The following is a 72089-nucleotide window of genomic DNA, read 5'->3' as shown; positions in this document are numbered from 1 at the left end:
GTGGTTGGCAACATTTTTTTTTTGCCACTTCTAGTCTAACATATATAACACATATTGTGTCCTTGGAAAGGATAGTCTTATGATCAGAGAGGGACTTTTTACTGGTGACTCTGCGTATAGACACCAGAGTGTCTAATGTAACAGGTAGATCTAGATAACCGGACACTTTTTGGACAGGATTCAGTGGTGGTGATTAGGCACATTGTCTGCCAGATGTGTTTTGGGTCACTTGGCTGAACTTGCCCTCTTGGCCAAATGTCAGATGTTACTCTCTCCTCCACTGGATGATAATCCTTGGTTGTTATCTTAACGCAAACTTTACACAAACCAAGTCAAGGACTAAACACATACAGGTCTGTGCTGGCCCATTACAGAGATGCCGGGGTGTAAAATGACATGTATGCTACAACCCCCTCCACCCCAAAAAACCCAAACATATTATTCAATGGTCATTGTTGCTCTTTGTGAATAGACCAATTTGGTCGCAGTTCCAAAGTACGAAAGGATCAGTATACCCGTACCGTGCCGAGCGTTATTCCATACTAGTCTCCTGGACAGAATGAGATGTAAATCCATATTAATATCTCCCACATTCATTTAATGCACATCTTGGACAAAGGCGGAGAGATTTCATAGAAACTTTTGTATAATGAAGTTCAAGACGGTAGCATTCCAAATCGAAAATGGAGCTTCAAAAGAAGGAGGAATGATCTGAAATGGAAGACTAAGTGAATTGGATAAAAAAACTCTACAGGAAGAGCAGTAAATATGTGGAATACACTAGTAGTGGATGCAGTAAGGCAGACATAGTAATGAATAATGAACATTGATTTATACCTTGGCCCACTGGAGTGGGCAAATACCCAAGATAACCTTTTGGATGTAGGTAAATGTTAGGTGTGAAGTGGTTGGTACCAACCTTCATCCCTTCTTGCCCCTCCACTGGGGGGGGAGCCCTTAAAGTCAGCTGTAGTTCCCAAAGGAAATTTTTTAAGATATTACGGTGTGATAGCACCTTTCTCTACCTATGACCACAAAAAGCCACTATACATTAATCGAAGCTCCTGTTACCAAATGTGTACATGAAGAAGAAGACATATATTTAAATATTAATATACATTTTTTTTAATAACTGAATAAAAAATACAAATTGGCTCATGCTTAAAATCATTAAAAGAACACAAACTCCTATTGTCTGATTATATAAACTTAAAAGGTATGTTTTGTGGGTCGGTTCATACTGTATTAACAGCCATTAACAGAATGATGGCAATTTAATAAGTATAAAACATAAAATTATTGCTCATATGATTAATATGTGGTTTTAGTGCAATCATTATTTAAGATGTATAGTAATCACTATTTGATGTATGAGGTTATTCTTGGAGGATTAATATCGCATTAGTTATAAAATACAAAAATATGCAAGATTTTTAATTACAAAAAAAAAAGTGTCTACCAATTTCCAAAAACAGCAGGTTTTAGTTTTTTTGTTCAAATTGTATATGCCCTGTTGTTTACAGACCTGGTTAATTTATCTTATAGAAATATTTTTTCTTCCCAGAACACGTATAAATGTTTCAATTCCTTACAGTACTTATACCATAAAAAATACCGGTATATTTAAATTTATTTTTGGTTATATCTTTTTTTTATTGCTATGAAGCAGGCTGATGAAAAAAAGTACATTTACAGTGTGAAAAAAATATTCATGCATTGTGCAAAAATCTTTGAAACATTTTCTTTGTTATGAATTGCATAAAGTTGCCTTTTTAGGTTTTGGCAAAATAGATTATGACTAGAAAAAGTAAGAAAAGCAAGAAAAAATATTTCTCTCCCAAAAAGCCTTTTTCAGACCTTTACGTCTTTCTCACCTGGTGCCTCTACGTTTTTTTGTATTCATAATTAATATATATATATATATATATATATTTGAAGTATCATATAACCACATCCAATCCTACATATTTATATCCCTATGGATTATAACATAAGTAAGACTGATCCACATATATTTATATAGCTGTAAAAATTTAAATATTTCTACTTGTGCATAAAAATATGATCCATTTCCTAAGCATTATTTAAAATAACTCCAGTTGTAAAGACTTTATTCCAGTTAACTAGTTACTTTTGAAATATTTGGTAGAATTGTAGAATTAAAATTTTTGGGCATAGTCTTGAAAAACAACAGGATTCATGATAAGTGAATTATTTTTCATATGTGTGCATTTTTACAAGGAATATTACCATAGGCGACATTCTTTGGAAAGAAAAATAATGGGTTTTTAATTGTGCATATATATATATATATATATATATATATATATCTATCTATATATCTACGGTATATATATACCGTAGATATATATATATATATATATATATATATATACCGGTATGTGTATATATATATATTAGAAGATTGCAGTCCATAGCTGAAAGAGGTGGTAATGAAACATTTTAAATGGTGTTAATTCTCAGGTTGACGAATGTAGGAATTTTAAGCTTCAATTTTGTTTTTTCCATGTTGATCCTGGTAATGATTATCATGTTCTTCTTCTTCTTCTTCTTCCAATGGAACCTAGAATGAAATTTTTTTTAAAAAAATACTGAGATTTATATATCCAATAAGAATGAATTTTAAAGCCTTTCCTATACCACATGCCACAATTATATAGTCTTTAGGATTACGACAGGGCCAGACTGGGGGTGATTTAGAGGCCCTGGCACCTTAAGGACAGTGGGCACCAGTTGACATAATGGTGGCCATTGGCTGAAAAAAAACAGGCGCATGTTACATTTTATATTTGCATATCCAGCTGGCGGCCGCACATTGACGGAGGAGATACGCCAGCGGGGGCGGCCATATTGGTAGGCATGCCATCCCGCCGGCCTACTAGACATCTGTCCGGTGTGCCAGTTGGCCAGTCTGGGCCTGCTTGCCACATTTTCTGAAAACAGCCTGTCTGCACTTTTACAGAGAGACTTCAAAGAACAGCACCCGAAACCTCCGTATTTTATTCCACATAAATATTTAACTTTGGGCGCTTGTGATCAATCATTAACTCTCTGCAAACCAGAACTTTGAAACATTGTCAGAATGGGATTTTTGCATAAATTATTGAGTTGTTTATAGAGTGTCCTAAAAGTAGACCATTAACATATTCTCACATTCTGTGCCATGCTGGTTTCTAAATTAAATTTCCAATTAAAGGTGCTGTTCCACTTAGACAAACCGCTCTCTAGCATTTTAAGCAAATAAACCTGAACAGATCTGTTTTTTCTTCTTATTTCTAACATTTTAATCACACAAAAAAGAGGACAAATGCTTCAGAGGCTTTTTAGTTGCTATGGCAACAACCTTCCACTTCCTGTTTTTGTTTCACGTGCTCATTAGCCATTTCCTGAAAAATTCTAAATCAGGCATGATTAAAAAAATAGTGTTTTGGAATTTAACAGTACTAGGAATTGTGTTTCTATTGATGTTTGTCTTAATAAAAGTTTATCACCATAGGTGGAACAGCAACTTTAATCTCATTTTATAATAGTCTATAAGAGAATATTTACTATTTAGACAATTTTTATGAAGTATGTCAGGGGCATAGAAAAATGTAGCTTTTGTATTCATTTACCTCCCAATAAAGTGTATCATCGTAGCAGTTTTGATCAGGCGGCTGTCCCCAAAATGGCAATTTCAAAATGAAGCCTGGTAGGGAAAAAAAAGTTGAATATTGTGGGGTTTTTTTTATTAACAATTTCAACTTAACATGTTTGAGTTATGTTTTTAAATATTTAATGCAATATGTTAATGATAATAATAACAGAGGTATACCATGTGACCAACAGTATGTGGACCCTTCCTAATTATTGAGTTAAGCTGTTTCACCCATTACTAACAGGCATATAAATTGAAGCCCATAGGCATTCTCTGTAGAAAGACATTGGCCGTAGAACTCCATATTAATGGCCAGGGTTTTGGAATGGGATCTCCAACCAGCTCATATAGGTGTGATGGTCAGGCATTCACATACTTTTGGCCATATAGTGTATTTTAACTAATGCTGTCAGCTCCAATCCCAGTATATTGCTAGTGTTGTGCAGATTTTAATATGAATGCACCATCTGCTGGTAGGAAATATTTATTTTGCATGTTTTTCATGTATAACTATTAGTAAAATATCACCTAAACATGTGGACTATAAACAATGAGCTAATTAGATGTTGCTGAACATAGATTTTTTTTCCAGCAATGGCATCTTACCTGTGGAAGTAAAATTACGAAAAAACTTTTTTTTCATATATTTTTTTAATCTAATTGTTAATATGTTATTGTTTTGGTTTTTTTACCAAATAATGGGGTACACATATAAAATGGCTTTAAAGAAGCATGTGTTTAGACACAACTGAATTGAGATGTTTATTTTGTCTTGCTTGCCATACAGCTATTGTGCTTATAGAGAGTATTCTCCCCCTATAAACTATAACAGAGATTTCCGTAAGGCTCATACACACCTGTCAGGGTTCCTCCAACAACAGAAATCCCAAACGTTGCAGCCAGAGCAGCCCCTTGCATGACGGGAGAAGAGCTGGAAGCAGAGTCACCGGATGCGGTTATTTATAATGTATTTAATGTCACATGTATTTACCACAACACGGGTAATTTGCATCCCTGGCGGCTCTAGAAACGAGACCCGATTACCATTACCAGGCTGCCAGATCGGGGAGCAGCATTCGGCCCCGACCGCTCCCTGTTTGAGTTCCACCCACTTCAAGGTGATTTAGGACTAGCTCCACCCCATGTGCAGCCAGCCCTGCCCCCTTTATCTCATCCACACCCCCTCTAGCCTCTTATAAGGAGAAGGAGAGCTCCGTAAGTCCAACCCCTGAGGAGGCCCAGGTATTGTTTCTTGGAATGATACATAAATAAAAAAATAAACCCCTATGGTCAGAAAAGCTTGCAATCTGGTGTACTTTACTAAATTTGCCCTAGATTGAAGATGACATGGAAGCTGAAAAAAGTGGCACTAGTAGCATATCTATAAACAAGGTAATCTGGCCTATGGCGGTAGGCCCAGGGGCAATTGGGCTCTCTCAAAAGTCTGGTTACAAGGGAGATCTCTGAATGCTTTGAATGGTGCTGCCAGTCTTTAAGTAACAGAGCATATCCTACTCCTCTGCATCGAGGACGACAGCCACATAAGAGGCTGCTGAGGAAGCTGTCCTGGGTCAGGCCTAGGGGAGCTACAAAGGTCTCTGTATATTAATTTCCTGCCCCAATAACCAAACAATAACTGGCCATCTAGCAAACCGGCAAATGCCTGGAGGGCCAGTGGCTGATGGCACCCTTACATTTACTGATCGGGCTTCAGATCCAGTCCTTTCAGTGTGAGACTGTAAGAGCGTTTATCATTAAGTGCCTGCTGGTGTTAAAGTGCCAGGGCTGCTTTTCATCTCCAGTCTGGCTCCAGTATATATATAATGATATTGTGTATTGATGTGTATATATGAGCTGCTTGCATGTACTTGTGGGTGCCTGTGACTTTAAATTTGGTGAGTTGCAGGTGAGGACATTTGGTGTGAATATCCTCTCCTGCAACTTACAATTGTTTTTTTTTTAAAAAAAAGCTCCTCAAATTTAGTTTAAAAAAATAATAATAGTAATCATAAAATAATAAGAGCTACCAAATGCCCTCCTATTTTCATATGTATGATCAGGGCTGACAAGGGGGTAGGCGGCCAATTTGAAGATTTTGGGCCTTGGCCTAAAACCTTTTATTGGATGTTAACTGCAATTCCACATACAGCCACCAGGGTGTTCAGCGTTATCCCTGACTGAATCCCTTCTGTGCTAATTGTATTTGCGTTATATACAGTGCTTATTGTTGAATAAAGGGCAGACCTGGATAATGTACATATTTCTCAGGGCCAGACCTTGTTTAAACACCTTATTCCAGGGCCACTCTGTGGATTTGACCCCTGGGCTGAACATTACCAGTCCTCCTCTGGCTACAATAGTACAATAGTACACAATATACAATAAATATCATAAAGCAGAATGAAATATACTTACCCATCCTTGGCCCCCATTGCAGCAGCCACTATTCCAGCAATGCCTCCCAGAATTCCTGGCAATCCATGCAAATTGTGCACTCCACAAGTATCTTGAATTTTCAGCTTTGAAGCTAGAATTGGCTGTAAAACAGCGTTCATTAACTTTTACTTAGAGGGTAGTTGATAAGCGGAACAGCCTTCCAGCAGAAGTAATTGATTGTTAAAACAGTGAGGCAATTTAAATTTGATCTCTTTGATCCCTGCATTCAGATTACACAGAAGTGTTTAAAATAGTCCAAGCATTAAATATTTTCTGCCCCGCTTAAATCTTTTATGAAACCGATTCTTTACCTTTGTTCTACACTTACTGTTAAGAATTTAAAGCCAACGACGGAGATTATCCCAGCAGTGAAACCAATGATCATGGCTCCAAATGGGCCAATGTTCATGTCTGCGCATGTACCCACTGCAACACCTCCAGCTAGGGTAGCATTCTGGATGTGGACCTGCAACAAGTACAAGACACATTAGTACCTGGGCATGCAATCAAAAGGACTAAGACTTCTGTTTTCTTATATTCTAGTAATTTACTAATTAAAAAGAGCCCATTATGCTCCCACAAAAGCTTTGAAGAGGCTCAACAAAGAGTTGCTGCCTACTGATGCCATCCCTCATGATACATATACCTTAACTTCACATACATTAGGGTCACATGATACATATACCTTAACTTCACATACATTGGGGTCACATGATACATATATCTAAACTTCACATACATTGGGGTCACATGATACATATATCTAAACTTCACATACATTGGGGTCACATGATACATATACCTATACTCAAAAAATACTATTTGTTTTGCCCATACTTTAAATCCAGCACATGATCTCAGTTTGGTTAAACATCAATGGCTGGCTGATACGATGGGGTTTTCTATAGCAGATACCATGGTGGTCTTCCTGGTGGTCTACAAAGTAGATACACAGGTTCTACGGTACAACTTGATCAGTTTAATGGGTTTGACCGTAAGCTAAGATTCCGAACGGTCTTTAACATTTAATATTGGACCCTGCCGGTTCACATTGTTGTTTTCTATTCAGCATTCTTTCATTTGAGTTCCGTACCATATCCAATTTGCCTTTGTGTTCCACCAAACTGGAGAACGCATATGCCGTAAGTACACAGGCGGCCAAAGAGAAGTAGGTGTTGATGATGGCCATTTGTTGAGGCAGGCCCGGTTCGGCAATGGCAGAGTTGAAACTTGGCCAAAACATCCAGAGAAAAAGGGTTCCTGTATGTGATTAAAACAGTATGTTTTTTAGTATTAAAATGATATTTATTCTTGTGTCTGAACTATATATATATGTAATCGATTAACTAAGATACCTTGTACCTAGGCATTTACTGAAGTTTTATTTTGGGGGCTGGGGAAAAATATTGGCCAGATCCAAGAATGAGCCCATGGGCGAAATATGGCGGTATTGCGATTAATAGGAAAATATACATGTGTATACAAAAGGGTTAAATCTGTGGGGAGAAAATAAGATAAATCAGAAGAAAAAAATTCAATTTAAAATGAAATTTTTGATGGAGTGACTGATGTGTATCTCTTCAGTGTTAATTATAATCAAAATGTGTATGAAGCAAGCATGGGCTCTTACCAATCATGGCGAATAAATCGGAGTGATAAACTGACCCTTCATTCGTATGGCCGTTTTTCAAGCCTGGTCGATAAAGAACCGCTGCAGCAGCTAGACCGAAGTACGCCCCAAAAGTGTGAATAATCATGGATGCACCAACATCACTGGCCTATAAAACAGAACAAATTGAGACACTTAAGAGTGATATGAAACAGGGCTCGATTCGCTAACCGGCAGTGTGCCGTTGAACTAAATCATTTCACTGAGTCTACAGCAAAGAAGTAAGAAGTATCCCTCTGGTAACTATGTAGGGTCCTTCTTTTAGGAGAAGCTCACCGCGGTGACCCCTCATCGTCCTGTTAAATCGACAAGCCTGTATGTGGATGGAGATTTTTCCTCTATAATGCCCCAAGTGAGTGAAAATTTGACAAGATCCCAACCAGAGATGTACATTCTTGGTTAAGTTGGTCTCATGCCTCTTTGCACACTCAATCAACAAAATATTTCTACATTCCAACACATTTACAGCAAAGTCTAGAAGAAGGGTTTTTTTCCCCCACTCATTTGAAGGGTGGCAGTTTGATCAAATACAGCAACATGGACGTGGAACGTGATGAACCTATGTGTTTTCTGAGACATAATTACCAAGAAACTATAATAAGTCCCTATTCATATTATTGTGTGAGGGACAATATGTGACCATTTAAATAAAAAAAAATTCTGAGATGTTCGGGTTCAAAAAAAGGCAGACGTCAAGAGTCGATCCCGATAATCTATGCCCAGGAAAGTTACTTTAGTGCCTCGTCAATGACTGCCTAATATCACAAAGGGGCTTCTACTTTTAGTATGGACCATGGTTGTCCTCCTGGTGGTCCACAAAGCGCGTACATAAGGTTCTTGGTAAGTATAAACGATTTAAACCTGTATTTTATGTGTGCATATGGTCATCAGGGATTGGCTAATATATTGGCACATGTTTAAAACAGGGTGATGGAAGTCATAGAACTTCTGAGAGAGGCATTTCCATTGTGCATTCTAGAGTGAGCTTAGTCTGATTGTAGACCTAGACTAATGATTCTTTTCATTTGAGGTCTATCATCACGAAATGTATGGAGAATATCAAGCAGCACTGTGTACGAAGAGAATGGCAAGAATTTACACCTTATAATCATCAAAATGTTGGCCAACAGTTAAAAGGAGCATCGCTAGAAGAATGTTTTGAATCCTTTCCCTGTTCATAGATGTAAGGATTCCCTCAATAGAAGGGAAAATTTAACACAAGAGGGTTAATTTAGTAAGTAGGATTGGAGACGAACATGTTAGGAGCAATGGTCATCATCTCCTCCAAATATTGTCATATCTGGGCTCTACTTGAACAATTTATTGGGTTTATATATATGATGATATGTTCGTAGAATTTTTTTTTTTTTTGTTCAATTCACCTGCTTATATCTGCTTAACAACCGCATTTAAAAAAACACAATAAACAGAACACAACTTACTCCCAAAAAGGCAGCGAGATGTTCATTGCTTGCAAACACGGCGATTTCTAGAATTGCCATAACAAGCATCTGGATGGGACTTGTCCTTCCCAGCACGGCTCCGAATGAGATCAGTACTGTCGCTGTGCTGAAGTCAGCATTTATCATTCTACAAAAAAAAAAAAAAAAAGCGAAGGTCAGAAGAACATTTAGAGTTTGGACAAATAGATACAATAAAAAATGATAACTGTATTTAAAACCAAAATCAATGATTGTTACTTATACATTACTTATACATTAAATTAAAATCGGGGTTGATCCATGAATGGTGTCCTAATCATTAGAGCCAAAGTATACATTCCATCAATATATTAATTTGGCCAATTCCCCTTCCACCCCTCTCTATCCGTCTTGATTTCTGAAGGAGCTGTTAAAATTTGGAACTATAGGCAATTGGGGAATGTCAGATGAATGCTGGGATAAAGTATATTTAGATATATAGACATAAGTAAATATATTTGATAATAGTATAATATAATATTTAATCATATCATTCAACATACTTTAATATACCAATGTTGATTTTCCCATCGTGGAGATGCCATAGACCTTGCATTAAAATTCCCCATTGAAGCCCCAGAGCGGCAATTAGCAAGTTGATTCCCACGCTGCTGAACCCATATCTCTTTAAGAATGTCATCAGGAAACCGAAACCGACAAAGATCATGACGTGGACATCTTGAAATACTGTAAAACAATGAAAGAACATTTATGCGCACATACCAACATCATCATCTTGACGTAAGCTATTTTTTTCCCCACTAGTAATTTCGTGATAACCAAATGGTGAATTTCCCCAATAGACATCTGGAGAAGGGTATTGACATTCTGGAGAGAGTTTGTAGAAGAGAGGCTAAAATGGTAAATGGCTTGCAGGATAAAGGATCTCGCTATGCATTACATAAAGGGATTTAATAGGTGGGACGCTTATTTCAGAGGAGGAGAAATGTTAGAGCAAAAGATCATAATCTAAAACTAGAGTAGATGTAATATAACCAAGTGAGAAAATGTAAATATGCATGGGATAGGCATATTCTGGTTTAGGATAACTCTTGACCTAAGTCGGATGGTCCAAGGGGAGGCTGCCCCTGTGCCGCACATGAGGTTGCCAATGACCTGTTCGATCAGGCTCCCTGTTACGTCATTGTTCATTAAGTGAGATCACTGAACCCTCCAGCTGGCCTATTAACCCTACGGAGGATGATATCAAGTTGGCACAGATTCCGTAGCTTAATTCACCCTGGCACAACAGCACATTTGTTCAATTTTTTTGGTAGCCTCATCCCCTGGCATTGTGCCGGTGTTAGATACAACGTTTCCAATGAAACCTCATTTCCCTATCGCCTCGACTTTTGCTTTCAGATCGTCAGCCATGTAGTAATACATATAGTCCACAGTGCGGTCCATTTGCAGTATTTTTTCCTTGGCTAAACTGGCTTCCACCCGGCACTGTGCCAACAGATTATCATATCTTTAACAGCCCGAGAAACCATTTATAATTGGCAAATTTCCATTAAAATGCTTAAAAGAAGAGACGTTGTGATGGATATAGTTCTATAACTTTTTTCCCCAAACTAATACTTTTCAGTCGATTTTGTTTAATTTTATATGTATTATTATATGTAATATTATTGTTTTTTTATATAAAAAATAACTAAATTGAGAAAATGCCTTTAAAAATGGTTATTCCCCATAAATAAGTAGAACGTAGGAGAGAAGTAAACGGGAAAGGTACACGTTACTCCCACTGCATTCTATTCATTCCCTTCAAAATAATAAACTGGTTATTACAAGATTACACGAGATTATTTGATAACGAATATATGGTGGTATTACCAGAGAGATATCTTTCTCAAATTTCCCATTCTGTGCTTAATTTATGTGATTAAACGTTCAGGGTGAGGAATAGTGGAACAGCACCTAAAACATGAAGTTCTGGTTCCAGATTCAATGAGATTCAATGAGCCATCTACATGTTAATTGGTTAATGCTGGTGAAAAAAAGCACTGTGATTCTTAAGTATATGGTTAGAAAATTTGGACTGCAGAAAAAAGCTACATAAAGACCAATATTCGCTAAATGGGATGCACTACATTTTATCACCTCTTAAATGACAGAATTAAACAATTTTAATTGGGTCTGAATTAATTTTGCACACCATAGAAATGTAAAATAATAATAATAATTTATCCATTTTAATGCCAAATTAAATTCAATATGCAGCATTGAAGGGGTTAACCATTTAAACCAAATGCTGTGTTTTTTATCGATAATACTGATTCCTTTTATGCTGTTAGATATTACAATTTAAATGTATTTCTGAGGGATATGCCGAGACATCTATCACAGCCCTCCAAATATTTAATTGAACCTTGCTACAAATGTAAGAATTTTAGGTATCTTGGCAGAAGTCCATGTATTTTTTGTTGTTGTGGTGAAGTAGTTACACCAAACAGTATTCTGAATTAGGTTCAATCTAGGGGGGCAGGTCTAGGTGTATACCAGTCCCCCTTCCGCAACCAAAGTAGCAGGTTGTACCCGGAGTGCAGATATTCTGAACTCCCTACTGGGACTATCTTTAAGACAAGTAGTTGAGGAGCCAACTCGTATGGCGGCCATATTGGATTTAGTATTGGATTTGTTAACCAATATTTCTGTAGGTGAAAGTTTGGGATCTAGTGAACATCAGTCTGTGCGGTTTAATATACGAACAGTGACACACCACACAAAAACAAACGTTTTAGATTTTAGAAACGCCGACTTTTCTAAAATGAGAATATGTGTGAAGGACTGGGGGCCATTTAAATGGAGTCCAGGAGAAATGGGATTATTTCTTTATTTACTGGTCAGTAAGAGCAAAAAATTAAAGAAACCGCTGTGGTACTCCGCAGAAGTAGCCAGAATGGTAACCCCCCCCCCCAAAAAAAGTAAGCATTTAGTAATTATTAAGCAAAATGAGAAAGATAGACAAATAAGTCGATGGGGCCTGATGGGATACCCCCCAAGTTATTAAAAGAGCTAAGAGATGGAAATTAGTGAATGTTGTGCCCATTCTATCAGAAGTAATAGAGGTTAATCCAATGAAGAAGTTTAAGCAAGCATGAGATAAACATAAGTCTATCCTAGATATAAGATAAGGCCAGGGAAAGGATTCAGAGGCTGGCCAGACCAGATGGGCCGCATGCTTCTTATCTGCCAACACATTCTATGTTTCTATAAGACATATGTAAATAAATTTTATCAGCGGAATCCATTTCTTAAATTAAAGAAATATTGCTTGCCTTTCCATAAATATGTGTGTGTAAAATATAACACTGCCAATAGCTTATATTGTTGCAATCATTTCAATGATTATTTGGCCAGGTATATGCCCGGAAGGGCCAGTTTCACATGAAGTGGGCTAATTTTCTTCAATGCCGCCTCACACGGCACGTCTGGCCCTTGGGTGTGCGGCCGCAGGATGGATACACATTTCCACAATCCACACAACTGGAAACATGCGGCTGAACAAGCCTCGGCCACACATACATCATTTAGTGGACTTTGGCCTTAAAAATTGCCTACAGAAGTCCTGGGCATACTATTTTTTTTTAAACTTTTTTATTCTTTTACCCTAAAAGTTTGTGGGGACAAACATCTAGTAGAACTGATGATCTCATATCTCAGTACTGACATCATGAAATCATACACTCCAACCATCATGTGCACGTTAATGCATAGAATAGCTGAGAGGTGTCTTTTTCCAAAATGCATGGGGGTCATTACACAGAAGTCCCCCATAAGCACTTGCCCCTATAACCTGCCCCCCCCCCATTAGTTGCCTTGCAGGAGGTAAGCTCAACTGAACACCTCTCCCTGCACAAGTTATACTTACCTCCAGCCAGCTCCCGCTTGGCAATTGCCATCAGTGCATACAGGGAAAGTGTTCCCATTGATTTCAATGGGAGTGAATTCCTGCCACTGATTGGCTGCTTGAAGCAAGCATCACTAGAGAAAGTGGCAGTTGCAGAGCTGCAGCTTCTACATCAATTAAGTACTCCACCTTTCCCCCTTTTTTTAAGGAACCTATAGAAAATGCACTCTTCTATAGCGGGGCTGTCAGGAACATTAGACTGTCCCTTTAAAGATTCCCTGCTGGAAAAAAAACTTGTCATTTTGGTTTATACAGAAAAATAACATTTTTCAGAAACATCATGAAAACATAGTCTTGCTATGTCATCAGGAGCGTGTTTTCGTTAAACGGGGGGAGATCATTGCTGCTCTTGATAAAAGGTCTTGTAGAAGGTCTGAAAGGTCTTCACAAAAGAAGTCAAAATGTTAATGAAGGAATTTCCCTCCTGATGATGCCAAAAAGGAAGGGGACATTCGGCTTAAGGGGAAAAAAAAGCGTCATTACTTTCCCAATTCACTAAAGAATAGAATGTGACGTTAATGGCCCTCCCTAATGAATCGGACTTTTAAATGCCAAAGTCACTCGGTACGCGGGGAATAATGTTTGAGGAGGACACTAATGCCCGCCATCCTGCTTCAGACATGGAGTCCCTGTAACCATGTAATATTAGAGCAACTTCGTAACTTATAAGTGCTGATAGTATTTCCCCAAATAAAATACCCTCCCTGGGAACATAGAACCTGCCGGCAGATCAGACCCGTTCTCCCCGTCCAGTCTGCCAGTTATTCAAACCTTAATCAGTCGTTGGTCTCGTTTTAAGACTCAGGAGCCATATGCTTATCCCACGCATGTTTAAATCCCCTGGCTGTATTACACTCTACCACTTCGGCTGGGAGGCTGTTCTACTTATTTACCACCCTCAGGTACCATGTCTATTCCAATCACACCCACTACTTCTGCTGGGAGACTGTTCCATGTTTCCACCACTCTCCCAGTAAAGTAAATTTTCCTTACACTCCATCTAATCCTCTGACTCTGTAGTTTTAGATTATGGTCTCTTATTGTAACATTTCTCCCCCTTTGAAATAAAAACTCCCCTCCTCTACTTTTTAAAAATCCTTTTATGTATTTAACGGTTTCTTTTATATCCCGTCCCCTCTCTCTCTTCTCTCCTCCATGCCGGACATACTGAGATCCCTTAGTCTTTCCTGATCATTTTTATCCTGCCAGTTCTTCATCATTTTGGCAGCCCCCCTCTGAACTCTCTCCAGAATATCCGGGGTCTCCAGAACGCTGCCGTTTAAGCGGCTGTTATGGTTCTCCTGATGTCTGTTGCTGGCTGCCGTTTCTTTGATATAATTTGCATTCGCGTTTATCCCGTTGAACAGTCTGCCACGCGTTTTATGGTCTAGTTTGCAAGTTAAAGCAAAGATATATGATTTCCATAGTCCGCTGTACCTCCTGTGCACAGGGGATCCGCTTGGTCGAAAGCACATTCTGCAACTTAATAGTTCATCGCAATAAAGTGCTCTGCGTTTCATGCTATATATTCTACTTGAGTATCACAACAAATTGTCTGCAGTCTAGTATCCGATAAAAACAACTTCATCTGCGTTAAACAGATGTTACAGATCTTAGATGTACTGTAAGTCTAGTTGATAAGTGGAAGAGCCTCCCAGCAGAAGTGGTAGAGGGTAATACAGTGAGGGGATTTAAACATGCATGGGATAGACATACGGCTCCTGAATCTAAGATGAGACCGACGACTGATTAAGGTCTGAGTCTTTACAGCAGGAAAAATATGTTTCTATAGAATTCGCAATGCGAATTATTTTGTACCAATTTGCATTTATTGGGTATAAGACCCCAGAACGAACATAACAAAAACATGGATACAGTCTTTGTATAGATTACTGTAGATCTTTTTAATTCTATCACAATGAGAGTATGACTCCTATCATTCTCAGCCGATTGCATGGGTGATGGGAGTTGCAGCATTATCTAAAGGGTGGTCTCGGAGGGGGGGGGGGTAATATTTCCCGTGATGAGATTGTTGCGAAACCCTTCATCAGATACCCCTGTGCTAGGAATGAAGAGTAATTATTAACATGATTTGATTAGCTTTAATAACATGATGAAAGGTGATTGGCCTCTATAACTTCTTAAAGGGTCAGTAATGCCATAGCAAAAAAAGCTATGAGGACCCACATGATGGGGGGGATTTTAAACACTAAACCCCCTTAGGGATCCACATGCTTGGAACAGTCATGTAAAAAAAAATCAAGTTTTTAAACCAAAAAAAGAATATAGGAAATAAAATGACTAATAAAATGAAAAATAAAATAAATCATAATTTAAGGTGATGTTCCACTTTGACAAAACATTAATTGCAAACAAAGCTGCAGGATCAAGTGAAAAAAAAAATACAGAAACCCTTAGGAAACCTTATCTGTTTTTATGGCATCAGACTATCCGGTGTTTGCTTCTTTGTCACATGTCAATTAAGCGTTCCCAGCAAAAAATGTAAAGGAGGAAAATTTTATTTGTGATTAAAGAATTATTTTTGGGAAGGGTTGGGGGACTCGTCATCACAACTAATGATGTTTTTAATGCTGTATTCCAGCTTTAGTTTTGTTTTGTCTATTTTACATTTTGCTTTTACTTATTTGCCTTGGGCCAATTTCAATATGGAAGCAGATGTTTCTGTACCATCCAAAAGTACTTGTCTAGCCAAGCGAACTGGTATTTTCCAAATAATGGGGGAGTACATATGCCAGATCATAATACATTCTTCTTCTTATTAATTATTATTATTTACAACTAAACATTTTCTACATCAAAATAAAAAAATAACAAAACTCAAAAAAGTATCAACAGCTTCAAATATTTTTAATAATAATTTTTTTTTATTTTTTTTTTATTTTAAGATTACAAATAGCTCCAAATAGCATAAAAATTTTAATTATACATAGACTCCTAAAAAAAAGGCATAAAAAATAAGTGATAATATTTTATTTCAACATTAAAAATGATTAAGCTCATATAATAATTAAAAAATATATATATACTCACAAGGATAGAGAGCAATGAAGGTGTCATCTGCGTGGGTCACATTTTTTGATACTGTGTGATGATTTGTATCGTATCGCACAAATATCCCGAATAAAATGATGATGAGGATCTGGAGGCTAATTGCTAAAACTGAAAATTTAAACCTCATGTTAGTTTCAAAAGCCATCGTGGCTGGGAGCGTATTGTCTGCTGTCAGGTCCTGCAGGAGACTGATAAAGGGAGGTTGGGCAGCTTTTATTTAATGGTTTGCATGCATGTACTGTAGATATGAATGACATGGCAAAAAAAAGGGGTCTGTGACACTCCCTCCAAGGAAGGAAAGAAAAAAATATTCAAAAAAAAAATACTTGTTGCAAAAAGTAGACTGCATGCTGTTCCATGTACTAAAAAGTGTATTTTTAGTAAATAGGCAATATCATCAAAATAACGTAAACCATGAATTAGAGGCCCCTGGAAAAAAAACAAGCATTTATAAAAACATAATGTATTATTCTACTTATTTTAAAATGTATATTTATTTGAATTTATATTTATTGGAATATAATAATTGAATTTAGAATTTCTTTAGACTTCCAAATATATTTTGGACGTAAATAAGAGTGTTACCTAAATAAATTTTTACAGTATTAACTAAATATATATATATATCTGCAGTATATATAATGAGAGTTTATTAAATATATTAAGCAGAGATAAGTGTTTTAGGATAAATTGTATTTCATTTTTTCATCTTTTACATATACCAAAACAAATTGTATTATCAATAACATTTTTTTTTCCTGAAGACAATACTGGATTGGAACTCATGTTTTCTAACAGTTGTCTATAGTTTGTATAGCTACATTTTTTATACAGGACTGTTGGGAGGTATTCTTGAGTGTGGCATCTGTGTCTTCAATGGATTACTGTAAATATGCCTAGTAACGCTCAACAACATGCTATTGTCAGAATTCCTTATAGCACCAAGAGTGCCATTGTTCTGAAGGCAGGGGCATAAGTAGATACCACAGGGCCCTCGTGTGAAAATTGCCCCCCAACTTCACCAAGCAACTGTCCTACAGTGCCACATTTGCCCTAAATACCTTATGAGCACCATCGTTGCCACAAACAGCTTGCCAGTGCCCCAAACTGCTTGTCTGTACCATCTTTGCCCCAAACAGCTGTTCTGCACCATTGTTGCCCTTAAACACACATTCTCTCTCACACCACTTATGCTAACACACACTCCATCTCACAACAATTACACATCCATGCTCACACACCCGTACACATCCATGCTCATACACTTACACATCTATGCTCACATCTATGCTCACACAGTCTTATACATAGACATCCATCCTCACACTTATGCATGTACATTTCTTCTCACATACATAGGCCCACTGAGCAGTGGCACACTGGGAGGCCTGATCTGTCCAGCGGAACCTGCTGCTCTTGGCCTAGGATACGTCACAGCCGATGCTGTTGCATTAGTGGCATTTTTTGCCACACGTATCCGGCCAGGACTACCTGGCCGTCTGTTCAGCACATATGCGACATCATCTTTGATATTTTCTCAAGTCACAAAGAAAAAGTGTGCAATGGATAGTTAGATCAATAAATAATATTATGAGTATTATTGTCCAAGCGTTGTTACTGTAGGAATGATAACGAATTTATCATTCAATTTCTTCTTCATATACATGTATATATATATTTATATAATTAAAAACAGATGATGTTGGCGATGGTTTTTTTTTGAGTATTCACATTTTTGAACTCTTTAAGATATCCTAAGTATGTCTTATCTTTCCCTGCATACCAGTAAATATTTCCAGTGATACAAAATGTCAAATTGATATATAAAACAGATGCCTTCATATTAAAAGGTGAAAATATTTATTGTAATGTAATGGAGAAAAAAAAGTCCTAGAACATTAACCATTTGATACCAGGGACCAGGTCACATTTTTCTCTGTAGGAGGCCTGCAGATTTTTTTAGTAGTTTTGATATTGTTACAGTTAGGTGACGATCTAAACAGAAGAAACAGTGGGAAAGATAAGAAATGGGAAAAAAATATATAATGGAAAGAGAAAAGAGGAGAGATAGAGAGAAGGGTAAGGTAACAAGAAAGGAGATAATGAATAAGGGGATAGATAGGGAGAAATGGAGGAGCTAATGAGAAGGAGAAGATATGGGGACAAATGGGAGATATTTAGAGAAGAAAGAGAGATAAAAAGAAAAGAGAGAGATGAGATAATGATGGAGAGATATCATGAAAAAAAAGGATGAAAGGAGAGTGGGAGAGATAAGAGGGGGAAATTAGGGAGACAAGAGAGAGATACAGAGAAAATGCAGGAGACATTTAATAACAACAGAAAGATTAATAAGGAAAAATCAGAAAGGGGAGAGATGAGGAAAAGGCTGAGGTTAAGAGAAAATAAGGAGAAGTAAAGAGATAGGGGAGAAGAGATAAAGAGAAGGAGTGGGGAGATAAATAAAACAAAGAGAGTTAAAAATAAAGAGAAAAGATAAAGAGAAAAAAGGGGAGAGATAATGAGAGGGCTGGATCAATAGGAAAGGGAGAAAAAAGAGAAAAGGGAGAGGTAGGGAGAAAAGGGAGAGAAAATACGAAATGAGGAAAAGAGAAGTGGGATAGATAATGTGAAATAAGGAGAATCAAAGAGAAGGGGAGAGATAAAGAGAAAAGGAAGAGATAAAAGGGGTAATGAGAAATGGACAGAAAGGAGAAATGTACTGTAATGAGAAAGATGATAATGAGATAGGGGCAGGGCCGGCCCGACAATGGAGCCGAGTGGGGCAGCCCCCTTTTTTTTTTTTCTTTCTTTGTAAATGTCCAAAAAAGCGAAAGAGAGAGAAAGGGGCGCCGAGTGGTTTTCGCTTACCAAGCTGTCAGTACCCGCTCGGCGCCCCTCTCTCTCTCCTCTGCGGCGAGTCTTCCTGTTCGGTCTCGGTGCGGGCTTGTAATGCTGAGTGCAGGAAGATTTCCGGCGCTCAGCATTACAAGCCGGCACCGAGACTGAACAGGGAGATTCGCCGCAGGACTGCTGAAAGGTAAGTACAAGGGGGGGAGGAAGGGTAGATAATATGGGGGGGGGTAGATAATGGGGGGGGCGGCAGGGACGGAGGGAGAGGAAGGGTAAAAAAGGGGGGGGCATTTTAAAATTCGCCCCAGGCGGCATTTTGCCTTGGGCCGGCCCTGGATAGGGGTAAATGATAAAGATGAGATAATGTGTTAGGGCAAGTATGTCTAAGGACAAGCACTTGTGTGGATGCAAGAGCAAGGATGTTTATGTGTAGTGGAAGTATGAATGTTCAGGAATTTGTAAACGTAGAGTATGTATGTGTATTTAAACAGTCTATCCATTACAGTTACTAAAGGTTATAGAATTAATAAAGTGTGCGCATGAGCCAAACTGAGAGGAGACCAGAGACTCTGAGAGGATGCAATCTGGGTGCTGGGGCAAGTCCTCTATAAATAACAAATCCTATAAGTGCAAATCTACAGCTTTAAAGTACTTATTTGCTTTTTTTGCCAATATTGGTAGAAAAACCTGGCTCCTACATTATTGGTTGCCTCTTAGAAACAAACCAGATTTGCCGACCCCTGATTAATGGTGACCCTAGGGTTAGTGGTGCAAAGTAAACAGTTTGTACTACTGAAAATATCTGTAACCCTTGAAGGCTGTGATAAGATCCCCGAACCTGTACACATCATCACAAAGGATACGGGATTCCATGAAAAGACTTATGGAAGTGATTAGGGAATTAGGGTTATTTAGCTAAATCTTTACCAACAATCATATGGTTTTATACTTCTTCGTGATAAATGAGGCTAAACAGTGGAACGGGGAGGTGGATTTTTTCAAGTACTTTGGTCTTCACAGTTTAATTCTAAAAACAATGAGAAAGTACTATACTGTTTGAATTTCTTGACTCTAGATTTCTTCCTGCTTGGATATTATCCTTTCCAAGGACGCTGATCACACAACTGAACTATGTCCAAAAGGATATTCTACGTTGCCAAAAAATACTAATTTATTTATCTTAAATCCGTGTTTAACTAAACATTGTACGAGAGCCAAATCTCTCCACGTTATAAATGAATGTTGGTTTTAATGGGTTATTGTCGTATTTACACCATTTCCAATTAATTTCATATCTTTTATAAAGATTGCAAATGTAAGCAGCAAAGTTTTACTGTCTTGGTAAAGACTTACAAAATAAACTGAATTCCTCTTTGTCATAATGATTTGTAATTTGTACCTGATATCACCAAAATCAGCTCCTGGTTCCGTCCATCAACTCAAACCTTGGTTTATCTCCCAAATTCTTACATGTTCAGCTTCTTAGGGTAGTAGATGTCTATCCAGACCTTAATGTGGACTTTTGATAAGGGCTTAACTGGACCCCACTGCCAACCCTACTTGCAGGAAGGAATACAAGAACAAAACAATTCATATTAAATTGGTTCCACAATGGATTCTGGCATCTGAATCCAGTCCCTTTGATCCAGGTGGTGAGTTGTGTCATTGGCAGTGACTCCACTGTGCCACCTTGGTGTCCTTATGCAGCCTTGCAAGCCCCCAGTTAGACACACGAACTTGACCTTTATCATAGCTTGAAAAATGTTCTCATGCATATGTGCATGTTTCGGTGGGTTCTCCATTATTTAAAACTACTCACCCTAGAGTTTGGTGTTTGGTTGTTGGTTGTCACGACAGTTTCATAAAAATCAGACTTCAACGGGCTACAACGCTGGGCATATGTACAACCAACCACAAAGCCAGCAAATCAGCCTTAAGAAGCCAGGTGCTGAAAGCATAAACCGTATAACACCACCAATTATAACAGAAATGAAACCTCCGCACTTGCATTGGTTTCCAAAAGTGTTTAATAAAAGTGCGAACAGAAACACTTACATGGGAAACAGTCCAGTAACAGAAGCTTTGACGTTTCCCACAAAAGTGTTTCTGTTGGCTCTTTTATTAAGCAATCTTGGAAGTCATTGCAAGTGCGGAGGTCTCGTTTTTGTCACAACAATTTGTCAAGGCGAGGAACACCGTCTAAATCTCCATTCTTGACCCAACATTGTCCTATGGCATCTAACCTACTGATGGATAACTAATTGGAGACGTAGCTGACCTCCAGTGAAGTCTTGGACAATCGGGCTCAGAATACATCAGCCATTCTTCAACATAAAAGTTTCAGTTAAGTTATAATGTTTGGCAACAGAATCTCTTGGCAGAAGACAGTTGTGCTTTGGTCACAATAGTATAATTGTTTCTGTAGAAACATGGTTAATAATTTAGTTACTAATGTAATTCATCAGCAGGGCTCTGGATTAGGGCCAGCGACATAATAGAGCTCCAACAGAATCCTTAGCGCTGTTACAATAGGAAAGAGCAAAACTAAAGAATAACATTAAAATTGACCGTATATAACACATTAGAATTCTAATAACACATGTACATACTGGTAAGGAGAAGAAGAAGGCTCTGCTCGTGTGAGCTCACAATCTATTAGGAGGTCAGGACAGAAGTTGAGGAAATGCTTGGGCAAGGAAGATTTGATTGTAGCTAAGGTCATGTGAAACATCAGCCATGGGGAGATCTCAAAGGTGGGGAAACAGATTAGTAAGGTAAGAAATAACACAGAAAGTATGTTATTTTTCATATGTAGGACATAACATTCACAGACTTTAGTCTACAGAGACAGGGCTCTCCTAAGTTAACCATGTAATGTAATAGAATTTAATAGATCCCAGGGTTTTTCAGGGTTCACAAAAAGCCCATGGAGGTTATACCAGCCTGTAGACCTCCAGTAGTTAACGGTTGTATCTCAATTGTGTTAAGTAATTGATTCACGGATTAAACTTTATGGATAGAAGTAAAAAGGAATCCAAACAACATAAAATACGTTTTTTTTCCCCCTATCCATGAAAAGTATGTCGAATTAGAAAAGTTATACATCAGCAGAATTTCACAAAAATTCTAAATATTTGTCCTGCTCTCTGGAATTTCCTTTTTCTACTAATTCCTGGATCTTATAATGTAATTTGTTGTCATTACTGAGTTATTAGTAGGTGTAAAATAACACAAGGGCATGAACTGGAAATCTCACTACCTCTTAGATTAAGTTACCAAGTGGAAACTTAAAATCCATAGGAAATCTCATTTCCTCCTAATGACATACAGTTTTTCCAAACGTATTATTTCAACAACATTTATATATATATATATATATATATATATATATATATATATAAACAAATTAACACATCTATGTTACAATTAATAATAACACAATGGATTGATGCAGTAGTCAAACATACTTAATTGTATATGTTGTATAAAAGGTGCTGTTCACCTACTGTGCCACATTTAATGCTTTTAGAAATAAATGAAGTGTCATATTTATCTTTGGTTCAGTCCTTGACCTAACCCAGGGCAGTGCCACCTCCACCCGTCTCCACGCCAATAGTCCTTAATGCTGAGCGTCGGGGTATGACCATACCTGGGAATATCCAGGCTCCAGCTACTCGGAGTCCTCCCTTTCCAGAATGCGGGTTGGCGGTCAGTTGGCCAACGGCAGCATCCAGTCCCACTGATGTTGCGGCCGGTCACGCTGACTTCGGTGCGAGGCCCCACTAACATTGCATGTGCCGGGCTAACTCCACACAAATACTATGGTCGGAGGAGAAGTGGGTAAGGAGTGGGGAATGTCGCAACGCTGCTCCCACGACCCCACGTTTCTTCATGGTGATCCTGAGAAGTGACGTCTCCAGGCAAAACCAGTCCTGCTGACCTCAGTTGAAGGTCCCACTGGGACATAATTCTGTTTAAGGTTGAAATGGGCTAGAAGTGAGGTGTGTCAGAACGCCGCTTCTCCAACCTGGAGTGGCGACCCGGAGACCCGGTGCTTTTCCCAGACTCTCTGGGTAAAACTCGGAGTGTTCCCAGGTATGCCAACATTTACCAGGTGTACCAGATCTAAACTATCATATGCCTTAAAGTGTGCATGATGGCTGGCGTGTCCCTTTAATATTAGACGGTGGGGCCGTGTGAGAAAATTCTACTTTACAGAACGGGTAGTAGATACCGGGAATAGACTTCCAATTGAAGTATTACAGGGAAAAATGCAGGAAGTCAAGAGAACTTAGGGTGTGCATATTAAAGAATTAAAAAGTGATTAGAAAAAGGCCAGACTAGATATGTAATTGCTTTATTATGTATCTATGAAAATCACACTTCCTTTATGATTGTTATGTTCTTCCTCTACTTTATGGAACGAACTGCGAACAATTAGTATTACATGTCAGCCCTATTACCGAAAATATAAAATACAAAAAAAAATACTAAAAACCATCACTGGTGGGATCTCCCATGTGCAGATCTGTTCTCATGGCACAAAAATGTCCCTTTAGTAACTTAAACGAAAAAAAAATTCACGCAACCCATTTCCCTTTTGACCACGAGGATGTTTGTCGGCTGGCACGCATTGTTCCTTTAAATATACTCCGTTAGATAAATCATTCTTCCTGTCTCGGTTTTTAACAAGTCTACAATTTCCAAGTCAACCGAGATCCTTGTTTTGACTCGTCCCATACATTAGCATGTATTTCAGCAAATATACATTACGCCCAGTTTCGGTTACATCAAGAAAGGTATATCAAGGGCAAGAAACTAGAAATAAAGCAGTGCGGACTTTCAAAAGACAGGAAGGGTTATAAAAGAATAACAAAATGTATTAAAAAGGTCAGAGCCTTTGGATAACATATAGAAAAGCACGAGTGTATACATAGGAATAGGCACTCATTCTATTCCAACGTTGGGTATGTGTTGAGCTATACGTGATCACGAGCAGTTAATAAGGCGGCCATGTGACCCGTCACTGGGTGTAATATTTCCCTTGTAAACACTTTGTATTCAGCGTCCCTCAAGGGAGAAATATGTTTTCTTAATACAAAGCCTCGAGGACATAGGTCAAACACAATAGGCTAAGACAAATAACTCACCAGGCAGCGCTTAAATTTAGATAATATATTTAATAATAAATCCAAATAAAAAATACACATTGTATTTAATGTATATTTTTATTTGTATTTATTATTGAACATTATTTTATCTCTATTTAAATGCTGTCCAGTGAGTTATTTATTTGTCTGCTATTGTTTTTTTTTTTTTTATTCCATAGGGGGTCCTTTCTTCCACGACTCAATAAATTGGTTTTTAACTGATTAATGTACATTTCACCCGGAGTTTTCTCTGTATCTGTAGATCTAGAATATGTTTAGAGTAATATGCGTGAAGAGTTAATGGAGCAAATTATTGTAAGGGAATTGGTAGCCGTCCAAAGATAGTTTATGTCATTCCTAAACCCAACCCAAAATATTAATAGCTAATAAATGAATTATAAAATAATTTAGTTTAACAAAAACATCTACACATGTCAAGATTAAAGTAAATTAATATATTTGTTAAATTTGAAATAATTAACCATGCTGGGATTGTGAGTATTTTCAAAATAGGGATATTCAAAATATATATTATTAGTGCTAAAAAAAACGAATGTGTCCAATGAATGAAAAAGGGGTCTGTGTACATCGGTATGCAAGATTTCCTTCTTGCTCGTGCCCCTAAAAGATCTTTTTCCTAGGTGACGTGTTTAGGGATTATAAATTCTATTGTTTTTTATGGAAAAGTTACCTACAAATTACAAAGTAACATAAGGACGATTTACTCTACTGAGAGGGTGGTGGATAAATGGAACAGCCTCCCATCAGAACTGGTAGAGGCTAATATATTAAGGGAATTTAAATTAAATGTATGGGATAGGGATAAACCTTTTCTGAATTTAAGGCAAATCCAATAAATGGGCAGACTAGATGCGCCGAATGATTCTTGTCTGCCGTCAAACTCTATATTTGTAGGTACAATTTAATATGAAAATTTATACTTTTTTCTTTGCGTAAAAGAATATGAGGTTGACTGATGGGCATCCTGTGGCAATAAAATAGAATATACGAATGACCCGCGCCACCTCTGCCCCCTTAAACTGCCTGCTGGAATTTGATGGCGCTATATAAAACAATAAATAATAATAATCATAGAAAACCAGGCTGAACCCACCAAAGTCCCCGTTTAATAACATTATTTACAGCTTCCACCAATAGCTCGATCTTGACCAAGTGGGTGTCAAGTGGGGAAGGCTGGGCAATTAGCCTCCTAGGCAGCCCTGATTTGACGATTCTGGACCACTGCTAATTTTTCTTCTTTTATTTTTTAAATATTTTACTTGCAATTTTCCATACAACCACTAGGGCATAACAAAGGTTATAGGTATTTACCATTACTAACGTAAAGTGACCCCGATACATTCCTGTCTCCCTGTGCCGGTTCTAAATAGGTTAGACAGGGTCCTTCATCTTGTACCGGCGAGGTCTAGGTTGGAAGGGCCCATTCTGAACAATTTTGAACCAGTACGAGGCGACAACAACAAGTGGTTGCAGGGGACGCTCGGGCCCCCTAGAGGCACAGGCCTCGTTGCAGTTGCGACCGCTGTGACCCCCGTAGTTACGCCACTGATGAAAACCTTCTTGACCCTGGATCCAAATGGGTTCATTGTTCCTATAATACCATAAACTTGCAAATTTCCAGCATGGGAAAAAGAAATGGAGATAAAAGTCTAAAAAAATTAATTATTATTATCAAATAATAACACAACTGAATGCCACTTGACCACTTATGGTGGCCCCCACGCCGTAAGAATAATTACAATGATAATGTACTACTTTTTATGTTCTGTTTGCCCTTTGTCCAGTGCTACAGAACATACTTAATGTTAATCAATATATAATAATTAATAACAATACAATATAATAGAATCTACCATTTTAGCGCTAACAGTGTTTTAATTTATTTTATGAGGCTGGGAGCATATGTGGTTGAATAATGAATAAAAACTGAATGAATAACGAATAAATGTCCTCGCCTTTACCACAACTGACTGGGAATGCTGACAGATTGCTCTTTTTTTGTCAAAAATCCAATGACACTTTTATAAAACTGTAAGTCACATGACTAGAGTGGGATCGTTTGCACGATCACTAGGAACACGCTGCCAAAGTCTGCTTTGTTTTTTGGGACACTGAAAATTATTTATGGCGAATTATGATGTTTCCTGTTGTACAACATGCAAATATATTTTGGTTGTGTAGGAGACATGGTAATGTCCGGATAAATCATTTCCTCAACCATATTCAGTGGTTCTGCTGATTACTTACCTTGTGACCTTTTCCTGAAACCATATTTTTTTAAGAATACTATGATTTTTCAATAAAAATTTGGTGGAATTGTTTTTTAAAATATAATAGAAATAGTATTGTTTTATATGTGCACCCTCAGTTTTTTTATATTAGATACACTGTATTTATTAAAACGTATCACTGTCTTTTAATCTCATTTTTTTTTATATTGGAACCTTTGTGAGGATTGCTATTCGATTATTCCTGATTTATATACAATGTTGAATCCAGCCCCACGAAAATAGTTTTAATATTTATGCCGATATGAAAAGACATGCAGTAACTGTATAGATACAAGTTATGATTTCACATCCTAGTTTTGGAGAACCTACAGTATAATAATCTTTAGAAACAAGTCAATAACTATCTATGATTGATGGATTGATTTACTTTTTTTCCATTATATTTAATATTTTTTACTATTCTTACAGGGGAAAAAACACAACGCAATACAACATATTTAATAAAAAAATAAATCAAAAGCCACTTTCTCCCTGGGAAATATCATTATTTAAAAGGGAGTATGTTTCCCAAACCTGACAACATAAACACAGATTGAGATGCAGAAATACACAAGTTCCAGTCAGTTCCAATTTACCAATTTTTATAATAATCATTTTCTTTTGTCATAAGCGGACAATCCAAATGTAACAGCGCACTGTCCAATGTGAATGGTAGAACAATCCAAGTTAACAGCATTATTTTGGTACTTTCCTGTTATCCGGAGCCAATACGTTTTTTTTGGGGTTTTTTTGTTTTTTTGGGGGTTTTTTTTAATATGTGACTCCGTTTGTTTTTTTGGAATATGTGTTTTGGCAGCCTTTTTTAATACGTATTTTCAAATATAATGAGATTTAACATCTTCACTCTACCTCGTACCGAAGAAGAAGCCATGGCGTTCTTACAAGAGAAAGGTGTAATGACAGCTGTGTGTGGCTACTGTGTCTGTCACGAAATGAAGCTCTACTTTGGCTCGAGTATTTTCTGGGATTGTAGAAAGTCTACTTGTTGGAAGTAGGTCAACATCTGCACCGGAAATTGGTTCACGGATAGTCTTCTACCCTTTGTGACAGCCGATTCTACTGCTGGGCCAAGGAATTGACGTTGATCAGAGTGTAGAGCGGATGTGGGGATCTGCTAAATGGCGCAACAAACAACACAGAGGAACAGCATGTCATCATTTGGAGTCATCTTTGACCGAATTTAGCACGTGGGACGCGAGGATGTATTTGAGTCACTGTTGGAAGCAATGAGAGATTTTTGGCCTCCGAAATCTTAATTATAATTGTTCTTATGTCCCTATTGTTGCATAGATAAATTGTTTCGAATAATAAATAGGTTTTTTGGAATGGCTCCGGATAACAGGAAAGTACCTTTTTTCCCATATGGTCCTCCAAAGGGTATTTTATTTCCTGCAGCTCCACCAAATTTCCATGTTGGTACCTAGTACCATCTATTTAGGACTTTGTAAAACGTTTCTACTAGGTTCAGACAGTGGACCATTCTATTGATGCCTCTTTTAGCATTTTACCATTTTATCAGGATATCTTTTCTATGTCCTTTGCAGAGTTATTGTATGTATGTATAGATGGATCTCACTAGGATCTATCTTTTGAAAAGAGAAGAAATCAAAGCCCGGGCTAAGCCTGCTCAAGCTTCTCCTCTTATCATATTCCCATTTGGGCTTGGACTGCAGGTTGTGTCGCATACCCCCTGGCTCACCCACCTCAGGTATATGATGGGAGTGGAATCTATATTAGTCCAAGTTCAGCAAAGAGTAAGTGTTTGTCTGGGTCTGTCTTCATGCATAAGTAACAGACATAACACAGGGAGATTCGCGCCTCTCTGTTCCCCAATGTCATCACAGAACACCTACAAACAAAGAAAAGGAATCCTAGCACAGAACACCTAAGCAGCTCCAGTTACATTACAATATATTTATGGAGCACCATCCGATTGTGTAGAAAACAAGATTTGTATCAACAATAGCCAAAACATCCCACCCATAAAACCACCATATCCTGTGAGCCGGGTTTCTCCAAAGGACAGAGAGGTTTATTCAGGGCCGGCCTTAGGGGTGTGCGACCTGTGCGACCGCACAGGGCGCCATGGTAGCAGGGGCGCCTGCCCGGGACTTAACTTGAAACATCATCTTTTTTTTTTTTAACCCCTTCATTCCCCTATAGACGTACCGGGACGTCCAAAAAACGCCCCTGTGGACGTCCCGGTACGTCGTTTGACAGCCTGGACTCCCCCCTGGCAGCAGAAGCCGGCATCGCCGGTTTTCTGCTGCCCGATCTCCCGTAACAGCTTCCTGCATGAAAGCCGGTAAGCTGTTACAGTTGAAATTTCCCGATCGCGCGATCGCACAGTTGCTGACGTAACCCGGAAGGTCATCGGAGGGGCAGAGAGGGGGGGTAGTGAGGGGGGGCGCCAGAGGAGTAGTCCACACAGGGCGCCACAACGCCAAAGGCGTTTATTCACCAAAGCAAGATATTGCAGGTCAGTTTGAAACCTTTTTTTTCAAATCTTTTTAATCTAGCCATGCGTTCTGAAGGGCCAGTCTTGATGAGGGTTCTTGCCATAAGGGTTGACCTATGTACACAAGTTCATAGTGTGCAAAGCTAACATAACAACCGAAATCATGAACCAATTATATAGTAACTGACTGTTTAAACTGCTTTGAACATCATCATTAATGCATGGAAAGGGTGGATATGGACATTTCCTTCCTTTCATCTCCCATAAAGTCTTTCATGTTTCTATAGAATGAATGGTTGATTAAACCGATTAATTGCCCTCTTATCTAGCAATCCATTATATTTAAGGAAGAGCTTAATGTTTTAGCTGCTTTGAAATCAGCATACAAACACACAAAAGGATTTTTATTTTACATTTTAACCTAAATTTAGTCCTAATTAATGCCACCACCACTGGCAACAAGACATACACCAAATACCAGACAACTTAAGTCACCTCTAAATGTATAACTTGGTGGTGCTAAGTTCAATAGAGAGGGAAGCTGGCATGTTTAAGTAGTCGGGGGGGGGGTAAAGCTGGGCTACCTACAACCTATTCGACACCAGAAAATTCCACCAATGTGTCATTACTAACGTACTGTTGTACCATGACTAGTTTATATAATTCTAGATAGAATGTGTGTACTGATAGTGTTTAGAAGCAGAACTGTAATCAGGGTAAACTTGTTGGGTAGTAGGGTCTTTACCTATGGACTCTTTGGCTGTTGTGTTCCAATGTCCCGTTGCATTAGCTAATCCAAGTTTACATTTAAAAGGCTTATTAGTCGTAAGAAAACCTTTTTTGCAAGAAAAAAGACTAGTTGGTATATGGAGCATCAGCATTTTTGGATTACAGACTGGCCAGAAACAAAGAACTTTCTTCTGAAACTCGCCAGTATATTCTTGTTCTGAGAAATGAAGGCAATTCCATGTGAGAAATTGCCGAGAAACTTAAGCTCTCAAACAACGCTGTGCACTACTCCCTTCACAGAACCCTGCAAACTGGCTCTAAGCAGAACAGAAAGATGAGTGGGAGCCCCCGGTGCACAACTGAGCAAGAGGACAAGTACATTTGAGTGTCTAGTTTGAGAAACAGACTCCTCAACTGGCAGCTTCATTAAAGAGTAACCGCAAAACAGTAGTCCCAATAACAACAACGTAGAGAGAACTCTGGGATGCTGGCCTTCTAGGCAGAGTTGCAAAGACAAAGCCTTATCTCAGAGTGGCCAAAAAAAAAGATTAAGATGGGTAAAACAACACAGACACTGGACAGAGGAAGACTGGAGAAAAGTGTTATGGAGAAATGAATCTAAGTTTGAGGTGTCACACAGAAGAACATTGGTGAGACTCAGGCCAAATGGAAAGATGCTGGAGGACTGCTTGACACCATCAGCAATGATGGTCTGGGGGTGCTTTGGTGGTGGTAAAGTGGGAGATTCATACAGGGTAAAAGGGTTCTTGAAGAAGGAAGGCTATCACTCCATTTTGCAACGCTATGCCATACCATGTGGACGGCATTTGATTGGAGCCAATTTCCTATCACAACAGGACAATGACCCAAAGCACAGCTCCAAACAATGACTAGTTAGAGAGGAAGCCGTCAGCTGGTATTCTGTCTATAATGAAGTGATCAGCACAGTCACTGGATCTCAGTCCTCGTGAGCTGTTGTAGGAGCAGCTTGACTGTTTGGTACACAAGAAGACGCCAGCAAGTCAATCCAATTTATGGGAGCTGCTTCAGGAAGGTGAAATCTCTTCAGATTACCTCAGAAAATTGACAACTAGAATGCCAAATGTCTGCATATCTGTAATTGTTGCAAATGGGAGATCCTTCGATGAAAGCAAAGTTTAAAGGACACAATTATTATCCAAATTTAACCAATTTTAACCAGTCTTGACTTTATTCCTATTCATTTTGCAACATATTTAATGTATTTTCTAATGGAAAACAAGGACATTTGTAACACTAGTGTATATATATATATATATATATATATATATATATATATATATATATATATATATATATATATATATATATATATATACGGTATGTGTGTGTATATGTGTGTGACCCCTCCATTTCGTCTTCTGCTGGTTGCTTTGGCAACCATCTGGACTCTGCAGCACCCCTTAGAGAAGTTTTTTCCCAGCAACCTCTGTGCAGCTGGGGATGTGACTGGCTCCTCCAATGAGAGCACAGTGCTGTTTTCCAGAAAAAGGAGGGAAGAATCTGAGGAAAATGAAAAGGAGCCTCCAGAAAAGGAAGTCCCCAAAGTTTGTAGAACTCCTTGAAAGGTACAAGCAAGCCACCATAGCTCCCTTTCTTGTCTTTCCTCCAAGCTGAGTGTATTGAGATCGCTTAGTCTTTCCTGATTTTTATCCTTCAAACCATTAACAATTTTGTTAGCCCCCCCCCCGAACTCTCTCCAAAAATGTCAATATCCTTCTTGACAGGGCTCGATAAGCAACTAGATTTTGGTACACCTCACCAGCCCCAGTAAAACTACTTCTGCAACGTAGGGCCCCGCAGTATGTTAGTATGTGTGTGTGTGTTATGTTAGTGTGTGTGTTAGGGAACAAAATGGCTTCTAAAACCAAACCAAATCTGTCGACCCCTGCTTCTGGAGAGGGGGGTCTCCAGAACTGTACCCAATACTCTAGGAGAGGTCTGACCAGAGATTTTTAAAGTGGCAGAACCTCCTCCCTCTTCCTGCCTGCTACATATATATATATATATATATATATATAATGCACTCATGCAAATCACGTGCAGCCTCAGAAACCAACAATTCGTACTTAACTAGTCGAAGGTCTTGTTTTTTATAGAGAGCCATGTTATGACAAATAGTCAGAGAGGGATACAAATAGCTAGTTTATTACGGTGCCTCAAGAAGGACAAAGGAAACAATTAACCACATTTTCCTAAAACATATACTTACCGTCTTTTAATCAGCTGTATCTTTTATCAAAACTGCAGTAATGTCATTGTTGAAAGATGTTTTTCAGTAGGATTCTTCCTTCTTCATTTGAGGAGATGGTGTTATAAGGTGAATTTAACATCATGTTATAGTTCACATTCCTGTGTGATGTTTGTGTTACTTGACATATTGTAAATATATGAATGAATCAACTATACATTACACTTATTTATATGGTGCCATCAAATTCTGTAGCGCTGTTACAATAAGGAAGAAAATATTTAACAAAAATAATTTAAAATTGACAATAACTTAATCAGGCATTAAAACATATGTGGTTTAGGATGAGAAGAGCACCCTGCTCTTGCATCTATTGGGTGGTTGAGGGGGTAGTTAGACAGAAGGAGAGGATTGCTTGGGTGAGGATGAGTTGATTGTAGCGAGGGCAATATGGGAGAACTCTGTGTAGAGATCTTGCAGGCAGGGATGATGGACCGTTTCTTTAGGGGGCTGGTTAATAGGGCATTATGAGGGTCAGTTATAGACAGTCAAATGGACCAAGAACGACTAGGATTAATTGTACATTTTTGGTCCAGTTGGTTTCGTACAACAAATTTTTTCCCCTGCCCTTTCGGTTCAGAAGAAATTCAAAAGGAATTTTCTATTTGGAAACAAAATTTGTTGTCTCTCACACTCACACTCTCTCACCTTCTCATTCACTCCCTTTCATGCTATAGCTCAATGTCTCCCTACCTTCTCTGCCGACCACTTCTGTGTCCCTGTCTCCTTTTGTGCAACTCCGCTTCTTGTTTTGCCTCTTCTTTTTCTTCTGTCTTCTTTCTTCATCCACCTCTCCCATGTCTGCATTATTCTTCTCTGAGTATTACAAAATGGTAGCCTCTCCCTTCTTCTAAAACAGGGAAGAGAGTGTGCATAGAGGCTTTGCCCTTTTGCGAATGTTCTCCAGCAGGCCTGGTTAACGAAGCTGATAACTGGGAGAAGCAGACGAAGAAAGAAGTCAGAAGGAAGAAGACAGAAATACAAGAAGGGGTAAGAAGAAGCAGAGTTGCAGAAATGGAGAAAGGGACACGGGATTGTTTGGCAGACTGAATGAAAGTGTGAGATAGATAACGAAAATTCGGAGATCTCAGCTTCATGTTTGTTTCTTTTGTTGGGGCCCATTGTTGTTTTCAGACTTTTGTATAAATGAACTGAATTCTCAAAATTTCATTAAAATTCATATGAATCTGTATGCACAAGTCTAGTAAGCTGTACGTTTTTCTGAACAGATGGGTTTTTAGTGTGAGTTTAGTAGGACAGAGTCTGACAGAACAGAGTAGGGAATTCCAGGTAATTAATACGTCATCGGTGAAATCCTGATTACGCAAGTGGGAAGAGGTTTTAACATAATAATATAGTAATTACAAAGTGATCATCACAGGATATGTAATAGAAGATGGCTTGCAAGGGGGGTGGGTGGCAGCCACACTTCAGATAAGTATGGGGTGCCGTTGGCCGGCAGCCCATTGAGTGTTTCCCCGGTGTGCCAGACGACCAGCCTGAGCCTGTCAAATAGTAGTAGAAAAGCGTCTCACACAGGTGTGCCAGCTCCTCTGAAGACATAGGTTAAACTTAATCAATGTATGCAATTTTAAGTTGTTTAACCCCTTGATGACAATTGCACGTCACGGAAATTCAAGTCGATAACGACAAATGACGTGCCAGGACCGGCACGTCATTAAACGGGTGCAGAAAGCGATCTATTTTCGCTTTCTGCACCGAAACGGCGTTGCTGTAATGCCTCGACCTCGAGGCATTCAGCAACGCCATTATCGGCACAAAGGGGCCATCTCTGGCAGCTGCCGGTGATCTTCGCCATCAGCAAGATGGCGGCGGTCCGGGAAAATTCAATAAAGAAAAACAATAAAGTCTAAAAAGTTCGCTAGACGGTCTCCTGACCCTCTAGAGAACTCTGGCTCCACTTGCAGGTTGAATATAGGTACTGCATTCAACCATGCAAGTCAATGGAGCTCAGCTTTCTAATCACAGTGTGATTAGAAAAAATAAATTAAAAATAAAATAAAATTAATAATAATTAGAAAAAAATAGTAAAAAAACAGTAAAATGTAAAAATCATTTCCCACTGATGTCACTATCAGGGGAACCTTCAAGTTGAAAAAAATGTCAAAAAAATTAAAAAAGGCTAAAAAAATATATATATATATATAAAAAATATATTTTTGTGAGCAAGTCCTAAAATTAGCATATTAGCTTAAAACAATTCTCGCATGGAAAGAGTTAAAATACTGGCATATTAAATGCCCATGGGGTGTCTACTTTAAAAAAATGTATGATTTGATGGGGTAAATTGAATTGGCCGGGTTCAACAAGGTCCCAATTAACACGGGGGGGAAGGATGGCCACACATCTAATTTCCAATTAGAAAAATGCACACGTACCAAATGTGGCCTTTTAGTTCCCCCAAAAAATGACAAACCCATGCATGTGGGGTATCACTGTACTCAGGAGAAGTTGCTGAACACATATTGGGGTGTCATGTGACAGCGGCATATACCAAGAGCTGTAAATTCATACATAAAATAGGTGTGTGTGGGAAAAATACACACACAAAATTACTACTGCAAACTTTGAAAAAATGCTGGTGGTAAAATGTGTGCATGCAAAGAGTTAAAATACCAGCATTTAAAATACCCTGTGGTGTCTAGTTTTCAAAAATATATGGTTTTGTTGGGCACACTGAAATGGCCCGGCTCAAAGATGTACCAAATAGGGTATGGGCAGTGGATCCCCAAATGCCAAAGTTCAACATTGCAAAATGTGCATGCCCCAAATGTGGCCCTTTTGCCCCCGAACAGCCAGGCAAAATCATTCATGTGGGGTATCGCTGCGCTCAGGAGATGTTGCTGAACACATATTGGGGTGTTTTGTGATAGTGACATATACGAGAAATTTTTAATTCATACCTCAAGTAAAATGTGTGTGACAAAACAAATGCAAAAAAATGACTACCACAAAGTTTGACAAAGACTGGTGGTAGATATCGTGCATGGAAAGAGTTAAAATACTAGCATTTGAAATACCCTGGGGTGTCTAGTTTTCAAAAATATATAGCTTTATTGGGCACACTGAAATGGCCCGGCTCAAAGATGTACCAAATAGGGCATGGGCAGTGGATCCCCAAATGCCAAAGTTCAACATTGAAAAATGTGCATGCCCCAAATGTGGCCCTTTTGCCCCCAAACAGCCAGGCAAAATCATTCATGTGAGGTATCGCTGTACTCAGGAGATGTTGCTAAACACATATTGGGGTGTTTTATGATAGTGACATATACCAGAACCTGTTTATTCATACCTAAAGTAAAATGTGTGTGAAAAAACAAATGCAAAAAAATTACTACCATAAAGTTTGACAAAGGCTGATGGTAGAATAAGTGCTTGGAAAGGGTTCAAAAATATATGACTTGATGGGGTAAATTGCATTGGCCGGCTTCAAAGATACTCGAAATGGCACATGGGGGGAAGAATTACCAGATTTGGAAAAAATGGCTTTGAAATAGCAAAACGCTACCTGTACTTATTGCCCCATAATGGGTAGAAAAAAGCAAAAAAACATAAAAACATTGGGTATTTCTAAACTCAGGACAAATAGTAGAATCCATTTAGCAGGTTTTTTCATTACCTTTTATAGATGAGTAAAAGATTTTTCAACTAAAAGTTAGAAACAGTCATTTTTTTCAAAATTTTTCACCATATTTTATACTTTTTTTAGTAGTAAATAATATGATACAATCAAAACAATGTCATCTAAAGAAAGCCCTTCTTGTCCTGAAAAAAACAATATCTAATGTGTGTGGGTTCAGTAAATGGGAAAGAAGAAAATTACAGCTAAACACAAGCAGCGCAGAAATGTTAAAACGGCCATTGTCACGAAGGGTACAAAAAGTAAAATCAGCCTTTGTCACGAAGGGGTTAATCAGTGTTTCCCCCTAGTTTTTAAAAAAACAAACAAATAGTCTCAGTATGAAAGAGGAGATTTATAGGGTCTGGAACTGAGTCCTACATAATATTCTAATATTTCTCACCCCTACATCACACCTAGAAGACAGTTGACTTTATTCAGAATATCTTTACCTCCTATAAAACACAACATCGTTTTCGAAAGGTTAATTATTAGAACCAGGGTTAGGCAAGTAAATGGTTCATGGCAAACATTTTTAATTGAGTTACCAGACTCAGTGAAGGACACTATCATTTTTTAAATTTAAAACAATGCTAAATAACCCCTCAGGGTTACAATCAAGTAACACAAAGAAGCACTGCCCTTACACATGCCTGCCCACACACAGAGACACACGTATTTACACTTGCCCTTACACACAAACATCCTAGCATACACTTGCCCTTACAGACACACGCTTACTTGCCCCTTTCCTTCACACAAACAATTTAAAAACACTAACACACACTCTTACTCTCTTGTTCCCTTTCTTTCACTCTCTTTTATTCCTCTCTCGTTCTTCCCTTTCTCTATCCTGTATCTCTCTCTATCCCCTTTCTCTTCTATTTATCTACCTTTCTAAATTCTTCCCCTTTCTCCCTATCACATACATTTTATCTCTCTTTCCTTTCTCCCCATCTCTTCCTCTCTTTCTCTCTCTCTTCTCTTTCTCACTATCCCCTTTCTCTATATATCTTCCCTTTTCCCTATTTCTGCCTGTTTCCCCTCTATCTGCCCATTCCACTATCTGTTCCCCTTTCTCTATATTTCTTCCCCTTCTCTCAGCAGCAGGGTGACGTACATCGCAAATTGTGGTGATAGACACCGGTGTCTATGTCCAGACACCTTGCCGACCCCTGATTAGAACTATTTGGTTGCCACCTTTAGCATGTCATTGCAATAAAGGGTCAGCTTGTTTAGGACAGATCCCTTTATATGAAATAGTAATAGGTGAAATAATGTTCCACTATTGGCATAAGATATATAAAAAAAAACAGCTGTTAATATAGGTATAGTTCATAAAGCATTTGTTTTTTCCACCCATCTAATATTATTATGCCGTATAATAAGGTGACATAACAGAGGTTACCCAGCACATTCTGTCTCAATGTTTCATGAGATGTATGACTATGAGTGTTTGTGCCAACTGCAATTAAATTGTATTGACTAATCACAGCTTTTCTGCAATTGATATGTTCAGAATGCAACAATGTTCCAGAAGAGGCTTTTCAACTTCAGCTCTTTGATCTCTTTTGAGGTGAGTATCCAGAAACTGTGGAACATATGGACTGGAAATCGTCAAACAAAAGCGCAGGAAATAATTTCTGTGGCCACCTTTGACAGAGATTGGCAGCCAAGTAGCTGCGTGAAGAATGCCCAAATACCCCTGATAGGATAGTCTGGGCTGTCTGGGTTTATTTGTTTAAGATTAGAGTTGCAATCCCATCATATCTAATGTCAAAACTCTATGAATAACGTACACTTTATAGTATGTGCTGGGAAAGTACACTATTCGCAGGAAAAGAGAATAACCGCTGAACCGACATAGCGCAAAAATGGCAAAATTGCTCTGGGACTTGAAACCCCTGGGATTGAAGGGATTAAAGGAAAATAATAACGTTGTTGTCATGGAGGGATCCAGTAAAGATTAGAATAAATAGTCTTAAAGGTGAGTAAACAAAAATAAAACCAAATATTTTAATGCATTAAAAATGATTGTGTTTTCTACTGGAGGTTTGTAAAATTAAACAATTTAAAAAAAATAAAATATTGATTTTTAGACACATTGGTCATTATTAAGGATTATTTGTGGTATTTGGGAGTAAAATAGAACACCTGACCGTGGATTCATTTATTGGCATCAGAACACATGATGTTGGTAAGAATGCCATATTTAGGGTAACCACAGTGGCCAAGTTTTCCAGACACATATGCATTTCACATGACGGTGACTGACACGTGTGAAGTGCTGCCCCTGGTGGTATGTGGGCTGTATAAACTCACAAAAGGGAATCCCCGTATACTGCAGAGGGCAGCACTTTATAAGAAGTACCTAACCCGACCCATATTGCCTGATGCAAATATGCAAACTTATAAGCACAAAACACAGCCATTGCAATGGATTAAAAAATATATAATTTGATGTAAAGAATATAAAGAAACATTATTTTTTTTAGCAGATATAAACCATTCGGCCTATTCTCCTACCTTGATCAGTGCTTAGTCTTGTCTTAGATTGAGGATAGCTGATAACCATCTCAATTCTTTACTATATTGGGTGTTTTGCCAGTATCCCCTTCCATTTAGGATATAGAGTGCGGGACTCTCTTCATATCATTGACCTGCTATTTAGCTTTTTATGTACATCGTATATAGAACCAACCGTACTAAATTAAAGGGACAGCTGGATGCCCCACACAGCCCTACCAATCAATAATGCATATTGATGTACATTGTAAATACTTTAATATGCATTGGCGTATTTTCCTTGGGCGCTGCCATAGGTCTGATTTAGGGCACTTCCCCCAGCCGCGCCCCCCACCTTGAGGGTCGTCATCATCGTCACTGCGGAGCGAGGGGATATGACATCATATCCCTGCGCTCCCTGACTTAAAGCCTGCACAGCCTCTATGGTGTGAATGGGCCGGTTGAGTAAATCTCGTTTGTAACCGTACCTCTGAATTTGCAGTGGGGGGGACTGCGTCCTCCCAAATTTGACACCCTAGACCTGTTTTTACCTGTAAAAAAGAAAAAAAATGGTATTTTACCAGTGCGAGCCAGACCTGGAGCTCTCTGGCAGCCTATAATCCCCAAAACATTACCGTGTGCCATCTAGTGGTCATCTTTTCCAACTGCACTGCCACAATGTCTATTTTTTATTTTTTTTATTAAAATGCAATATTTACCATTTTGAACTTTTAAAGAAATAGTAAATGTTTCTCTGAATTAACAGAACTATTTGAAATAAATAGCCTTAGAACAAAACAAATATATTATATAATTAGCAAGTCTATAACTCACCAATTTATATTATTATATTCCAGCATATAAAATAATATTTTTAGTAAATGTAATTTAATTTGAAATTAACAAAAAGCCTTAGAACATGTGCTTAGATCTAGCAAAGAATTAATAATTCCCTAATAATTCAATAATAATTACTAATAATTACCTAATAATTACATGGGACAGTAAATCGTTTCTTTAGGTTCCAAGAACATTTTTCACTGAATATAAGAAGCAAAAGTACAAAAATAAGAAAACAAATATTATAGGGAGGAAGTAAAACAATAATTCCTTATTGTGGTTCAACAGTGGCTTTATTAATTTAAATAAATAGAAAATTATCACAATCCAATCGTAATCGCTTGTGTATTTAAATAAACGGCACATAAACATAATAATTAACATAATCTAAAATAAAATAATTTAATAGCTTTTCCCTTGTAATTCTATTAATGCTATCGGTATTTTTCTAGGATGCTTTATTTTATCTCTTTATTTGTGCACTTGCAGGTTGCAGGACAATCTTTCTCAAGTGATGCATCACATTTTTGCCCGTGATAATATTTAAAGCAGTCTGAAAACCAGTCTTGATAACGGCAATAGTTTGCTGAAAAGAAAGAAAAATCCAGATTATAACATGAATAATTTAATGAAGCCTCTGAAATTATATTTTACTAACAACGCATACATAAAGGAGTCAACCTTAAGTCATTAAGGTTTTAAAAAAGGACTCCTCATTCATTTATTTCAAAAATCATATTTCTTTTTAATTTTTCTTTTCATTTTCTTTTTAACTGTAATTAATGCTGGAATTTTATGTTACTCTTGGCTTAAAGGGACACTCCAGCCATCATATGCACTTTAATGTGTATGAGAACTTCGTGATCCCTTAAACTTTCATTGTGGTCCATTTTGCAAATGCATGGGAGGGTTCTACAGAATCCCTCCCCCCCAAAAAAAGCATTTGCCCCTGCACCCCCAGGTAAATGCCTTGCAGGAGATGCTGAATGCATTTCCCTGACCTTCAGTCAGTTTAGTAGACCCCAGTGCACATGTATAAAGTCTTCCCATGGATTTCAATGGGAGCACTTTCCTGCCACTGCCTCAACTTGCTAATAGATTGCAAGCTCACAAGGTCACGGCCCACCTCTCCTTCTGTTCCAGTATGTCTTGTGTTGCTAAAGCTATATACTCCCCCGCACTGTAATTGCACTACGAAATTTGTGCAGATGCTTTAGAAATGCAATCTACAAACACAATTCTAATCATTAAAATAAAAACGGCTGAGGAGATAAACATTTATAAATACTCAGCGTATTGGATTTATTCAGGCTGGTCCATGTCCCCGAATCAGCTAATGGTGTGATGAGACCCATAAGAGTTATATCAGGCTAGTTCATCCTGGCGTTCACCAGTTATTGGTGATTTATATGATTTAATGTGGTCAGCTGATAGCCAATAGGCATGGATCAGCATCTCAATATGTTATACTAGACTGGTAACTATCGGTTTGCACACAAATACTTACTGCAGAGGCCGTTATCGCATGCCGTTGGACAGTCTCCGCATGTAGGTCCAGATTTGTATGGGTATCCCATTGAGCTAAGATTGTTTCCCCTGAGAGGATCGCAGATAACAATTGGTCACAACAGAAGAAAGTCAGGTTCAGTGGTAACAGACAAAATATTTATGATATGCCTTGGCTGGAATTCTACTTTAGCTGAGTTCTGTTTCTCAGGAAATGTTAGAATGTGGGGCACCAGTTAGCCTGTTAAGAACTACTGGAATCGTAACGATATTGATACAAAAAATTGCGTTCATGGTGGAAGTGCATTTTTCATACTTACGGAGGGCAGTAATGGCAGACGTATCTGTATGGGAGGTTATTGTTGGCGCATTGGTTAATAGCACAGCCAACCTGGTATGAGGTAGCCCATGTCAACTGGAAATATGAAAATGTGTTAATTACAATCATGGCACTGGTGTCTTAAATTACTGAAATGAATGAAATGGAAAGGAAGCAAGGGGTAGATACTGTATACAGTAATTTGTGTATTCTACTCATCTATCAAATACTTAATCAACATTCATAAATCCATCATAGTCAACTGCCAAGAAACAGTAGATGAGTCCTGTTAATTTACTAAAGCAAATTTAATACCAATGGCATACCCGGAAATGTCCAAGGTATGCTGGTCTAATGGCCTGCCAGAAGGATGATCTTGATATGTGGGGTGCAACTAACTGTGAATGCAAGGTCATGGAGCAAAAGACCATTCTGACCACCCAAAGAGAAAAGGCTTGACCAGAAAGCCTACTTATGGGGCCGCTTTGAAAGATATGGAGTGGTCCACGGCAGAAGCAATATCTCCTGATTCCACTTATAATGTAACTTATAAGTCGGACTCTTAAAGGAACTCCTAATACGTATCAAACGACTAGGCACCTTGTGATACGGACATCAGCATACCTGGGAACTCTCTCGGTATACATGTTGAGGGAATTATGGGGATCACCAGCTTCTGAACAGCCTTTGATGTCTAAAGGGGGTCAGTGGTATTTGGTTCTTTCCACTCCCTGTCCTGGCTCCACCCACACCCTCTTCCTCTCCAATACAGCCAGTGTGACCTCCCCAAATTATGACCCACCCCTTTTCCACTCCCCATAAGGAGCACCAAGAGCAGACCTTTCGTGGACGAGCTCTATTGTATGTAGATTGTAGGGTGTAGATGTTTGAGTTTATAAAACATACCTGTGTATAATGGCCAATCTCTACACCAGGGGATTTAGCTCCTTTTGCATATTCAAAATCTACAACTTCACTGTAAAATGATTGTATGACATCATCCCAGGAGGCTTTGAAAGTTGACATGAATAAATTTTCTCCGCAATTAAAATCTAAAACACACAGAGAAAAAAAAATAATAATTCATGCACGGAATTATCAAAATGGAGTACATTCCCTAAACCAGGACTTTCTAGGTGAATAAATCATTTTGGTGGACCAAGCCTGGTAAGCCTCACATGTAGGGAGCACTCAACTGACCCTGTATAATTACGGAGCCAGCGGGTACTTACTTGTGATCTTTCTGAGATTTTGTTCGCTGTGATTCGGCAAACACATTTTGGCGTAATTATCTGCCGTTCTAGCAGCCTCATCATTCCAGACCTTAAAATGAGCAAAAAGACCTATTATTAAGAAGAACTGCGCAGACAAATCCATGTCAAAGTGCCGATAATAGGCAAAGAAATATTTTGAGATAGAACTATCGTATATCCTAATAGAAACACATTATAAAAAGAATATATGTTTTCAGGATAGGAATGGGGATAAGGAGGTAAAGGCTGTTGGCCGACGGCTGGATATGACTGGCCTAACGTTATGGTTTTTATGCTCACATAGCGCGTGGCCAGGCATATCCAGCCAAACACCACAGCACTCAATCATGGAGTTGGTCCTTAAGTCAGAGTTGGCCTGATCCGATAGATTTATCTCTTCTCTCTCTATTGACTATCCCTGATAACCTATTGTTCAGAGCTTTAGAATATAGCGGAACTCTATATATAAATTAATATTTCTTAGCTAGCCAACAAATTGGTAGCCAGATTCAACTTGCAAACAACATTTTTGTTTTACAATCCTATACTACTGACTAGAATGTAAACAATAACTTTTTTCCTCCATTAAACTTATTTGGCCTACTTACCATTTTCAGCATGTTACGTGCGGGCGGATTGACTATTTTTCTCAACTTGTTGTGTGTGTCAATAATCATACTTCTGATATTTGGATTACTTGTCGACAGTGATGATAATGGCACATTTTCCTTAAAAAATTAACACATTTTATTTTCTTTTATTTTTACAAAAGCATATATTCATGCAAAAAACATGTCATGTTTGAGACATTTTAGAAAGTAAAAATTTAGAATTCATCCAAAAATATATGGCGGACTTATTATTATTATGATAATGCTCTTAATGCTAGTAAAAGGAATGCTACCAAAAACATCTTTCTGAATTTGTGATTTCCATCCCTCTTTGGGATAAAGTTGTATTCTTAATGTGGTTTTCTAAATATTTTATTTTATTTCTTGGATGAATATATAATTGAACTAAAAAGCACTTTCTGAGCTATGAAATCATTATGTAGAATATTATATATATATATATATATATATATATATATATATATAATTATATGAGCTTTTAGGACCTCAGAGCTCACTTCTTCCAGAAATGTAACTTTACATCTTTTTCCATGTCGGACAAATCAAGTTCACTTTAATGCTAATATGGCTATATCAATTTTGCGTTATCTAATCCTTAATATACACAAGAAGAGCAAGTTTGGAGATCTTGAAGGAACGTGCACTTTATAAACAAGATAAAATGAAATGTATGTCCCGTGGGTAAGTGACCATTCCTGTAAATGTTCTCAATGACCTCAACCCATTGACCTCATCATAAAAGTTTCTGGGGCGCATTTTCTACAAAAAAGAAAAGTGTTTAGGTATCCCAGTCTAGGATGCATGGACCTGGCAGTGTTGATGGATTTCAATGGAAGCCCCAATTTAAGTGGTCCTCTAGAGGAACTCTATGAACGTATTGGTAGGACATTCTGCACCAATGTGGGTATTTGTGTGTGAAGCCAGAGGTGTGTACAAAACGTCATGATTGCTCACCATTTTCTTAATGTTTTCCACTGGTATTGTGACAGGTCTTCCAGCTCTTTCTGTACGCAAGGTGTTTCGGTTCTTCACATTTGTCAGTTCTGATGGCCATGCCGGTAATATGGCTTCATACTTTAGGAAATGCAGAGACTCTTATTGTTAGCAAAAAAAACTTTGGTTTCACGCTAAAGTATGATGTCTAATGCATAAAGACCTATAATATTAGTTGTATAGTATAATGTAAATTAAAATCGACTTTACCATAGTGTAGCAAAATTAATTAAAATATTTACAAAATATCAATATCAATTTTAAAAGTGATACTTTGTTTAAAACTGAAGAATTTATTCCCATACATTTTTTTTATTTAATTAGAAAAAAATAGTATATAAATAGACATATATTTAACCAATTTGTAATTTGCTATGGTGGAACATTACAGAAATATTTTGAAAAAAATTGTATAAAATTAAGCGTTGAAAAATACATTAATATACATTGCTGGGTTCACCCGTAGTGTGTCTCAGTCGTAAACTATTTTTCTGTTAAGCAATGGCACGCTTCATAACTGCATATCCAGTAATTATAAATAATTTAGTTCATTACAATATAAGAGCAATGTATTATTTAGCATCTTTTTAATTAATTAATTTACTGAGCTATTACCTTATGTGTTTTTATTTACATATTTTGTTATATAATGGTAGAGGTTTTTTGGTGGAGCTTGAGAGCATTATATCTTTTTTTTGTCAAGTTAATTAAGAATGAAGTTAACACAAATTAAAGGATTATCATACTGGTCCTGGAGGCAATCAACTTGTAATTACATCGTCTAAAGCCTTGTTGGAAACATTCTGTTTCTAAGATTCCAAAATGGAATGTCCATATGAAAATGTTTGTTGGTCTTTAAGGCACTGAGACGTCTATAGCTAGACTTTCCAAATAACCAGGGAGGGACCAAACAATAGTTAATTAATACCTACCTCTGCAAAACAGGACTGCAGGAATGGTGAAAGACACAGGAAAGCAAGCAACAGCATTTTTCCTGAAATAAATAATTGTGATTATTTTGCTGTTTTTGGTCAAAGGTACCGTAAGGTCTATCTACTATGCACCGTGTGAAGATATGGTGAAGATTTAACATCACATCCCTGTACATTGTTGGTTCTAATCTGACACACAAAGATATATCTATAACATTAAACTGATATAACATCTCATGAGAAACCACAAAATGTTTCAGATTTTATCAAAGGTAACCTCAGAAACAATTCTTAATTCATCATCGGGTGTTTTGACATCTGTAGAAATGTCACGGCCAGCTGGTGGCCTTCTACTGGAGGTCTTGCATCCATGGGGTCATTAGTAGACCTCAAAGTCCTCATTTCAAGACATCGTAAACCACGGTCATGGCATCTTATATCAGGAGGACATTATCTACTTAGCACAAAATATATCAGTGGCTGTCCTGTTTCATTCAAACTGAAAGTTCCTTGTGTGATGGGACATTACCGATCAGTAATGGACAATTCTGTCTCCCAAGACCCTTCCCTATCTCTGTGATTTTACATAATCCGAATCGGTAATATCACACCGGCAAAGGAAATTTTTAATCTAACATCAACCTATTCACCCATAACCATTGATATCATTTTTTGGACATAACAAAGATCTGAAGGTTTTTTTTTACGTACAACATTTTAGAATTATATAAAGAATAAAAAAACTTTACTTAATTGGACCAAAAATAAAGAACAAACTAACTAAACAGAATGAGACTGAAACCATGCTTTAATTCTCCCCCTTAAAATCCGTAAAACGAATTAATATTTTTCATCTAAAACCCGTAAGTTCCCATAAAAATGTGTCAATGAACAAATGATAATTCTACCGAACATAACATAAAAGAAAACTAACTATGCAGAATAAAAAGCTTATATTATAATACATTTGTTGCCATTTGAAGAGATATACCTTCTTACCTTGTAGATGGGAGGGTAATTTCCTTAAAGTCTCTGGAGAGAAGCTAAGGTAATATAAACAAGTTGGATCCACAAGCTGTATATATAGTCAAGATTTACAGAACACTTCCTGTTTTGTTTCTTTTTCCTCTCCGATATAAACAATTATACAAACGAATATAACAAAGGCCACACTCCAAATACTAACACAATGTTTCAGGAAATTTATGACTATGAGTGTGTGTCAGGCCAGAACGTGCATTGTGTGTGCCAATACCAATTAAACCGCGCTGACTAATCCTACGTTTTCTATTGTTGATTATCCATAGGTTTAGTATGTATCACACGGCTAAGCCTCTTTTCGTCTTCCATTGTCTATTCTCTCGAAGGCGAGTATCCAGGAGCTGAGGAAATGCATCGGTCATTGTTTACGCATCTTTCCTTCAAGGAAGCGATTGCCCAATCTTGACGGCTAACCTCATGTGAGTGAACGTGTGCCTCGTTATTACGGCACAGTAGAGAAAAAATCTATACGTTTATTATTATTATTACTATTTATAGTTTTATATAGTACCATCATATTTCGTAGCGCTTTACAACATGTGCCAACTTACTCGTTGCTGAATGGCATGATAGTAAAGTTTACTTAGCATTGTGTGTATTCAGAGCCTGCCTCTCGCTTCATTGCTGTAAGTAACTTTTCCATAGCTAAATGTTAAATCGCGAAAATATGCAAAATTTTATACAAGGGCCACAGGAACTAAAGAGGAACGGTGCCCTTCTAATACATAGATCCAGCATGGGACCCACATATTATCGTTGACTTATCGAATGTTCTAATTATATATTCTTCTGATTTTCCAGCTGTTAATAATCACATTGTCCTCCGAAAGCATAACTGGGGCATTTCATGCAAATTTAGCTTCAATTCCCAGGATCCTTCAGTGACGTTCCCATTGGACAGCCCATGCAGGAAGTTCTAACTCACTTCCTGGAATCATCTGCAATGTCTTCTCCTAGTGTTAGAGACAGTTCCTCCATAAAGATATTATTAATATTTTATTATTTAAACCATACAAGATAGTAGCTCCAACATACAGTACAAATGTAAATAACGCTTGAGTTAAAAGAAATGAAAATATCATGTGACTAAGGTTTAAAAATAACTACAAATGTGACAATTCCCCTTTTATGAAAGGTTTTACCTATTCTGTTCCCATTTTCTTTTTCCCTTACATCCCATTAAAGAGACTGACTGATGAAGAGGAATTTGAATGATCGGGGTCCAACTTCAGAATGCTAGCCAAATATATTTTCAAACTTCTATATTACTATATTACTGCCTCATCCATCTGCATGCTATCTTCAGATTTAAATGTTTTTACAGAACAATATAAATTATAAAATTATACATTCACAAAATAAGCTAATACTGCGGAGAAATGGATGACGAGAAAAGGAGACAGGGAAGTGGAATAGGTCGGCCGAGAAGGTAGAGAGACATTGAGAGAGAGTGTGAATGAATGAGCGCGTGAGTGACAATGAATTTAGTTTCCGAACGAAAAAATAAACTATACGAATTTCTCAAAATCAAAAGAGCAGGAAACAAAATTTGTCATCAGAAAACGAAACATTCGCCAGAATTGTTTTTGATCCATTTGCTTGTCTAGTCTATCATATGTGCATATATATATATATATATATATATTATTTTTACATTTTGTATCGTAGCTTTACATTCTCTGTATAAAGTCGTTGTTCCTGGGCAACTTACTATCCTAATATGCAAAAAAACCCCTGATTTTTTAATTTAAAACAATCCCCTACTTCTAAACATTTATATATCTTTTATGCTTTCATTTTAATACATAACATTAATTATGCTTAAATCTGTGGGGGGTGACTGTCCTTCTTCAGAATCTAATGGCACAAAAATATAATTTCTATTTTTAAGAAATAAAAATGGTTTATGTATGCAGTTCACTTTAAATCTATATGCTTGCATTCCAATGACATCAGATTATCTAAGAAAAAAACAAAAGTACATCTGCCATTATTATTCAAAACGTGCCAAACGAGTGATCGCTTAGTCATCCCGGCGTTATATTGTTTATCACATTCATACAACAGACATCATGTTACATCTCCTCTCTTGGCAGCCGTGGAAGAAGAGGTGAGTCCTCTTTAAGAACAGGATGTTCAACCTGATTCTTTTATATGACATCATATTGGATTGGTAGAACGATGTAAGTGAAGGCAAAACAACACGGGTTATGAAATGGCATTTTAAGTTGAGTAAGTATGTGTTATTTTACGGTACACAATCGTGACTGCCCATTTCTAATTATGACTAATAAGACTGGGTGTGTATAGTAATTCGAACATGCAGAGCAATGTGCCCTGCTCGTTACAGTTATTATTAAATACTAATGGATAAATTATCTCTGAGATTAAATGAGAGATTATAACTAAATCACGTGATTCAATAAGCGTTCTTTTTTTTCTGGAACAATGCAACACAAAATATTCTTGGAAAAACAAGCAATGTTATAGTTTATAAATAATATGTGTAAAATCTATGTGCATGTATATTTGGAACAAATAAAGGCTAATTTTTTTTTTAAATGACGGAATAAAAAGAGATCATATACTTGACGGAAAGAAAAGGGGTTTACATTTTTTAAAAAAAGGTGGGAGGAGAGCTGAATTTTATGAGATTTTTTTCTATTTTTTATTTTATTTTTCTATTTTTTTTAATTACACTGCGTGTTCGGTGCAACATTATTATAGATCCCCCTGGGGTCTTGGCAGACCATAGGCATTGCTTTCATAACTAGAATATCCTCTTAATGATATCATGATTTCTTTTTTTTTATTTATTTTAGGTGATGTATATTTGGTGGCCTGTGGGATACCTTGCTTTAACCCCTTCAATCCCAGGGGTTTTTGGTACCTCAAGTCCTGGAGCAATTTTGCCATTTCCGCACTGTCGGTTCATTGATTATTCTTTTTTCCTGTGAATAGTGTACCCATGTAAACTATATATTGTTTTTTCAAGGAGAGATAGAGCTTTCTTTTGATACCATAGTTAGATGATTAGCTGAAAATTTAGAATGAGAAATTTAGTAAAAACTAGCGAAAATTAGAAAAAAAAACAACTATTTTTTTTTATAAAATTTCCCTCTGAATACTCACAAAATTAGGTAAAGTGATGGAAAATCCCCTCCAAGTTTATCAATTCAGGTGTCCTGATTTCAGAAATACCTAATTTATATAGATTTTCCATACTTTCCCAGCACCAGGGAATATAATATAAGGTGTACATTATTCGTAGAATTTTTATGCTTATGGCTAAATGGGTTTGGGGGTTATACGGGGGCACGAGGGTTATACTGGGTAGATGTTGTGTAAGGGCAATGTGATGTAAGTTTTTTTTTCTTATTATCTTTTTTATATATTTTATTTTTTGTATTTTTTTTTATTTTTTTATATACATTTTTTTTTTAAATGGGATCGGCATTTAAAAATGTAACAGTTTTTCGGCTTTCGCGCCAGAAGCTGTTACATCCGATCGGGCAGCAGAAAGCCGGCGATGTTGGCTTCTGCTGTAAGGGGGGAGTCCAGGCTGTCAAACATCAGCCTGATCTCCATAGGGGACTGAAGGGGTTACCTACCCAAAGGGTAGAGGACAGGTCAACCACAGGAGAAGACTGTAGGCAGCGAGCCTCGTGAGAGGGACTAGGTGACTTTCTAGTAAGTCACCTCCTTCATACTGGTGGCTGGTGTCGTGATGCAGACAAGCCTGAATTTGTTGGTTTCTGTCTTGCCAGTAGTCTCTTTTATTGGGACTACCTGCAGTGTAGTTTGCAGAGTTCCAGCTCTAGCGTCATGGGGCATTAGAAGTACATTTGGGTTCTTCATTGTCTCCAGAGCATTCCAGGTCATGCTGTTTGTGAAAGCATTCTTGAGATTGCTTCCTGGTTGTTTCTTGTAAAGCTGCTTGTACAGTACATTAGCTATTTGTATCAGGAAGGGTAGGGAGTTTATCTGGTAAGCAGCATCACGACAGAAGCAAATGTTCGCTGAATAGACAATAAATAGGTTGACTAATGAGCCTTCGTACAATAGGACTATGGTGATCAAGTGTTTTAAGAAATGATTCACATTATCGTGTGCAATTATTTATATTATGCCGGGTTTTCACAGTTGCTTACTTGAACCCCTCTGGAGGTTTTTGTGATGTCAGTTCATGCCCCTTGAATACAATAGCCCAAGATTTGATAGCCCAAGTTGGTAGCCCCTTTTAAAAAGGATTGGACTCTAATGAAGAAGCATTGCTAAGCCTACAGAATGTTATATCATAAACGTCTTTTACCACAGAACAAGTGCCAAGAGCCTAAACTACCAAAACATTTATTTGACCCTGAGAATGGGTTTCAGCCCTGTCCCCAACTAAAGGGGTCTCATCCATAATACAGGAGAGGTTAGGGCCAGAATAATAATGACCATACCTGGGAAACCAGGTTTGACCCGCATGTATATTATCAGGCAGGGAGAAACTATATTTTATATACTTTTTCATCTTGCACAACACATTATTTGCTCACATTTTTAATTGAAGTGTGTCGGTGCATGGTAGGATTAACAGTGTAGGGGGCAGGTTACTTAGGCCGTGCTTGGGAGCTTAGAACGGTCCAGTAAGCAGCATTAACCCCTTCCCTACCTGGTACTTCCTTGTTGGGTGTCACCCACAGACCGGGACGTACCAGGTACGTTATCGATGATGCGCGATCCAGCGTCGCTATGGACGGGGTGTCCCCAGCGATCCGTAGCAGCCACTCCCCCTCAAGAAAAAGCTGTCCCGGTGTATCTTAATAATTTCCTGGTAAACGTAATGTGTCAGGGTACTTAGAGCTTGCCGGGTATTGTGGGTACTGTGTTAGCAGCCCAGGGGTTACCCAGCATTAACAGGGGTACTTGAGTACACGGTACAGTCATACGTCTAAGATAGGGGTGTTTGGGTTCTAAAGTTTAGATCACAGCCCATGAGTCAGAATTGATAAGGGGTGGCTTTATTGGGCATGGGATATCATTAAAATACACAGTACCCAGGGTTCAAGTCAGTGTGGATTGGGCAAAAGAAATTAGACTTAAGAAGGGTAGGGGCTTGTGAGCAGGAATATAAAAGGATAGAAGTCACTGACTTCAGAGCTCTGTGGATAAATCTGCCAAGATCAGCGCTGGCAATGGGGTCTCCAAGGTCCGCGATCAGCTAAGTGCCGGACTCAGCGTGGGCTGGATCCCTGGTGAGTGGCCGACAGTGTGTCCTCCATGCAGAGGAAGCTACGCCGCTGACTATGCCTATGTCAGTAGTCTCAGGGACCCCGGGACCCCAGCCAGTCATCAAGATCTCATCAGTTAGCAAGTTTAGGTGGACATGTTTTATCAGTTGATTCATGTTTATTACAGTTTGCCTTGAAATAAATTGTCCTCGCTCATTGGCCATTATCTCTTCTTTATATAATTTAACGTCCATATTGACATTGCACTCATTATGAGAACTTCGTTTGTCTTGTAATAGCGACATGTAAATAATGCCATATCATTAAGTGCCAGGGTAAATTAAGTAAATTAGGTATGGGATATTGAATAATCGTTGCCATGTTGATGCGCACAAAATGTTCTTACACTAAAGTTATGATTGCCCTATTAATCTTCCTAATGACATGTAGTTTATTGAATGCTAATTGTTCTTAAAACAAATATTACAACCAGTGTTCCCTCTAAGCTGTGCGCTTGTGCGCGCGCACATAGCTTTCAGAGGGAGCGCACACGAACAAAAATTGTGAGCACAACCAATAGCGTATCGAAGGGGGGCGGTCCGCTACCTGTTGTGTGCACAGCACCCCTCCAGAGACGGACAGTAATGTCCGCCGCTAGAGGAGCAAGCTCGGTTGGGGAGATCAAGGATAAATTTATACCTGAAGTACAACGTACCATAAAGTTTCACAAAGGCTGGTGGTAAAATTAGTGCATGGAAAGGGTTAAATTACCAGCATATGAAATACCTTGGGGTGTCTAGTTTTTAAAAATATATAGTTTTTTAAAAAAATCCCCACATTTTATCATTTTTTTAATAGTAAATTAGATGATATGATAAAATTAATGGTATCTAAAGAAATCCCTGTTTGTCCTGAAAGAAACAATATATAATATGTGTGGGAGCACGAAATGAGAAAGAAGAAAATCACTTATATTAACCCTTACGGGGTTAATAAAATTGCTTTTTTTAATTTTTGTTTTTAAAGGTGTGGGGGGTCATTTTCGGTTTCAGTCAAATGAATGCTAAATTTTCAGGTCCAGAATTTTCATTTCGGTGCATCCCTACATAGATATATATAAAAGGGAAGTGACAAAAGGTAGCGGTAAAGAAAAAGTGGACACACAGGGCGAGGTAAAGAGAAAGGGTTGGGAGATAAAGAGAACAAAGACAGATGAAGAGGAAAAGGGAGACATAATGCCAATGTCTGTCTAGGGAGATGGTCGACTATGTGCTTGGTTTTATACACCTGTTAGCAATGGATGTGGCTGAAATACCTAAACTCAATAATTAGGAGGGGTGTCCACATCCTTTCATAAAGTGTATATGTTTTATATGTAATATGTATAATTTGTCCCTTCAGAAAATTCTATTTATGTAAAAGAAACTGTCACTGCGGGAAAAGTGAATTACACCAGACAAACTTATGGTAAAACCTGATCATACTGTTCTTGTTCTCAGGGCAGCCCCATCACCATGAGATGGGCATAAAGGGATCAAGTATTATATCTTCTATATCTGATGATTGCTGGAGGAAGGGTGGAATTCCTGAAACTTCCAGTGCTGCTTACTTATCCCCAGTCTGGCCACCGACAATTTACAGGTAACTATCCGTACGAATCACAAAACAGGTGTATTTATAACAACATTGCATTGTATGTATAGATTTGATAGCACCACAATATACTGACCAGGTATTTCATTTTATAGTTATAGTGAGTACTGCATCAGGTTCAAACATATCATGGAAAAATCGTCTCAAAATCCAAATTACAAACAAGAAAAACAAAGGAATACTCTAATGCAACAAAGCAAAAAGTATGTGAAGCACCAGTCACTTACCTGAAAGAAAGGCATCAGTAGATTGACCACCTTTTTCTTGATTAGGCCAAGACCTAGGGCAACAGCACCACCTTCTGGTACAAAACTGAGGAGCAGATTGCCCTCTTTGTTGATGAAGTCATCGGCTCTGTATTTTAAATGGGAAGAATGAAAAGAAACATTTCTACCCAATTTTGAACTCGGGACCATTCTCATGTGAGGCAAACATTATAACCGCTACGCAACAGAAACCTACACGTAGAGAGAGGCCAGGCCAGAGCAGAGGATCTGACCAAAGGCAGAAGATGACAATTTTTTACATTTCCTGAGGGTCCACGAGATTTCTAAATGTTCTGATGAAACATTCCATATTCCACATAAAACTAAATTCTGCTAAAGGCTCCAAAATGACACAATAACATCTACATATGCAGAACTCCTAAAACCACCCATGTAGCAGATCTATCGGGCTCTGTGAAAACTGGTTCCACACTTCTTTTACCTTCGTTGTACATCAGACTGGATCTAACTCACATTATCCTAAAACTCAAGGGTCTCAAAACCCAGCCTTTCCCAGGACATCATCAACAGGGTTCATTTTTATGAAATTAAAGAAAACGTTACGCAACCTCCATAGAAAGTAAGCATCCTCTGAGTGCTGCTGAGTCTGAGCGCCGGGAAATGACATCATTTCCCACAAACAAAAAACGGCTTTGGAAAAAAACGGGAAGAAAATGTTTTTTTTTTTCATGGTTTTTTTCCAGACCTTCCCATCTCTAGTTTAAAAGCCTATCTTTCCATACAGGGTTGGTGGTATAGTGGTGAGCATAACTGCCTTCCAAGCAATTGACCCGGATTCGATTCCCGGCCAACGCAGCATTTTTTTCTTACATATCCGAGTCTATTCAGTAAGTTTCAAGCCGTTTGCAATGTTTACCCTTCCACTTGATGTAGCTTGTAACACAATGCATACTATGTTTGTGGTGGAGGGGCTGCTCCAGGTACAATCAGCATGGACAGTCCTTGAAATGCAGTCTGCGATAGCTCAGTTGGTCGAGTGGAGGACTGTAGAAAATGATCAGCCGTCCTTAGGTCGCTGGTTCGATTCCGGCTCAAAGGAATGCTTTTTTTATTTTTGTGAGATGGGTAGGTTGATCCTACAGAGTGAAGAGTGGACTTTAGGTGCGAATTCCGTGGGCAGAAAAATGACCACTTTATCTGGGAAGATCCAAAGAAAAGGCTCTGCCGTAGACAATGCCTATAGTTCAGTGATGCGCCTAGTGGAGGTAATGGCAATCAGGAATGCTGTTTTCAATGACAGAAGGTCACCAGGTGGGGAGGGGTTTTATAATTTGAGTTCTGCCCTATCTCGGGTACGGAGGAGGAATCTCTCCGTCGTGTATCACCTGGGATTGCAGGGAAAATATAACTCTGACGCATATCACGAAGATCATTGGAACAGGAACTCATCAACTGCAGCCGCAGACTGACAGGCATTACAACTGTATTTTAAAATAAAAAGGTTAACCTCCTATAGGAGGATCTGTGGATGCTCCGTCACATACACCATCTCATGTGGTGTGAGCAGGGTGTAGACACGTATCCCGTATGGTCTAGTGGTTAGGGTTCCTGGTTATCGTCCGGGTTCGATTCCCGGTATGGGAAGCTGGTTCTTATTGGAACCCTATGTTGCTATCCGTTTGCTAGTTGGTCAAATCAAATGGCATTAATCATATTCCCCAACATCTACAGGGCTCATCTTACCTGAATAGCCACCTCAAAATACTGGTCCAAATTCCTTACCTCTTTGGGCTGGTCAAGGAGCATCAGAAAGGGGAGAAATAGATTAGAGAGATTATATAAAATCCAACAGGAGGAAAGAAAATGAAAATGGAGAGATTAAAGAAAAGGAGGATAGATTGAAGAAAAGGGAGAGGAAGTGACAAAAGGTAGCGGTAAAGAAAAATTGTACACATAGGGCGAGGTAAAGAGAAAGGGTTGGGAGATAAAGAGAACAAAGACAGAGGAAAAGGGAGACATAATGCCAATGTCTGTCTAGGGAGATGGTCGACTATGTGCTTGATTTTATACACCTGTTAGCAATGGATGTGGCTGAAATACCTAAACTCAATAATTAGGAGGGGTGTCCACATCCTTTCATAAAGTGTATATGTTTTATATGTAATATGTATAATTTGTCCCTCCAGAAAATTCTATTTATGTAAAAGAAACTGTCACTGCGGGAAAAGTGAATTACACCGGACAAACTTATGGTAAAACCTGATCATACTGTTCTTGTTCTCAGGGCAGCCCCATCACCATGAGATGGGCATAAAGGGATCAAGTATTATATCTTCTATATCTGATGATTGCTGGAGGAAGGGTGGAATTCCTGAAACTTCCAGTGCTGCTTACTTATCCCCAGTCTGGCCACCGACAACTTACAGGTAACTATCCGTACGAATCACAAAACAGGTGTATTTATAACAACATTGCATTGTATGTATAGATTTGATAGCACCACAATATACTGACCAGGTATTTCATTTTATAGTTATAGTGAGTACTGCATCAGGTTCAAACATATCATGGAAAAATCGTCTCAAAATCCAAATTACAAACAAGAAAAACAAAGGAATACTCTAATGCAACAAAGAAAAAAGTATGTGAAGCACCAGTCATTTACCTGAAAGAAAGACATTAGTAGATTGACCACGAATGAAAAGAAGTGTTTCTACCCACTTTCGAACCGGGGACCTTTCTCATGTGAGGCAAACGTTATAACCGCTACGCAACAGAAACCTACACGTAGAGAGAGGCCAGGCCAGAGCAGAGGATCTGACCAAAGGCAGAAGATGACAATTTTTAACATTTCCTGAAGGTCCGCGAGATTTCTAAATGTTCTGATGAAACATTCCATATTCCACATAAAACTAAATTCTGCTAAAGGCTGCAAAATGACACAATAACATCTACATATGCAGAACTCCTAAAACCACCCATGTAGCAGATCTATCGGGCTCTGTGAAAACTGGTTCCACACTTCTTTTACCTTCGTTGTACATCAGACTGGATCTAACTCACATTATCCTAAAACTCAAGGGTCTCAAAACCCAGCCTTTCCCAGGACATCATCAACAGGGTTCATTTTTATGAAATTAAAGAAAACGTTACGCAACCTCCATAGAAAGTAAGCATCCTCTGAGTGCTGCTGAGTCTGAGCGCCGGGAAATGACATCATTTCCCACAAACAAAAAACGGCTTTGGAAAAAAACGGGAAGAAAATGTTTTTTTTTTTCGTGGTTTTTTCCCAGACCTTCCCATCTCTAGTTTAAAAGCCTATCTTTCCATACAGGGTTGGTGGTATAGTGGTGAGCATAACTGCCTTCCAAGCAGTTGACCCGGGTTCGATTCCCGGCCAATGCAACATTTTTTTCTTACACATCCGAGTCTATTCAGTAAGTTTCAAGCCGTTTGCAATGTTTACCCTTCCACTTGATGTAGCTTGTAACACAATGCATACTATGTTGGTGGGGGAGCGGCTGCTCCAGGTACAATCAGCCTGGACAGCACCCTGAAACATAACCTTTGATAGCTCAGCTGGTAGAGCGGAGAACTGTAGAAAACGATCAGACATCCTTAGGTCGCTGGTTCGATTCCGGCTCGAAGGAATGCTTTTTTTATTTTTGTGAGATGGGTAAAAAAATGGTATGTTGATCCTACAGAGTGAAGAGTGGACTTTAGGTGCGAATTCTGTGGGCAGCAAAAGGACCACTTTATCTGGGAAGATCCAAAGAAAAGGCTCTGCCGTAGACAATGCCTATAGTTCAGTGATGCGCCTAGTGGAGGTAATGGCAATCAGGAATGCTGTTTTCAATGACAGAAGGTCACCAGGTGGGGAGGGGTTTTATAATTTGAGTTCTGCCCTATCTCGGGTACGGAGGAGGAATCTATCTGTAGTGTATCACCTGGGATTGCAGGGAAAATATAACTCTGACGCATATCACGAAGATCATTGGAACAGGAACTCATCAACTGCAGCCGCGGACTGACAGGCATTACAACTGTATTTTAAAATAAAAAGGTTAACCTCCTATAGGAGGATCTGTGGATGCTCCGTCACATACACCATCCCATGTGGTGTGAGCAGGGTGTAGACAAGTATCCCGTATGGTCTAGCGGTTAGGATTCCTGGTTTTCGCCCGGGTTCGATTCCCGGTATGGGAAGCTGGTTCTTATTGGAACCCTACGTTGCTATCCGTTTGCTAGTTGGTCAAATCAAATGGCATTAATCATATTCCCCAACATCTACAGGGCTCATCTTACCTGAATAGCCACCTCAAAATACTGGTCCAAATTCCTTACCTCTTTGGGCTGGTCAAAGAGCATCAGAAAGGGGAGAAATAGATTAGAGAGATTATATAAAATGCAACAGGAGGAAAGAAAATGAAAATGGAGAGATTAAAGAAAAGGAGGATAGATTAAAGAAAAGGAGGATAGATTAAAGAAAAGGGAGAGGAAGTGACAAAAGGTAGCGGTAAAGAAAAAGTGGACACACAGGGCAAGGTAAAGAGAAAGGGTTGGGAGATAAAGAGAACAAAAACAGATGAAGAGGAAAAGGGAGACATAATGCCAATGTCTGTCTAGGGAGATGGTCGACTATGTGCTTGATTTTATACACCTGTTAGCAATGCATGTGGCTGAAATACCTAAACTCAATAATTAGGAGGGGTGTCCACATCCTTTCATAAAGTGTATATGTTTTATATGTAATATGTATAATTTGTCCCTTCAGAAAATTCTATTTATGTAAAAGAAACTGTCACTGCGGGAAAAGTGAATTACACCGGACAAACTTATGGTAAAACCTGATCATACTGTTTTTGTTCTCAGGGCAGCCCCATCACCATGAGATGGGCATAAAGGGATCAAGTATTATATCTTCTATATCTGATGATTGCTGGAGGAAGGGTGGAATTCCTGAAACTTCCAGTGCTGCTTACTTATCCCCAGTCTGGCCACCGACAATTTACAGGTAACTATCCGTACGAATCACAAAACAGGTTTATTTATAACAACATTGCATTGTATGTATAGATTTGATAGCACCACAATATACTGACCAGGTATTTCATTTTATAGTTATAGTGAGTACTGCATCAGGTTCAAACATATCATGGAAAAATCGTCTCAAAATCCAAATTACAAACAAGAAAAACAAAGGAATACACTAATGCAGCAAAGCAAAAAGTATGTGAAGCACCAGTCATTTACCTGAAAGAAAGACATCAGTAGATTGACCACCTTTTTCTTGATTAGGCCAAGACCTAGGGCAACAGCACCACCTTCTGGTACAAAACTGAGGAGCAGATTGCCCTCTTTGTTGATGAAGTCATCGGCTCTGTATTTTAAATTGGGATGAATGAAAAGAAGTGTTTCTACCCAGTTTTGAACTGGGGACCATTCTCATGTGAGGCAAACGATATAACCGCTACGCTACAGAAACCTACATGTAGAAAGAGGCCAGGCCAGAGCAGAGGATCTGACCAAAGGCAGAAGATGACAATTTTTAACATTTCCTGAAGGTCCACGAGATTTCTAAATGTTCTGATGAAACATTCCATATTCCACATAAAAGAAAATTCTGCTAAAGGCTGCAAAATGACACAATAACATCTACATATGCAGAACTGCTAAAACCACCCATGTAGCAGATCTATCGGGCTCTGTGAAAACTGGTTCCACACTTCTTTTACCTTCGTTGTATATCAGACTGGATCTAACTCACATTATCCTAAAACTCAAGGGTCTCAAAACCCAGCCTTTCCCAGGACATCATCAACAGGGTTCATTTTTATGAAATTAAAGAAAACGTTACGCAACCTCCATAGAAAGTGAGCATCCTCTGAGTGCTGCTGAGTCTGAGCGCCGGGAAATGACATCATTTCCCACAAACAAAAAACGGCTTTGGAAAAAACGGGAAGAAAATGTTTTTTTTTCTCATGTTTTTTTCTGTTTTTTTTTTTTTTTTTTTAACCTTCCCATCTCTAGTTTAAAAGCCTATCTTTCCATACAGGGTTGGTGGTATAGTGGTGAGCATAGCTGCCTTCCGAGCAGTTGACCAGGGTTTGATTCCTGGTCAACGCGACGTTTTTTTCTTACACATCCGAGTCTATTCAGTAAGTTTCAAGCCGTTTGCAATGTTAACCCTTCCACTTGATGTAGCTTGTAACACAATGCATACCATGTTGGTGGGGGAGGGGCTGCTCCAGGTACAATCAGCATGGACAGCACCATAAAACACGGCCTTCGATAGCTCAGCTGGTAGAGCGGCGCACTGGTTCGATTCCGGCTCGAAGGAATGTTTTTTTTATTTTTGTGAGATGGGTAAAAAAATGGTAAGTTGATCCTACAGAGTGAAGAGTGGACTTTAGGTGCTAATTCCGTGGGCAGCAAAAGGACCACTTTATCTGGGAAGATCCAAAGAAAAGGCTCTGCCGTAGACAATGCCTATAGTTCAGTGATGCGCCTAGTGGAGGTAATGGCAATCAGGAATGCTGTTTTCAATATATATATATATAAAGATACATACTAGGCCAGACACTAATGTGGTAGGCCTACACCACATCAATGTTTGGCTTAGTATATAGTGATTGGGCTTATGCTGCATTATTGTCAGTGTCTGGCTCAATGTATAGTGATAGGTGTTATGTTGTACCACGGTCAATGTGTGCCTCTCTATATAGTGATAGGTGTTATGCTGTACCACCGTCAGTGCGTGCCTCAGTATATAGTGATAGATGTTCTACTGTGCCACCGTCAGTGTTTGCCTCAGTATATAATGATAGCAGTTATGCTGTACCACCGTCATTGTTTGCCTCAGTATATAGTGATAGCAGTTATGCTGTACCACTGTCAATGTTTGCCTCACTATATAATGTTAGCAGTTATGCTGTACCACTGTCAATGTTTGCCTCAGTATATAATGATAGCAGTTATGCTGTACCGCCGTCAATGTTTGCCTCAGTATATAGTGATAGGTGTTATGCTGTACCACCGTCAGTGCGTGCCTCAGTATATAGTGATAGATGTTCTGCTGTACCACCGTCAGTGTTTGCCTCAGTATAAAATGATAGCAGTTATGCTGTACCACCGTCAATGTTTGCCTCAGTATATAATGATAGCAGTTATGCTTTACCACTGTCAATGTTTGCCTCACTATATAATGTTAGCAGTTATGCTGTACCACCATCAATGTCTGCCTTAGTAAATAATTATAACAGTTATGCTGTACCCCTGTCAATGTTTGCCTAACGATAGAAGCTATGCAGTTTCAAAGTGTGTGTGGGGGTCCCACGTACAGGATCCGCCCCAGGTGCCCCAGGTGCGCACAACAGTTTTTCCCAATTTTTTTTTTATCCTTTATGCGGCCTAGAGTCTCCGCTCATGATCCGCTCATAATTTACTTATGCAGTGAGAATTTCACCTTTAAAAAAACATTACAGTAAGTAATACTGTTGTGTAACTAATACTACATTATCACACTATAATGTAGTGTTATTAACCATGAGCGAGCTGTTCCAAAAATACGCATGAAAATATTCTCAAAAGTCGGGGGTCATTTTATAAGCTGGATGCTGAAACTTACCGAGCCGGACTGGAGAATCACGATTCCCCACGAAGCCCCTAAAACTATAGTGTATCTCTAGGGGAGGGGCGAGCGGAGAAGCCACCTCCCCTGGGCCGGTCTTCAGGGCCGTGCCGAGGTAGGTGCAAGATCATGATCTCCCCAACTAGCCCTGATCAGCGGGCGCCCGATGAGCAGGGCTGGTTGGGGAGATCACGACCTCCCTCTAACTAGCCCAGCATTAGGGAGCTCGAGGTCTGTCACTTCAGACCTCGGCTTCCGTGCTCCCTAATCACTACGCACTGGCTATTGATGCCGAGCGCGGGGATGACGTTATATCCCGGCACTCGGCATCAATTGTTGGCACGTAGTGATGAGGGAGCAGTAAAGCAGAGGTCTGAAATGACAGACCTCACGCTCCCACAACTGGATGGAAGATAGAAGATGAGAAAGGTAAGAGATGGGGAGAAAGGGTTGTAACTGCAGTGTATGTGTATATATGTCTGTGTAAGGTCAGTGTATGTGTATGGTCAGGTGTGTGTAAGAGCAGTGTAGGTATTTGTGTGTTTATATATATATATATATATATATATATATATATATATATATTTATAATGTGTGTGTGTAAAGGCAGGGGTGTGTGGTGAGGGCAGTGTATAAATGTGTATGTATGGACAGGCGTATGTTAGTATGTGTAGATATATAAATTCATATGCTTGGCTTTTGCTGTTGCATTTAGCCTGGACACACAAGCGAATCCTGAGCTGGGGCGAATCTCCTAAGTGACATCTCTAAGTGAGGAGTTACAAGCAAAGAAGGAGTTAAAAAGCAAGAAGGAGGGTAAAGTATAAATCCTTGTGATTGCATATAATATATTTATATATATTTTGCCCCTTACTGTCTGTTTTTGCCAGTTATTTGAGCTATCCCCATTGCCAAGATGTCCTCCATGTTTGACAATGCGGTCAGGTGTACATCTTGCTCAATGTATGCAATCCTTGAGCAGCGCTTCGAGGGTGAATATTGCTGTGCGAGATGTGTGCGGGTTGCTCATTTGGAAGCACAAATCCTGAGTCTAGAGGAGCAACTGGCAACACTGAGATCTATTGACAACTTGGAGAGGAGTCTGCTGCTCACTGAGCAAGCTCTCTCGCAGGTAGAGGTGGGGGAGGATAGTGGGATGGAGGTACAGGACAGTCAGGCAGCTAGCTGGGTTACAGTTAGAAGGCGGGGTAGGGGGAAAAGCGCCAGGGAGGCTAGTCCTGATCTAGCGCACCCCAACAAGTTTGCCCGGTTGGCAGATGAGGGGGATGTTAGTTCAGAGTTAGCAGTACTGCAGCAAGTCACTGCCTCTGACCACCAGAGGGGTGTCTGCTCCAGTAAGGAGGGAAGGAGGAGCGCAGGGCAGGCCAGACAGGTGCTGGTAGTGGGGGACTCAATTATTAGGGGGACAGACAGGGCGATCTGTCACAAAGACCGGGATCGCCGAAGAGTGTGTTGTCTGCCTGGCGCTCGAGTTCGGCACATCGCGGATCGGGTTGACAGATTACTGGGAGGGGCTGGAGAAGACCCAGCAGTCATGGTGCACATTGGCACCAATGACAAAGTGAGAGGTAGGCGGAGTGTCCTTAAAAATGATTTCAGGGACTTAGGTAGCAAGCTTAAGGCAAGGACCTCCAAGGTAGTGTTTTCTGAAATATTACCTGTACCACGTGCCACACCAGAGAGGCAGCGGGAGATTAGGGAGCTAAACAAGTGGCTCAGAAGCTGGTGTAGGAAGGAGGGGTTTGGGTTCATGGAGAACTGTGCCGACTTCTCTGTCGGATACAGGCTCTACGGTAGGGACGGGCTGCACCTCAATGGGGAGGGTGCAGCTGTGCTTGGGGAGAAGATGGCCAGAAGGGTGGAGGAGTGTTTAAACTAGGGAAAGGGGGGGAGGGAAACTACAATATAGAAGGGGAAGATAGTGTAGATAGAGAGCTGGGGCTTATAAATGTACCTGGGGTGGAGCGGAGGGAGGGGTTAGAATAGTTAATAGGGATAGGCTTCATAGGGAAAAAAACCATACACCTCTAAATTGTATGCTTACTAATGCCAGAAGTCTGACCAATAAAACTGACGAACTGGAGTTAATAATGTCTGAAGAAAGTTATGACATAGTGGGTATAACAGAGACATGGTTGGATGATAGCTATGACTGGGCGGTTAACATACAGGGGTATAGTCTATTCAGGAAGGATCGGAAAAAACGAAAAGGGGGAGGAGTTTGCCTTTATGTAAAGTCCAGCCTAAAGGCCACACTGCGGGAGAATATATGTGAGGGAAATGATAATGTGGAGTCATTATGGGTAGAAATATATGGAAAGAAAAATAATAAAATGCTGATCGGGGTTTGCTATAAGCCACCAAATATAATGGAAACAGCAGAAGATCAATTATTAAAGCAAATAAACAAGGCAGCTAATCACAATGAGGTGGTTATTATGGGGGACTTTAACTATCCCGACATAAACTGGGAAACCGAGACCTGTGAATCTCATAAAGGAAACCGGTTTCTGACTATAAGTAAGGATAATTATCTGTCCCAAATGGTACAGGACCCGACCAGAGGGGGCGCCCTACTGGACTTAATATTAACCAACAGACCTGACAGAGTAACTAACGTGCAGGTTAGGGGACATCTAGGAAATAGTGATCACAATATGATACATTATAACTTGTCCTTCAATAAGGGAACTCTTAGAGGAGCCACAAGAACTATGAACTTTAGGAGGGCAAAGTTTGATTAACTAAGAGAAGCCCTTAACACTGTAAATTGGGAAAATGTCCTCAAAAACAAAAGTACAAACACTCAATGGGAGATTTTTAAGAATATCTTAAATTCTCACTGTGAAAGGTACATACCGTATGGGAATAAAAGAGTCAGGAACAAGAGAAAACCAATGTGGATAAATAAAAATGTAAAGGGGGCAATAAATGGCAAAAAAAGGCATTTAAGCTGCTAAAACAGGAAGGCAGTGAGGAAGCACTAAAAAGCTATCGGGAAAAAAATAAAATATGTAAAAATCAGATAAAAGCAGCAAAATTGGAGACAGAAAGACTCATTGCCAAAGAGAGTAAAACAAACCCCAAAATGTTCTTTAACTATATAAATAGTAAAAAGGTTAAAAATGAAAGAGTTGGCCCCTTAAAAAGTAATGAGGGAGAAGTTATAGATGGGGATCAGGAAAAAGCTAATCTATTAAATATATTCTTCTCTGCTGTATTCACAGAGGAAAATGAAATGCCAGGTAATATACAGCAGGATGAGATAACTGCCCCAGTACATGTCGCCTGTCTAACGCAGGAAGAAGTGCAGTGCCGCCTAAAAAAAATCAAAATAGACAAATCACCAGGTCCAGATGGCATTGACCCCCGCGTTCTAAGGGAGTTAAGTAATGTAATAGACAGACCCCTATTTCTAATATTCAAGGACTCTATAGTGACAGGGTCTGTTCCCCAGGACTGGCGCATAGCAAATGTTGTGCCAATATTCAAAAAGGGGACAAAAAGTGACCCGGGGAATTATAGGCCTGTTAGTTTAACTTCTGTTGTGTGTAAACTGTTTGAGGGTTTCCTAAGAGATGCTATTTTGGAGTATCTCAATGAAAATAAGTGTATGACTCCATATCAGCATGGGTTTACAAGGGATCGGTCCTGTCAAACTAACCTGATCAGCTTTTATGAGGAGGTGAGCTCAAGACTGGATCGGGGTGAATCGCTGGATGTCGTATATCTTGATTTTTCCAAAGCATTTGATACGGTGCCACATAAAAGGCTCGTACATAAAATGAGAATGCTTGGGCTGGGGGAGAATGTGTGTATGTGGGTAAGTAACTGGCTCAGTGATAGGAAACAGAGGGTGGTTATTAATGGTACATACTCTGAGTGGGTGACTGTTGCTAGTGGGGTACCACAGGGGTCAGTTTTGGGTCCTATTCTTTTTAATATATTTATTAATGACCTTGTAGAGGGATTGCATAGTAAAGTATCAATCTTTGCAGACGATACTAAGCTCTGTAACGTGGTTAACACAATAGAGGACAGCGCACGATTACAAATGGATCTGCATAGGTTGGAGGCTTGGGCTGGGATGTGGCAGATGAGGTTCAACACAGATAAATGTAAGGTTATGCACATGGGGAAGAAAAATCCAGGCTGGGAATATGTATTAAATGGGAAAACACTGGGGACGACTGACATGGAAAAGGACTTAGGAGTTTTAGTTAACAGTAAATTTACCTGTAGCGACCAGTGTCAGGCAGCTGCTGCTAAGGCAAATAAAATCATGGGGTGCATCAAAAGGGGCATAGATGCCCACGACAAGGAAATAATTCTACCACTGTACAAGTCACTAGTCAGACCACACATGGAATACTGTGTACAGTACTGGGCACCAGTGTACAAGAAAGATATAGTGGAGCTGGAGAGGGTTCAAAGACGGGCAACCAGAGTAATAAGGGGAATGGGAGGACTACAGTACCCAGAAAGATTATCAGAATTGGGGTTATTTAGTTTGGAAAAAAGAAGGCTTAGGGGGGACTTAATAACTATGTATAAATATATAAGGGGGCAGTACAGAGATCACTCCCAGGACCTATTTATACCCAGGACTGTATCTATAACAAGGGGACATCCTCTACAGCTGGAGGAAAGAAGGTTTCTACACCAGCACAGACGGGGGTTCTTTACAGTAAGAGCGGTGAGATTATGGAACTCTCTGCCAGAGGAAGTGGTAATGGTAAACTCAATAAAAGAGTTCAAAAGGAGCCTGGACGTGTTTCTTGAAAGCAATAATATTACAAGTTATGGATATTAGATTAATAGGGACAGAACGTTGATCCAGGGCAATTGGCATCTGCTTCATAAGGGTTTTTTGCCTTCCTCTGGATCAACACAGTAGGGACACAATATGTATATAGGTTGAACTTGATGGACTTTGGTCTTTTTTCAACCTTATGAACTATGTTACTATGTTACTATATATATATATATATATATACCGTATTGGCTCAGATATAGGCCGCCCCCGTATATAGGACGCACCCTAAAAGTTGGGTGCTTTTTTTAAAGAAAATTTTTTTAATAGACATGCTGCCACTCTGTCCCCGCCCGAGATATGCTGCCACTGTCCTTCTCCCCCCCCCGAGATATGCTGCCACTGTCCCCCCCCCGAGATATGCTGCCACTGTCCTCCTCCTCCCCCCCTGATGCTGCCACTCTGCCCCCCCCCGAGATATGCTGCCACTGTCCTTCTCCCCCCCCCCCCCGAGATATGCTGCCACTGTGCTCCCCCTCCCCCCGGCACCGGAAGTTGTATATGCGTATTGCGTAGATGTCCCCCGCCGGACCCGCAAGACACCCGGGAGTCTGCTCTGGTAAGTCTTGGGGGCAGAGGTAAAACGCATTGTGCGGACGTTGACCGGCTGTGGCGATGCGCGTAAACAGCCTCCGCTGCCCGCACGTCTGCACGATGTGCTTTAACAATCTCCCTTGCCGGGACTCCCCCCGTGGGAATTCCCGGCAAGGGAGATTGTTAAAGCACATCGTGCAGACGTGCCAGCAGCGGAGGCTGTTTACGCGCATCGCCACAGCCGGTGAACGTCTGCACGATGCGCTTAGACAACCTCCCGTGCCGGCACTCCCCCCGTGGAAAGTGCCGGCAGGGGAGGCTGTCTGAGCGTATCAGAGAGTAGAATGCAGGTCCCCTGCACCGCTGCGGGGGATCTGTATCCTAACCCTGCTGCCTGCCCGGCGCCCGGAACTGCATGTCCCGGGCGTCGGGCGCTAGACCCCGAATATAGGCCGCACCCCCACTTTAAAGACTTAAAGTGGGGGGAAAAAGTGAGGCCTATATTCGAGCCAATACGGTATATATATATATATATATATATGTGTGTGTGTGTGTAAGGGCAGTGTATGTATGTATATGTCTGTGTATGGGCAGTGTATGTGTATGGACAGGTGTGTGTAAGGGCAGTGTATGTGTATATGTGTGTTTGTAAGCTGGTGTGTACGTGTATATGTGTGTAAAGGAAGGGGTGTGTGAGGGCAGTGTATGTCTATACATGTGTGTGTGTGGACAGTCATATGTTAGGGAGAGCTGACCCACCCAATCCAAGCAGGCTTTGTATACAACAACCAGTCAATCACTGGTAAGGTACATCGCTTGCCGTGATCGGCTGGTTGTTGTATACTGGGTAGAGGGGTAGTCTTATACGGCGAGTATAGCCCAAACTCTATATTTTAACTGCCGGAAAATCCGGTAACTATAATCCCCAAAACATTACCATGCGCCATCTAGTGGTCATCTTTTCCAACTGCACTGGCACAATGTCTATTTTTTTTAATTTTATTAAAATGCAATATTTACCATTTTTTACTTTTAGCCTTAGAACAAAAAAAAAATATATTATATAATTAGCAAGTCAGGCCCCTGGGAATCAGCGTAGCTAAATGGACAGGGAGCATGTATGTGTGTGGGTTAGTGCATGCTCAGGGCATGTCCGTGTTTTGATTGGGGTATGTTAATTGAGGGGTGGGAGACCCTAGGTGATATAAGGTGCCCTCTGGGTGACCCCGGTCACTGTCCTTTTTTACAGGCACGGCCAACAGTCTTACCTGCTTCCCACCCTCCCTCCCTATTTCTTGTGTACTACCTTTCTTTCTTTTGTCACAGCTGGCGGTTTGTGTGTCCTTGCCGGTCTGGTTTTGGTAAGTGATGGAGTTTGGATGCTGGTGTAATGGAAGGCTCAATCCTCCCCTAACCTCTGGTGTTTTATTGGACGTGCCCACCGAGCTTGTTGGACGGCTGGTGGTTAGCATTGGTGGTGGGGCAGCGAAAGGTAGCTGTCAATTTTGTTTGGACGAGGGGGGAGGTGAGTACCTGTGGTCTGGATTGTGCAGTGTGAGAGGCCGGCAAGGACGGGGTTAATTCGGTTCCTGTGTTGGTTATGTTTTGAATATGTTACGGTAATGTGTTATGTATATTTGTATATTTGTATTTATTATTTATCGGTTATTGTATATTATTCTTATTGGTTTATGGTGTTTTGGGCCAACACAGTGTTTTATGGTTTTATAATAAAATTGTGCTGTGGCCTGCTTTATCCAATTTCGGTCTCCGTGTCGTTATTTGGTGGGTTAAACTGGTTTTGGGTTTACAATGCACGATACACACTACCTACATACATGTAACTCACCAATTTATATTAAGAAAATCATGTAAAAAAAAATAGCACTTTGAATTTCTTCTTGAGTGCAAACCTCTCCTAAATAATTTTTTTAGGTTGAAGAATGCACATGGCCTTCTATATTATTGTCTCTTCTTATAACAAGGATCTCTTTTTTCCAGTATATAAAATAATAGTTTTAATAAATTAATTTGAAATTAACAAATAGCCTTATAATAATTAATTCCCTAATAATTCCCTATTAATAATTACTAATAATTACATGGGACAGTAAATTGTTTCTTTAGGTTCCAAGAACATTTTTTACTGAATATGTTCAAAAGTACAAAAATAAGAAAACAAATATTATAGGGAGGAAGTAAAGCAATAATTCCTTATTGTGGTTCAACAGTGGCTTTATTAATTTAAATAAATAGAAAATTATCACAATCCAATCGTAATCGCTTGTGTATTTAAATAAACGTATTAAATAAACATAATTAACATAATCTAAAATAAAATAATTTATAATAGCTTTTTCCTTGAAATTCTATTAATGCTATTGGTAAATTATTCTCAGATGCTTTATTTTATCTCTTTATTTGTGCACTTGCAGATTGCGGGACAATCTTTCTCAAGTGATGCATCACATTGTTGCCCGTGATAATATTTAAAGCAGTCTGAAAACCAGTCTTGATAACGGCACTAGTTTGCTGAAAAGAGAGAAAAATTCAGATTATAATAAGAATAATTTAATGAAGCCTCTGAAGTAATATTTTACTAACCATGCATACGTAAAAGGGAAGTCATGAAGGTTTTAAAAAAGGACTCATTTATTTCAAAAATCATAATTTTTTATTTTTTTTTAAATTTTCTTTTTAACTGCAATTAATTACTCTTGACTTAAAGGGACACTCCAGCAATCATATGCACTTAAATGCGTATGATAGCTGCGTGATCCCTTAAAAAAAAAAAATTGTGGTCCATTTTGCTAATGCATGGGGGGATTCTGCAGAAACCAAAAGCATTTGCTCCTCCACCCCCCAGGTAAATGCCTTGCAGGAGATGCTGAATGCATTTGCCTGCACATGATGTACTCACCTCCAATCAGTTTATTAGACCCCAGTGAGCATTTCTTTGCTGCCACTGATTGACAGCTTCAAGCAGCCAATCGGTGGCAAGAAATGGTGGAACATTGATGAAGAAGGCAGTTTTGCAGCATGGCTGCAAAATCTGTTGCGGACGAGTGCTTTATTTTGTTTTTTATTTCGCTGCACTATAATATTCATTCTCAGGGTAGAACAAGTTGTTGTGGAATATAGGAGCTAAATTGAATTTTGTTAATGGTGCAGGGAAAGATTTTGCATTTATTTCTGATTATTTTGTAATTTTACTTTCTGAAGTGCTCTTGTGTAATTAGAATTAAAATATAAGCTTTCAGGTTTCTGGAACTGGTTAGACCCTCCTGTCTAATAGATTGCAAGCTCACAGGATATTGGCCCACCTCTCCTTCTGTTCCAGTATGGTTTGTGTTGCTAATGCTATATGACAGATGTAGCTTCGACTCACGGGCCAGGCTCAGCTCAGTTGCTCAATTAAATAAAACACCAACACAAAATATGGGTTTTAAAAGGCCACAGCCGTTTTATTTCACAGTCATTGTCCCGTAAAACCTGAAATAATAAACATAGATGCGTTAACAGAGACAATGACGTAACCAAAACCAACCTAACTTGCCAAGTTATCCAGGTACCATACCACACACCAATTTTGGGAGGGGACATACCAGGATGCCCCAACCCGGACCTGAGGTTCCGAGCACCACTCCTTGCAAGGAACCTCCCACCGTTTAGGACCACCAATGATCATACCACCACATTAACCCCTTGGATACCTGGCAAGCTACCGCCCACCACTGTGACTAATGCAACAACACCACTCCACAAACTCAACCACATAAGGGGGGGAGGGTGGGGCAAACAACACCAGGTAAGGTTAAACAAAACGGCTCCTTACCCCTGTGATCACCAAACTTAAATATCCTCCGACCAAAACTCCTTCCTAAAATCCACAATTCCTGCCTTAGCCTAGCCCTGCTCAGCACTCTGTCAGGGCCCACTCTAGTCCATTCTGGCCCCCGTGGGCTTCATTCTCCCCACACTGTAATTGCACTACGGAATGTGTGCAGATGCTTCAAAATGCAATTTACAAATACAAATATTTAAATATAAATGCCTAAGGGGATAAGCATTTATAAATACCGTATTTGCTCGATTATAAGACGAGGTTTTTTTCAGAGCAAATGCTCTGAAAAATACCCCTCGTCTTCTAATCGGGGTCGTCTTCTAATCAGACCTCAAATAGAGGTCTGATTATGAGACTAAGATCCAGATCCCCCACACCGCTGCAGGGGACCTGGATGCTCCTGTCTCCCCCCCCCACTTAACACCCCCCCACACACACTTACCGGTGCTTCCTGCTGTATTGCCGGGGCAGCGGGTTGACGTCTACGCGATCCGCGTAGACAACGTCCGCTGCAGCTGGAAGGAGGTGTGGCTAGCAGCGGGGGTTGTCTGCGTCTGTCGCGCATACCTTCCCCGGCTGTCAGAGATCAGAGAGAACTCTGATCTCTGACAGTCGGGGAAGGTATGCACGACGGACGCAGACAAGCCCCCGCTGCCAACTCCACCTCCTTCCGACTGCAGCGGAAGGAGACGTCAACCCGCTGCCCCGGCAATACAGCAGGAAATTGAAAGCACCGGTAAGTGTGTGTGTGCGTGTGTGCGTGTGTGTGTTAAATGGGGGCATTTCTGGAATGCCTTATACCCCTATATGCCACTCTGGCACTTAGGGGGTTAAAAGGCATATTATGGGGCAGAGTGGCACATAGGGAGGTATAAGGCATCCTGAAATGCCTTATACCTCCCTATATGCCACTCTTCCCCATAATATGCCTTTTAACCCCCTAAATGCCAGAGTGGCATATAGGGGTATAAGGCATTTCTGGAGGCAGAGTGCTCTATACAATGCCTTTAAACTCCCTTAATGCCACTCTGCCTCCTGGAATGCCTTATACCTCCCTATATGCCACTCTGCCCCATAATATGCATTTTAACCCCCTAAATGCCAGAATGGGATATAGGGGTATAAGGCATTTCTGGAGGCAGAGTGGCACATAGGGGGTCAAAAGGCATACCATGGGGCACAGTGGCATATAGAGGGTTAAAAGGCATATCATGGGCCGCAGTGCCATATTGGTGTGGCAAGCCTCGGGGCAGATGTGCATAACTGGGGGACAGGTTGGAAAATACAAGGAAATAAAAACAAAAAAAATATTTTTCTCAATCATAGCTTTTATTTAAAAAAATAGTTTAAATGAATTAACATTTACTGGTAAAACTTTTGTCCTTTAGGGTCGTCTTATATTCAGGCTTTTTCTTTTTTTCCTAAATTAATATTCAGATTTTGGGGGGTCGTCTTATAATCAGGGTCGTTTTATAATCCAGCAAATACGGTACTCAGTTTATTGGATTTATTCAGGCTGGTCCATGTCCCCGAGTCAGCTAATGGTGTGATGAGACCCATAAGAGTTATATCAGGCTAGTTCACCCTGGTGTTCACCAGTTATTGGTGAATTATATAATTTAATATGCTGATATAGCTGATAGCTAATAGGCATGGATCAGCATCTCAATATGTTATACTAGACTGGTAACTATCGGTTTGCACACAAACACTTACTGCAGAGGCCGTTATCGCATGCCGTTGGACAGTCTCTGCATGTAGGTCCAGATTTGTATGGGTATCCCATTGAGCTAACATTGTTTCCCCTGAGAGGATCACAGATAACAATTGGTCACAACAGAAGAAAGTCAGGTTCAGTGGTAACAGACAAAATATTTATGATATGCCTTGGCTGGAATTCTACTTTAGTTGAGTTCTGTTTCTCAAGAAATGTTGGAGTTAGAACGTGGGGCATTAGTTAGCCTGTTAAGAACGACTGGAATCGTAACATGATACAAAAAAATTACGTTCGTGGAAGTGCATTTTTCATACTTACGGAGGGCAGTAATGGCAGACGTATCTGTATGGGAGGTTATTGTTGGAGGAATAATTAATATCACAACCAACCTGGTATGAGCTAGCCCATGTCAACTGGAAATATGAAAATATGTTAATTACAATCATGGCACTGGTGTCTTAAATTACTAAAATGAATGAAATGGAAAGAAAGCAAGGGGTAGATACTGTATACAGTAATTTGTGTATTCTACTCTATCAAATACTTAATCAACATTCATAAATCCACCATAGTCAACTGCCAAGACACAGTAGGTGAGTCCTGTTAATTTACTAAAGCAAATTTAATACCAATGGCATACCCGGAAATGTCCAAGGTATGCTGGTCTAATGGCCTGCCAGAAGGATGGTCTTGATATGTGGGGTGCAACTAACTGTGAATGCAAGGTCATGGAGCAAAAGACCATTCTGACC

At 39.2% G+C, this 72089-nt stretch overlaps 2 protein-coding genes and 2 non-coding genes across 4 annotated transcripts; 2 read left to right on the top strand and 2 right to left on the bottom strand.

Moving 5' to 3' along the window:
• Positions 1–2503: 2503 nt before the first annotated feature.
• Positions 2504–16380, bottom strand: LOC149281508 (ammonium transporter Rh type A-like). The gene is made up of 10 exons (XM_089499192.1): positions 16209–16380; positions 9748–9931; positions 9206–9353; positions 7725–7872; positions 7188–7354; positions 6423–6560; positions 6074–6195; positions 4516–4589; positions 3636–3709; positions 2504–2584 (listed from the first exon to the last, which is right to left on the bottom strand). The coding sequence occupies exons 1-10, from the start codon at positions 16372–16374 to the stop codon at positions 2504–2506; spliced, it is 1302 nt and encodes a 433-aa protein (XP_089355318.1). The 5' UTR covers positions 16375–16380.
• Positions 16381–39461: 23081 nt separating this feature from the next.
• Positions 39462–56394, bottom strand: LOC149281506 (serotriflin-like). The gene is made up of 7 exons (XM_089499224.1): positions 56245–56394; positions 43668–43787; positions 42061–42151; positions 41735–41880; positions 40830–40924; positions 40511–40599; positions 39462–39589 (listed from the first exon to the last, which is right to left on the bottom strand). Exons 1-7 carry the CDS (start codon positions 56392–56394, stop codon positions 39462–39464), a joined length of 819 nt encoding a protein of 272 aa, XP_089355350.1.
• On the top strand, positions 56112–56183 carry TRNAG-UCC (transfer RNA glycine (anticodon UCC)). Its single transcript has one exon. It is a non-coding gene; the product is annotated as a tRNA-Gly (tRNA).
• On the top strand, positions 56343–56428 carry TRNAY-GUA (transfer RNA tyrosine (anticodon GUA)). Its single transcript is given in 2 exon segments — positions 56343–56379; positions 56393–56428. It is a non-coding gene; the product is annotated as a tRNA-Tyr (tRNA).
• The last annotated feature ends 15661 nt before the right edge of the window (positions 56429–72089 follow it).

The sequence above is a fragment of the Sceloporus occidentalis genome, unplaced genomic scaffold, assembly GCF_023333645.1.
Source record: "Sceloporus occidentalis isolate IW3139 unplaced genomic scaffold, rSceOcc1.0.p SCAF_131, whole genome shotgun sequence".
Classification (NCBI taxonomy): domain Eukaryota; kingdom Metazoa; phylum Chordata; class Lepidosauria; order Squamata; family Phrynosomatidae; genus Sceloporus; species Sceloporus occidentalis.
Note: the sequence above shows the minus strand (reverse complement) of the source record. Positions and strands in the feature narration are given on the sequence as shown.

What these genes read in the sequence shown, in the direction of transcription:
- LOC149281506 (XM_089499224.1), bottom strand. Translation starts at nt 56,394, where the DNA reads ATGTCTGATCGTTTTCTACAGTTCTCCGCTCTACCAGCTGAGCTATCA. An exon ending in AAGCTACATCAAGTGGAAGG is followed by an intron (nt 43,788 to 56,244) that starts GTAAACATTGCA and finishes CATTTCCTAAAG; the next exon opens with TATGAAGCCATATTACCGGC. An exon ending in ATGCGATAACGGCCTCTGCA is followed by an intron (nt 39,590 to 40,510) that starts GTAAGTATTTGT and finishes CTTTCTTTTCAG; the next exon opens with CAAACTATTGCCGTTATCAA.
- LOC149281508 (XM_089499192.1), bottom strand. Translation starts at nt 16,374, where the DNA reads ATGGCTTTTGAAACTAACATGAGGTTTAAATTTTCAGTTTTAGCAATT. An exon ending in CGATTTATTCGCCATGATTG is followed by an intron (nt 7,355 to 7,724) that starts GTAAGAGCCCAT and finishes AATCACATACAG; the next exon opens with GAACCCTTTTTCTCTGGATG. An exon ending in GCAATGGGGGCCAAGGATGG is followed by an intron (nt 4,590 to 6,073) that starts GTAAGTATATTT and finishes CTCTGCTTCCAG; the next exon opens with CTCTTCTCCCGTCATGCAAG.